Genomic DNA, 71,672 nt, shown 5'->3' with positions numbered 1-71,672 from the left:
CAACGACTAAAACGAAGCTTAGGGCGGCGTCTAGGGCACGGAAGGAGAGCGACGATCGACGACCGGAGACGGATCTTCTTCCTCGTCTTCAGAGCGGCTTCTTGAGTTGCTGGGGAGGCCATCTTCATCTTCACCAGAAGCGGACTCACTGCTGCTCGAGACCGTGACGACCCTGTTGCGGTTCCTTGCTGCGTTGAACGGGGAGACACCTTCCTCGGGCACTGGGGTCGGAGAGGTTGGCACCATCTGCATCAAGGGTCTTGGTTCATCCGGGGCACCGGGGTAAGACTGAACTCTTGGCGGCCCACGGGTTCGCTTTCTTGCCGTCGTGCGACACCTTGCACCTCCGGGCTCTGGGAGTCCTTTGAGCCTGGCGTTCTCCTTCTTCAACCGATCGACCTCATCTTGCAGACGAACGATCTGGGTGAGCTTGGCGTCGTTCAAAGCCTTGGACGCTTCGTGGAGGTCGTGATGCATCTGGTCGAGACCCTGCAGCACCGTGCACATCCTACCGAAGGTAGGGTCTTGCTCACTTCGGGCAGACCGAAACCTACTGACCATGGAATTGGGTCCACGACCAGGGTGATACCGGTAAGCCGAATGTCGGAACGTCAGGTCATGCCTGGCCCTGAGCGTTGTTATCAGACTGTAGGCAGCTTCCTGGCAGGCATGCTCATGCGAACCTCCAGCTCCTTCTGCTTCCAAGTTAGGGAGGAAACCGGGGATTCCATGCAGCTCCAATCTTACTCGGTGGGGAAACTCGTCTTCCAGAGGATGGATCGTGGTGTACTCCGGCTCATAGGGGTATCCTGCGGTGAACGAGACTCTTGCCAACTCTGCCACGAATCCAGCCATCCCGTTTCCGCGATGGTACAAAGGGTGGTCAGCCATCTAAAGAACACAAGGATTTGGAATCAATAGATGCAAAATTTTATTTCAAGATAAATAAATCATAAAAGAAAGAAAGTAAATAAAGTTTTACCCGTAAATCGATTTACTCACGCTTTTGAACCAAAGGGGTTTTGATTTTTTTTTAAAACACTCACGCTTTTGAAAAGCACTAACCCATTTTCAAAACACTCCCACTTTCGCAAACTATGCACAAACATGAAAAGCAGAGGGCTCTTAGGGTTTCCATTGGGCTGATCCTACGGTCAAAGGTGGCTCTGATACCAACTTGTCACGCCCAGAAATTCCTCACACGAATTTCTGAACTTAATTGTGTATTATATCCCTGTCCAGGACCAGCCAGGGTACACAAAAAGACAATGTTGATTACATAACCATCGTTCTTAGAAACAACTGAAAATTACACTTATTCTAGCGGAAATGCAGCGGAAAGAAAAACAAAGGGGTAGACTAGCTCCAGCGGGTACGGCTCCAGTCCACAGGCAACACTTCGACGGCGGAACAGCTCACTCCTGAGAGGCACCTCCATCGGACTCTGCTTCTAGCTCTGGGTTGGGAAAGTTAAGCAAGGCTGAGTACAAACCATCGTACTCAACAAGTAACACGGACAAGGGGGAAAAATAAATGATGCATAGGGATTAACAAGGACAGGCTAGTGTTAGTTGCAGTAAAGCGGCAGTTTAAATAAATAACAGAGATTGAAAGAATAAAGGTAATTTAAATACAGTAAAGCACATGCCGAAATGGGTAAGGTGGGATTTGGAGCATGACTTCGAACTATTTGACGTACCCAGGCAAGGGTAGGCGTGATGGAGTATGGACGGGCAATCGTGGTGTAACGAAAGCTTCTCCTGCTTCCGGATCTACCGAGGCACAAGAGGGGACTGCCCGACTTGGTGTAAAGGAGGGGGTGAAACCTGAAGTGTGGTACGATTAAATAGGGAGGGTTGTGTAACGGGTCCTATCACGGTCTCCTTTCCGGTATGCCGTGGTGGTATGTCGGCGCACGTTCAAGTGTAGTGGAGTCGTGTCTTGTGGGTACAGTAGTACACCTCTGATCAGAGTATAAACTATTCGAATAGCCGTGCCCACGGTTACGGGCGAACTCCCAGCTTCACTGTGATTAGTGAACCCTAATAACTTGAGTAAAATCTGTTGTCACTTGGGACTACTGCAGCGTGGTGTAACGTTGAGTAGTGGTTGGGCCTGTTGCAACGTGGTGTAACGTTGGACAGTGTTGTGGTATTTTACAACTGCTTATTTTATTTATGCTTTACTGTATTTAAATTACCTTTATTTCTTTCAGTCTCTGTTATTTATTTAAATTGCTGCTTTGTTGCAACTAACCCGAGCCTGTCCTTGTTAATCCCATTGCATCAGTTGTTTCCCCCTTGTCCGTGTTACTTGTTGAGTACGGTGGTTTGTACTCAGCCTTGCTTACCTTTCCCAACCCAGAGCTAGAAGCAGAGTCCGATGGAGGTGCCTCTCAGGAGTGAGCTGTTCCGCCGTCGAAGTGTTGCCTGTGGACTAGAGCCGTACCCGCTGGAGCTAGTCTGCCCCTTTGTTTTTCTTTCCGCTGCATTTCCGCTAGAATAAGTGTAATTTTCAGTTGTTTCTAAGAACGATGGTTATGTAATCAACATTGTCTTTTTGTGTACCCTGGCTGGTCCTGGACAGGGATTCAATACACAATTAAGTTCAGAAATTCGTGTGAGGAATTTCTGGGCGTGACAAGTTGGTATCAGAGCCTCCTTTGACCGTAGGATCAGCCCAATGGAAACCCTAAGAGCCCTCTGCTTTTCATATTTGTGCATAGTTTGCGAAAGTGGGAGTGTTTTGAAAATGGGTTGGTGTTTTTCAAAAGCGTGAGTGATTTAAAAAGACAAAACCCCTTTTGTTGAAAAGCGTGAGTAAATCGATTTACGGGTAAAACTTTATTTACTTTCTTTCTTTTATGATTTATTTATCTTGAAACAAAATTTTGCATCTATTGATTCCAAATCCTTGTGCTCTTTAGATGGCTGACCACCCCTTGTACCATCGTGGAAACGGAATGGCTGGATTCGTGGCAGAGTTGGCAAGAGTCTCATTCACCGCAGGATACCCCTATGAGCCGGAGTACACCACGATCCATCCTCTTGAAGGCGAGTTTCCCCACCGAGTAAGATTGGAGCTACATGGAATCCCCGGTTTCCTCCCTAACTTGGAAGCAGAAGGAGCTGGAGGTTCACATGAGCATGCCTGCCAGGAAGCTGCCTACAGTCTGATGACAACGCTCAGGGCCAGGCATGACCTGACGTTTCGGCATTCGGCTTACCGGTATCACCCTGGTCGTGGACCCAATTCCATGGTCAGTAGGTTTCGGTCTGCCCGAAGTGAGCAAGACCCTACCTTCGGAAGGATGTGCACGGTGCTGCAGGGCCTCGACCAGATGCATCACGACCTCCACGAAGCGTCCAAGGCTCTGAACGACGCCAAGCTCACCCAGATCGTTCGTCTGCAAGATGAGGTCGACCGCTTGAAGAAGGAGAACGCCAGGCTCAAAGGACTCCCAGAGCCCGGAGGTGCAAGGTGTCGCACTACGGCAAGAAAGCGAACCCGTGGGCCGCCAAGAGTTCAGTCTTACCCCGGTGCCCCGGATGAACCAGGACCCCTGATGCAGATGGTGCCAACCTCTCCGACCCCAGTGCCCGAGGAAGGTGTCTCCCCGTTCAACGCAGCAAGGAACCGCAACAGGGTCGTCACGGTCTCGAGCAGCAGCGAGTCCGCTTCTGGTGAAGATGAAGATGGCCTCCCCAGCAACTCAAGAAGCCGCTCTGAAGACGAGGAAGAAGATCCGTCTCCGGTCGTCGGTCGTCGCTCTCCTTCCGTGCCCTAGACGCCGCCCTTAGCTTCGTTTTAGTCGTTGTGTGCTAGTTTTGGTGTGTTAGGTTTGCTTCGCTTGGGGCTAGTGGTGAACCATAGCAGTAGTGGGGTTATGGTTGTGCCGCCAGGAGTTGTGTGGTTTTTAAGTGTGTTTCTTAAGCAAGACAATTACAGTTCACTAATTAAATAAAGCCCCTGTTTGCTTAGTCGTTTCTTTTTCTTCTTTCTCTTTCTGTTCCTCCCGCCCCGCAGATGGTGAACACCCGCCACGGCAACCGCGACACCGACCAGTCCAGCACCGGAGGACCGCCCCCGCCGCCCCCGCCGCCCCCACCAGAGAACCCGTCGCTTGCCCAGGTTCTTGCTAACCAGACGCAGATGCTCTCTTGGATGATGCAGCAGATGCAACAGCAACAGCAGCAACACCAACAACTGCTACAGTAACTTCTAAATCAAAGTCAGAATAACCAGCAACAGCAGGGACCACCCCCAGTTCAGTCCAAGTTGCCGGAGTTTCTCCGCGTCCGTCCCCCAACTTTCTCAAGCACCACCAACCCCATGGAGGCAAGTGATTGGCTCCACGCCATTGAGAAGAAGCTCAACTTATTGCAGTGCACTGACCAAGAGAAGGTTTCCTTCGCCGCACATCAACTGATGGGTCCCGCCTCCGCTTGGTGGGATAATTTCCTGGCTACCCGCACTGCTACCACAGAAGTGACTTGGGCGGAGTTCTGTCTTAACTTCCGCAAGGCCCATATCCCTGACGGGATAGTCACCCAGAAGAAGCGTGAGTTCCGCGCTCTGCAGCAAGGTACCAAGACAGTGACAGAGTACCTTCATGAGTTCAATCGCCTAGCGCGATACGCTCCCGAGGATGTCCGCACCGACGCCGAAAGGCAAGAAAAGTTCCTCGGAGGCTTGGATGATGAACTGAAGAAGCAGTTGCTTTCGGGCGACTATGCTGATTTTGAGAAACTAGTGGACAAGGCCATCCGTCAAGAGGACCAGCACCTCCAGATGGACAAGAAGAGGAAGGCTTCGCAGTTCAGGTCTAACCAGCCGCCTCCTCAGAAGCCCCGATTCCACACCGGTCCCTATCCTCAGAATCAACAGCACGGGCAATCAACCTTCATTGTCCGCCAACATCGTCCTTACAATCCCAACAACTTCTCCAGTTGTTCGTCCCAGCGTGCTCCTACTCAGCGTACTCTTCCTGCGCCAGCTCCCCGGCAACAGAATGCTCCTTCACCGACAGCTCAACCTCCTCCAGCCAGGAAGGATGCAGGTGCAAAGCCTGGGGTGTGCTACAACTGTGGCGACCCAGGTCACTTTGCTGACAAGTGCCCGAAGCCGAAGCGCAGTGGGCAAAGGTTCGTGCAAGCTCGCGTGAATCACGTCACCGCCGAAGAAGCACAGGCTGCGCCAGAAGTAATACTGGGTACGTTTCCTGTCAACTCCGTACCTGCTACAGTATTTTTTGATTCTGGTGCTACACACTCGTTTATTTCAAGGAAGTTTGTGGGAATGCTTGGGTTAAAAAGGGAAAAGTTAAGAGACCCGGTGCGGGTTAACACTCCAGGGCATAGTATGTTCTCGGACCTTTATAGCCCTGTTGTGCCCATAGAAATCCAAGGGACACCCTTTCTAGCCAATCTCATCCTTCTCGAATCTAAAGACCTAGATGTCATTTTGGGAATGGACTGGCTTACCAAGCATCAAGGAGTGATTGATTGTGCCAAGCGTACAGTCACCTTGACCAGCGAAGAAGGTAAAGTGGTGACTTATCAGTCGCTGGAGTCAGTGTCAACCAGGACTTGTTTGAATCAGATGGAAGCCGAAGAGCAGCCCTCGGAAAAAGACAAAGACCCAAAGAAGTTGGAAGACATACCAGTGGTTTGTGAGTATCCGGAGGTGTTTCCAGATGATCTCACAACGATGCCGCCAGAAAGAGAGATCGAGTTCCGTATCGACTTGGTACCCGGAACCGCACCGATCTATAAGAGACCCTACAGGATGGCCGCCAATGAGATGGCAGAAGTGAAGAAGCAAGTGGATGAACAGCTTCAGAAAGGTTACATCCGCCCGAGTACCTCGCCTTGGGGTGCCCCGGTTATTTTTGTTGAGAAGAAGGACAAAACTAAGAGAATGTGTGTGGACTATCGTGCTTTGAACGATGTCACTATCAAGAATAAGTATCCTCTGCCAAGGATTGATGACCTATTTGATCAGTTGAAGGGAGCCAAAGTTTTCTCCAAGATCGATTTGAGATCAGGGTATCACCAGTTGAGAATTCGGGAAGAAGATATCCCTAAGACGGCATTCACTACTCGCTATGGCTTGTATGAGTGTACGGTAATGTCGTTTGGACTTACTAATGCCCCGGCATTCTTCATGAACCTCATGAATAAGGTGTTCATGGAATACCTGGATAAGTTTGTGGTTGTCTTCATCGACGACATTCTTATCTACTCCAAGTCAGAAGAAGAGCACGAGCAACATTTGCGAATTGTGCTAGAAAAGCTAAGAGAACACCAGTTGTATGCCAAGTTCAGCAAGTGTGATTTTTGGCTGCATGAAGTGAAGTTCCTTGGCCATATGATCAATGCCCAAGGAGTAGCAGTAGACCCCAGCAATGTGGAGTCAGTGATCAAGTGGACCCCGCCTAAGACGGTTTCCCAAATCAGGAGTTTCTTAGGACTTGCGGGCTATTACCGCCGGTTCATCGAGAATTTCTCAAAGATAGCCAAGCCAATGACACAGTTGTTGAAAAAGGAAGAGAAGTTCAAGTGGTCAAGTGAGTGCGATAGGAGTTTTGAAGAGCTCAAGCAAAGGTTGGTTTCGGCACCCGTGTTGGTTTTGCCGGATCAAACGAAGGACTTCCAGGTTTACTGTGACGCATCCAGATCAGGACTGGGATGTGTGCTAATGCAAGAAGGAAAGGTGGTTGCTTACGCCTCTCGTCAGTTGAGACCACATGAGGGTAACTACCCGACTCACGACTTGGAATTAGCAGCTGTGGTGCATGCCCTAAAGATTTGGCGACACTACTTGATCGGTAACAAGTGTGAAGTGTATACGGATCATAAGAGTTTAAAGTATATCTTTACACAACCGGATTTGAATCTCCGTCAGCGAAGATGGTTGGAATTGATCAAGGATTATGATCTAAGTATCCACTACCATCCAGGCAAAGCGAATGTAGTTGCAGATGCCTTGAGCCGGAAGAATTACTGCAACGCTGCGATGTCAACAGAAGTTTGTGAGCAGTTGCAACAGGAGTTTGAACGACTAAATTTGGGTTTAGTCGACGAAGGTTTTGTGGCAGCCCTAGAAGCGCAGCCCACTTTGGTGGATCAAGTACGCCAATCCCAGGCAAATGATTCGGAGATAGCCGAACTAAAGAAAAATATGCGAGTTGGTAAGGCTCGAGATTTTTCAGAAGATGAACATGGAACAATCTGGATGGGAAACAGGTTGTGCGTACCAGATAACAAGGAGTTGAAGGAGTTGATACTCCAAGAAGCTCATCAAACCCAGTACTCTATTCACCCCGGGAGTACTAAGATGTATCAGGACCTCAAAGAAAAGTTTTGGTGGGTTAGTATGAAGAGAGAGATTGCAGAATACGTCGCCTTGTGCGATGTTTGTCAACGAGTCAAAGCAGAACACCAAAGGCCAGCAGGACTATTGCAACCTCTCCAGATTCCAGAATGGAAATGGGAAGAAATCGGGATGGATTTCATCACTGGTTTACCAAGGACTGCTGCTGGTCATGACTCGATTTGGGTAATTGTTGATCGATTGACAAAGGTCGCTCATTTCATACCAGTTCACACTACCTACTCAGGGAAAAGATTAGCCGAGATTTACTTGGCTAGGATCATGTGTCTACATGGAGTACCGAAGAAGATCGTTTCTGACCGTGGGAGTCAGTTTACTTCAAAGTTTTGGCAGAAGCTACAGGAAGAATTGGGAACCCGACTGAACTTCAGTACGGCTTATCATCCCCAGACAGATGGTCAGACAGAGAGGGTAAATCAGATTCTTGAAGATATGCTCAGAGCTTGCGCTCTCGACTTTGGTGGAACTTGGGATAAGAATCTACCGTATGCAGAGTTCTCATACAACAACAGTTATCAAGCCAGTCTGCAGATGGCACCTTTTGAAGCATTGTATGGGCGAAAGTGTCGTACACCCCTCTTCTGGGATCAAACAGGAGAACGTCAAGTTTTTGGGACTGAAGTTCTAAGCCAAGCGGAAGAAAAGGTCAGAATAATCCGTGAAAGGTTGAAAACGGCCCAAACCAGACAGAAGAGTTATGCAGATAATCGTCGAAGGGACTTAGCCTTCGAAGCAGGAGACTATGTGTACCTCCGCGTCACACCTTTGCGAGGAGTACACCGGTTTCAGACCAAAGGAAAATTGGCACCACGTTTCGTGGGACCATACCGGATAGTGGAACGCAAGGGAGAAGTTGCGTATCAGTTGGAACTCCCCGCTAACATGGCCGGAATCCATGACGTGTTCCATGTGTCGCAGCTCAAGAAGTGTCTCCGTGTGCCTGAGGAACAGACCAACTCCGAGCACATCGATCTGCAGGAAGATCTAACTTATGTGGAGAAGCCAGCACGGATTCTAGAAACCAGTGAAAGGAAAACTCGGAACCGTGTGATCAGATTCTGCAGAGTTCAGTGGAGTCACCACTCAGAAGAAGAAGCAACATGGGAAAGAGAAGATGAGCTCAAGGCCGTTCACCCGCACCTCTTCGCCTGTGCCTCCGAATCTCGGGGTCGAGATTCCGTTTAAGGGGGGTAGGTTTGTCACACCCGGAGTTTCGTCCTAAGCCTAAATCGTAAAAAGGAATCCGTAAATAACAATTGGCTTAATTAACTCAGGAAAAATCCCTCTAAAAGGATTAATTCACTTAAATCGAGGCTCGCAAATCGACTAACAGGATTTAAATTCAAATTGCAGAAGTATAAAATTTGGCCAAACAAATTAATTTAAAACTCGGCAAAAGTGGGGTTTTCCTTTTTCCCTCCTTTTTCCTTTCTTTTTCCCTTCCTTCTCAAATTGGGCCGAAGTCCAATTTTCCTCCCTCTCTCTTTTTCCTTTTTCTTTCTCTTTTTCTTTTCCTTCCCGGGCCGGCCCAGCCGAGCCGGCCCATCCTCCTCCTCGGCCGGCCCAGCCGACCGGCCTCCCTCCGCCCGCCACCGCGCGCTCCGCCTGGGCCGCCGCTCGGCCCAGCTAGCCGCTCGCCCGCGCCGCGAGTCCGCGTCGCCTCCCTCCTCTCTCCCGCGCCACTGACAGGTGGGGCCCACCCGTCAGTGACTGTTTCGCGCCCGCGCCCGCGCCGCGCCGCGTCCGAGCCGAACTCCGCCGCCGCGCCGCAACCACCGCCGCCGCATCCGCCGCCGCCGAGACCGCATCGTCGCCGACTCGGTCTCCAACCTCCGCCCGCCCTAGCCGGTCGCCGCCACCCTATAAATCCCGAGTCGCCGCGCGCCGTCGCTCGCTTTCCATCGTCGCTCGAGTCGCCGCCGCGCTGCCGCCGTTCGTCGCCACCGCGCAATCTCGTCGCCCGTCGCCGGTCGTCTCCGCTCTGTTGCGTCACCACCTCCGTCCCTCTGTCGTCGACTTGTTGCCGCTCTCGCCGTCACCAGGGAGCCTCCTCGGCGCCGCGCGTTCCCTCGTCGCCCGGCCGCCGCCGCGTCTCGCCCGTCGCTGCCGCCGATCGATCTCCACCGCCACCACCGATCTCCCGCACCCGCCCGCGTCGCCACCTTCGCCTCGGTCTCGCCGACCCGTCCGCGCCCTCGCCGCCGCCGGTGAGCCACCGCACCCTCCTCCCCTCTTTCTCCCCCTTTCCGGCCGACCGCCGCCGAGTCGCGTGCCGTCGCCGGACGAGGCCGAAGCCCGCCGCTCCCGTCGGCCACCGTGGTCGTCGTCGCCTCCGCGTCGCCGACGTCTGGCCGCCGTCTCTTGCGCCCGCGCGTGCCGCGCTGCCGCCGCTCGCCAGCCGCCGTCTCTTGCGCCCGTGCGTCGCCGCCCCGGCCGTCGTTGCCGTCGCGCCGTCACCGCTCGCCGGTCGTCGCCGTCGCGCCGTCGCCGTCGCCGTGCGCCGCCGCCGCCGCGTCGCCCGCCGCTCCCGCCGGTCGCCGCCGTCCGCCGAGCCGCGCGTTCGGTCCCCAGCTCTCTGTTCCCTCTCGCTGACGAGTGGGTCCCACTCGTTAGTCACTTCCCGCGCCCGCTCTCTCTCTCTCCTCCCGGGTCCCGCATGTCAGTCTCTCCCTTCCCCCTCTCTCTCACCGACAGGTGGTCCCCACCTGTCAGCCGTCAGCTTCCTCTCTCCTCGCTGACGTCAGCAGCCCCATTAATTGCGCAATAATTGATTTAGGACTTTTCTGTTCAGTTAAAAAACCGAGAAAACTTCTAAAATTCATAAGTAATTCATCTAGTCTCCGTTTAGGTCCATTCAAATTTCATTAAATTCATAAAATTATCAAGAATCCATTAAAAATAGTTTCTTTTGCTGTTTTAGTAGAGTTTGTGCCTGTTTTATTTATTTTTGTGCTTTGTCGCTTAGATTCGGACCCCGCCGAAGAGCCGGTTTACTTCGAGATTGTCGCCGAAGTTCCCCAAGGGCCAGAGCAAGGCAAGTGACACTCATCCTTGAACATATTGAACCCATTATTGCAAATTCCCCGCTTTATTATTTCAAATATGCATTGTTTTAATTAAAGTACTTACTTTATGCTATTTTCGGGTAAACCTTATTATTATGCCGTTGTTTATCCAACTTTATTCGTTGCTGGACCAGGGGTAACTTGATTAGAGTCAGGCCTAGGTTAATGCTTAGCCATGCTTAGAACAAATAGCTCATGGGATCACATATAATTATGCTTAGTTCTGTTTAGCTGAGATAATGATTCACTACCCGGTTCGGGTTAATGTCAACTAAAATATTGATAATCGCACCCATGGCGATTAAGGACCGGTTCACGGGAAACCCTGGAAGTCATTAAGTGCTAACCACATGCCGAAATGGGTAAGGTGGGATTTGGAGCATGACTTCGAACTATTTGACGTACCCAGGCAAGGGTAGGCGTGATGGAGTATGGACGGGCAATCGTGGTGTAACAAAAGCTTCTCCTGCTTCCGGATCTACCAAGGCACAAGAGGGGACTGCCCGACTTGGTGTAAAGGAGGGGGTGAAACCTGAAGTGTGGTACGATTAAATAGGGAGGGTTGTGTAACGGGTCCTATCACGGTCTCCTTTCCGGTATACCATGGTGGTATGTCGGCGCACGTTCAAGTGTAGTGGAGTCGTGTCTTGTGGGTACAGTAGTACACCTCTGATCAGAGTATAAACTATTCGAATAGCCGTGCCCACGGTTAAGGGCGAACTCCCAGCTTCACTGTGATTAGTGAACCCTAATAACTTGAATAAATTGGTTATCACTCGGGACTACTGCAACGTGGTGTAACGTTGAGTAGTGGTTGGGCCTGTTGCAACGTGGTGTAACGTTGGACAGTGTTGTGGTACTTTACAACTGCTCATTTTTATTTATGCTTTACTGTATTTAAATTACCTTTATTCTTTCAATCTCTGTTATTTATTTAAACTGCCGCTTTACTGCAACTAACCCTAGCCTGTCCTTGTTAATCCCTATGCATCATTTATTTTTCCCCCTTGTCCGTGTTACTTGTTGAGTACGGTGGTTTGTACTCAGCCTTGCTTAACTTTCCCAACCCAGAGCTAGAAGCAGAGTCCGATGGAGGTGCCTCTCAGGAGTGAGCTGTTCCGCCGTCGAAGTGTTGCCTGTGGACTGGAGCCGTACCCGCTGGAGCTAGTCTATCCCTTTGTTTTTCTTTCCGCTGCATTTCCGCTAGAATAAGTGTAATTTTCAGTTGTTTCTAAGAACGATGGTTATGTAATCAACATTGTCTTTTTGTGTACCCTGGCTGGTCCTGGACAGGGATTTAATACACAATTAAGTTCAGAAATTCGTGTGAGGAATTTCTGGGCGTGACAGGGAGATCCATCGTTGTCGATGTTGTCGTTGTCGCGATGGCCGTTGCGACTGTTCACCATCTACAGGAGCGGGAGGGAACATGAAGAGAAAGAATAAAAAGACAGCTAAATGAAAAGGGGCTTTATTTAATTGTCTGACTTAAGAAACACACTTAAAATCCACACGACTCCTGGAGGTACAACCATAACCCCACTACTTCTATGGCGCACCAGTAGCCCCAAGTGAAGCAAACCTAACACACCAAAAGCTAACACACAACGACTAAGGAAAACACAAACTAATGGTGGCAGGGGCAGGTTCTTCCTCATCTTGTGAGCAGCTCCTGGAGTTCTTGGGGATGCTGGGCTTGTCCTCGCTAGAGACGGACCCGCTGTTGTTAGCAACTAACTTGGTTCCATTGGGGTCAACGATAGCGCCGCTGGGAGAGACGCTATACTCTGGCACTGGGGTCAGTGAAGTCGGCACCATCTGCATCAGGGTCACGATTGAGACGGGGCGCCAGGGAAGGATTGAACTCTAGGGGGCGCTCATGTCCGCTTCCTTACCGTGGTGCAAACATTTGTACCTCCGAGCTCCGGGAGTCCTTGCAGTCTGGCGATTTCTTTCTTCAATTGGTCAACCTCATTCTGAAGGCAGGCGATCTTCATGAGTTTGTGCTTGTTCAAGGACTTGGTTGCTTCATGGAGATCACGATGCATCCTGTCGAGGCCTTGCACCAGTTTACACATCCTACCAAAGGTAGGGTCTTGCTCACTCCGGGCAGACCGGAACACACTGACCATGGAGTTGGGTCCATGACCAGGGTGATACCGATAGGCCGAGTGATGGAACGTCAGGTCGTGTCTGGCCCTGAGCGTTGCCATCATGCTATAGACGGCCTCCTGACAAGCATGATCATGTGAGCCTCTAGCTCCTTCCACTTCCAAGTTAGGAAGGCAGCCGGGAATCCTGTGCAGCTCCAACCTGACGCGGTGGGGAAAGTCGCCACTGAGAGGGTGGACCGTGGTATATTTCGGTTCGTAAGGGTAGCCTCCTGTGAAGGACACCCTTGTTAGCTCTACCACGAATCCATCCATTCCATGTCCATGGTGAATTGCAGGGTGATCGGCCATCTAAAGAACAGCAAGGATTAAGAATCAATGGATGCAGAATTTTGTTTCACAACAAATAAATCATAAGAGAAACAAAGTAAATAATGTTTTACACGTAAATTAATTTACTCACACTTTCCAATCAAATAGCTTTGACTTTTAACAACACACACCTCTTAAAGGCACCCACTTGTTTTTCAAAACAATTCTAACTTTTAAAACTGATGCACAAACATGAAAAGCAGAGGGCTCTTAGGGTTTTTATTGGGCTGATCCTACGGTCAAAGGTGGCTCTGATAACAACTTGTCACGCCCAGAAATTCCTTACACAAATTTTTGAACTTAATTGTGTATTAAAATCTCTATCTAGGACCAGCTAGGGTACATAAAAAGACAACGTTGATTACATAACCATTCGTTCTTAGAAACAACTGAAAATAATATTTAATCTAATGAAAATGCAGCGGAAAAGATAATGTAGACTAGACCCAGCAGGATGGCTCCAGTCCACAGGAAACACTTCGACGACGGAACAGCTCACTCTTGGGAGTCGCCTCCATCGTATTCAACATCTAGCTCTAAAGGGGGAAAAATTACGCAAGGCTGAGTACAAACCACCGTACTCAACAAGTAGCATGGAAAAGAGGGTAATAAATGATGCAAGGGATCATCAAGGGTTGGCTAGGGTTAGTTGTAACAAAGCAGCATTTCATAAATAACAGAGATTAAACTGAATAAAGGTAATTAAATAAATAAATAACAGTTGTAAAATTACCACATCACTATCCAACGTTACGCCATGTTGCGACAGGACCAACCACTACTCAACGCTACATCACTATCCAAGTGAAAGCCAGTTTACTCAAGTCATTAAAGATTCAACTAATCACAGTGAATCTGGGAATCCGCCCATGACCGTGGGCACGGCTATTCGAATAGATTATACTCTGACCAGAGGTGTACTACTGTACCCACAATACATGACTCCACTGCACTTGAACATGCGCCGACATGCCACCATGACATACCGGAAAGCAGATCGTGATAGGACTCATCACATAACCCTCCCTATTCAATCGCACCGCACTTCAAGTGTCATCCCCTCCGTTACACTAAGTCAGGTAGTCCCCTCTTGTGCCTTGGTAAATCCAGAAGCAGTAGAGGCCATCGTTACACCACGATGTCCCGTCCATACTCTATCACGCTCACCCTTGTCTTGGTATGTCAAATAGTTCAAAGTCATGCTTCAAATCCCACCTTACCTATTTCGGCATGTGGTTAGCACTAAATTACTTCCAGGGTTTCCCGTAAACCGATCCTTAATCACCATGGGTGCGACTCTCAAAACCATGCACCCACAGCCCACTAGTAGAGTGGTAACCTAGGCCTAACTCTACTCAAGTTACCCCTGGTATAGCACAAATAAAGATGGATAAACAACGGCATAATAATAGGTTACCCGTAAAATAAATACAATAAATATTTTAAGTAAAACAATGCATGTTTGAATAAATAACGCAAAGAATTTGCAATAGTAGGTTCAGTATGATCAAAGATGAGTGTCACTTGCCTTGCTCTGGTCCTTGGGGTACTTCGGCGATGATCTCGAAGTAAACCGGTGCTTCGGCTAGGTCCGAATCTAAGCAACAAAGCACAAAAATAAATAAACAGGCACAAACTCTACTAAAACAGCAAGAGAAAGTTTTTTTTATGGATTCTTGACAATGTTATGAATTTAATGAAATTTGAATGGACTTAAACAGAAACTGGATGAATTAGTTATGAATTTTAGAAGTTTTCTAGGTTTTTTTAACTAAACAGAATGTCCTAAATCAATTATTGTGCAATAAAGTGAGGCACTGATGTCAGCGAGGAGACAGGAGGGGTGGCTGATAGGTGGGGGCTACCAGTCGGCGGGTGAGGGAGAGAGGTAAGGGACTGACAGAGGGGTCCCACGGGAAAGAGAGAGGGGAGAGAGGGGAGGCTTTCGGGCCCACCCGGCGGTGAGAGGGGAGATAAAGGGAGGAGCCTGACCAGTGGGGACCACTGGTCGGTGACCCGGGGCAGAGAGGGGGGAGGGGGGCGACGCCCGAACACGGGAGAGCAGAGCGGGCACTCGGCCGATGGCTCCCTGCGGCGGTAGTGGCGGCGACGACCGGCACGACGTTGACGGCGCGTAATGGAGACGACGATGAGGGCCGCGGCGCACGACGGGGAAGGGCGACAAGGCAAGAATGGCGGCGGCGGCCGAACAGCGGAGGAGAGGTGGCGGCGCACGGGGAAAAGCGTGGGCCGGCTAGGGCGGACTCGGACTTGCTCCGACGAGGGCGGGACGACGAGGCGGATGTGTCGGCAGCAGGGCGGTGCAACGGCGGCGAGCGACGGCACGCGCGCGTGGCGGCGGCGCACCGGCCGGTGACGGCGGCCAAAGGGAAAAACGAGGTGGGGGACGGCGACGAGGGCGGCGGAGAGTCAGGATGGGGCGGAGGTGACGACGTGGGTGGGCGGCGTCGTCCAGCCCCCAGCGGCGAGATCGGATGCGGCGGTGACGTGGTTGGGCGCAGCGGCGGCTTCGGATGGAGGAAATAAACGATGGCAGCGCGTGGGGGATGGGGATTTATTGGGACCTTGGTGCCGGCTAGGGTGGGGCGGTGGTTGCGGATTTGGTTGTGGCCCTGGGTGAGGAAGGCGGCAACAAACGCGACGGCGGCGGCGACGGCGTTCTGCTCAGGCATGGTGGCGGCTGGGATCGGTTTGGCCGGGGAGGGGGGATAGACTTCGTCGGGGAGACGCAGGCGCGCATGTGGCCGACTACCTAGGCCAAGCAGACGACAGGCCTAGGCGGGGAGAGGAGGGCGCGGGGAGGAGAGGGGGAAGCTAGGCCGAGCGGCTTGCGGGCCGGCTCGAGAGGAGGAGGAAGGGAGGGAAAGGGAAGGAGGTTTGGGCTGCGGCTCAAATTCGAAAAAAAGGAAAAGGAGAAAAAAAAGTGATGAAAAGGAGGAAAAAAGAAAGGAAAAGGAGAAAAAGAAAAGGCCTCACTTTTTGGTAAATTTTAAATTAATATTTGGGGCAACATTTTATGTTTTGCAATTTGAGTTTTAATCCCGTTAATGATTTGTAAACCTTGCTTTAATTAAATTGGTTCCTTTAGAGGGATTTTTCCTGAGTTAATTAAGCCAATTGTTAATTAATTTTTTACGAATTAAGGCTTAGGATAAATCTTGGGTGTGACACGTGCGCTTGTGCGCATTTAATGCGGCACAGACGCATGCCCATCATAAGAGTAGTGAGGCATGCTAGGCGCCCTCCCATCATAATAAATGCATTGGTTGGGTGCTGGCGCCACATCTGACATGGGGTGGGCCCCGCGATAGGTGATTCGAGCGCTCAAGGGGTCAGGGGTCGGCCCGACCCCTCCCGTGTCCATCCATGGAACCACCTTCTGGGCCCGACCTCCTAGAAATAAATGGTTATTTATTTATGAAATAAATTAAATCATATGTGTTTAAATATTCAGCATAGCTTGCTAATAGGCAATTAGTGGGCTTGTCACTTTGAAATGTTGCTTTGAACGTAGTTTGCAATCAGTGTAACTCCTCCGTACCAAGGAACTCTACGTCCAGCGGTCAGGCCCCATTCGGACATATATATTGTCACACATGGAGTTTCTATCCTAAGCCTAAATTGTAAAAGAAATTGGTAATCAATAATCGACTTAATTTTCTAAGGAAAAACCCCTCAAAAAGAGTTAATTTAATGAAATCAAAGTTTGCAAATCATTAACGAAATTTAAGTTCAATTTATAGAGTATAAAATTTCCCTCCAAAAATTAATTTAAAATCTGGCAAAAATTGAGGCTTGCCTTTTTCCTCTTTTTTTCTCCTTCCTTTTCTTTATTTTTTTTGAATTGGACCGCAGCCCAATTCCCTCTCTCCTCCTGGACCGGCCACAGCCGTGCGGCCTAGCTCCTCCTCTTTCCCCCGCGCGTGCCCTCCTCCTCCCGGTCGGGCCGCCTTGGCCCAGATCCTCCCTCGCCCACGCCATCCCAAAGTACATTTCCCCCCCCCCTCGCGCGCTGGCCGAGTCCACCTCAGACCCAACTCCCTCGTGCCGCCGCCATCCCGAGCCGTGTGTCGCCATACCCCTTCGCTGCCCGCGCTGTCTTCACGCGTCGTGCATCGCCACCTCCGCCTCTGTCGTCGCTGTGCGCCACCGGTGTTGCCGCGTCGGTCGTTGCTGCCGCTGGTCGCTGACACCGCCGTCGCTAGGCTCCGTCAGCCTAACCACCCCTCTGACCGGCGGGCCCCGCCCATCGGCATCCCTCCCCGCCCCCTCTCTCCTTCCCGTGGGCCCGCCTGTCATCCCCTATTCCCCTCCCTCTCTCACCGACAGAAGGACCCCACCTGTCAGCCAGCCGCCCCCACTGTCCTCGCTGATGTCAGTGCCTCCATTAATTGCGCAATAAATCATTAAGGTTTTTTTGTTTAGTTTAAAAACATAGTTAAACTTCCAAACTTTATAACTAATACATGTGACCTCCGTTTAAGTCCATTAAAATTTCATTAAAGTCAAAAAATTGCCAAGAATCTACTAAAAATACTTTCTTGTGCTATTTTAGTAGAGTTTACGTCTGTTTTATTTATTTGTATGCTTTATCACTTAGATTCGAAGCCCGTCGACGCGCCAATTTACTTCGAAATCATCGCTGAAGTACCCCAGGGAGCGGTACAAGGCAAGTGGCATTCATCTTTGGTCATATTGAACCTATTATTGCAAAATCCCTGCTTTATTTATTCAAACATGCATTGTTTTCATTAAAGTATTTACTGTATTTATTTTACGGGTAACCTATTATTAAGCCGTTGATTATCCATCTTTATTCGTGTTATTACTGAAAGTGCATCTAGTCCCTAAACGAAGTTTTGGATGATTAAGGACAATGCTAGACAAGCATGTGTGCGCTAACGAGTTGTGATTGTAGAGAAGATAAGGGATCAATTCAATTGAATGATTACGTAATCAAATTTGAAGCATGTATGTCCCAAAGCGACTTTTCTACGAAGTTAAAGGCGTTCGACGACATAATTTCTTTTCCTTTTTGAGTCGTAGGAACTCTGTACTATTAAGAGGGGTCACTGGAATCTCTGTGTGCATCCAAGAGTCGTCAGTGTCGAGTATAGTTGTTTTGGAGGCTTGTCCTGTTCCTGTGAAGCAAGGACAAGACGGTTCGGGCCCCTGGCCAGACAGTCCGGTAGCCGGACAATCCAAACCTTGGTCCGGCCCCTCTCCCAACTTGAGTTGTTAAATGTCGACCGGACAGTCCAGCCCCCTAGCCAGACACTTCGGTTAGGTTTCTTTTCCAACGGTTAAGTGACGTCTGCCAGCCTATATAAGGCTCCCTTTAGATCTAACCGTTGGTGAGACTTTCTGTTCGAATTCACTGGTTGCTAGGGTAAGTTTAGCACCTCTCTAGCCTCCCCACTAACCCAAAACACTTCCTAGAGAGATTAATCATTGGACCATCTCTTAGGGAGAGTATTTAGTCTAGTGAGTAATTGAGTGTTCCTTCTTGAGCGTTGATGGATGCATGCGGAGTCAAGGTGATCTATTACTCTTGGAGATTGATCTCCTAGACAGATAGGCGTCGCCCGTGAGCCTCCGATTCTTGTGGATCGCCCGGAGCAAGTTTGTGAAGGCTATTGCCGAACCTCCGCAAGGAAATAGCTAAGATTGTAGTGGATTCTTATACTTCTTCATAGAGGGCTGCAGGGTAGAGCGGATTGCAACCTAGGGCTGGGCAAGCCACCTTGATCTTGACCTTGGTGGTCGATCGAAGGTGTGAATCCAGAGGCTCGTGTTGGCCTTGTGGGAGGAAGCCAAGAGAGAGAAATGATCAAGAGAGATCCCGCTTGTTGGAGCGCCTCAATGGAGAGTAGGATCGAAAGATTCGAAGTTCGGGATAAATCTCTCGTCTCTTCGTTCTTGTGATTTATGTGTCCTTGCTGTTCATGTGATCTTTCTGCATTCATATTCTACACACGATCACTTCACGTTCCTAGGAACTTCACTGAAAAAGGAGACTGTCAAGTCTTATGTTTCACTGACCGGATGGTCCAGTGTTCTAACCTAGCCTTCCCGGCCAGAGCTCTCGGCCCAACTCGAGAGTGCCGATCGGATGGTCCGGCCCCTACCGACCACTGCTATTTCGAAGAATTTTTCAGGACACCTATTTACCCCCTCTGGGCTGTCTCCCTAGGACTTCAATTGGTATCAGAGTCTATTCTTCTGAAAAGGCTTAAAAGCTTAGAAGTGATCCAAGATGGGAGACAAGATTAGCGACGTTTCTAACAACAATCATGAAGATGTAGAAGGTGGAGAAGGCGCTACCAAAAGGGGAGCTACTATTGAGTTTGACTACTCAAAACTCAATACTTCTTCTTCGAACATATCTTTCTCTTCTGGCCGTGCTACTCACTTTGATGACACTCACTATGGGGCATGGAAGCACAAAATGAGACTCCATCTAATCTCTTTGCATCGAAGTGTTTGGAAAGTTGTGTGCACAGGTGTAAAAGACATGCCGGATGATGAAGAAGATCTCACTCCAGCACAAGAGCTCCTCATCCACCGCAATGCTCAAGCGGGAAGTGTGATCCTCAACTCCTTGAGCTTGGAGGAATTCAACAAGGTCGATCAACTTGATGAAGCCAAGGAGATTTGGGGCACTCTCCGAGTGGCGCATGAAGGATCAAAAGGGGTTCGAGAATCAAAATCAAACTTCTAGAAGGGAAGCTTAGAAGGTTTGTCATGGAAGATAACGAAACTCCTCAAGAGATGTATGACCAGATGATGGTCATTGTGAACAAGGTCTGTGGCTTGGAAGTGAGGATATGATGGATCATGTGGTGGTGAAGCGCTTACTCCGGATCATCTCACCAAGGAAGCCTAACTTGGTGACATTGATCTATGATTCAAGCGATTTCAAGAGGATGACTCCTAGTGATGTGCTCTCAAGAATCATATCATATGAGCTCTTGGAGGAAGAAGTCAGGAAAGTCAAGAAATACGGTAGTAACGCTGCTCAAGCCAAGAACAAGGAGGTGACGTTCAAGGTGAAGAGGGGTAGGTCCAAGATTCAAGAGGAGAGCTCAAGTGACTCGGAGAGCAAAGATGAACTCGCTCTCTTGGTCCACAAGTTTAAGAGGTTTCTTCGCAAGAGGAGCCATGGAAGAAAAGATGAAGATCGATCCCAGTGTCAATCCAAGAAAGCTTGCTATGAGTGCAAGGAATTTGGGCACTTCATAGTGGATTGCCCCAAGCTTGCCTAAAACAAGGAGAACAAGCCCAATTACTTCAAGAAAAGGCCCGGAAGGGCGCACATTGGGGAAGAATGGTTCTCAAGTAATGATGATGACAAGAAAGAAGATGAGACTAAAGCAAGTGGTTCCAAGGGAGGAGGCGTAGCCACCATGGATATCTCTTCGTCAAGCACGGAGCAGCTCTTCCCAAACTTGAGTGACGACGACAACGACCACACGCTGTTGTGCCTCATGGCGCAAGGGCGCTAGGTATTTCTTGACCCTCAGCATAGTGTTGATTCTAGTGATGATGATGATGTAGACCATAATGATGATGATGCTATGCTTAGAAATTTTAGCAATCCCGCTTTCATTCATATTTCCAAACTCATGAAATTGCTAGAAGAGAAGGAAAGTTCGCTTGAGAGGCAAGAGGATCTACTTATTCAAGACATGATGAAAAGTTACTCTCTTGAAAAGGTCCTTGCTGAAAAAGATGAGCAAAAGGATGATTTGTCTAAGGAACTCGTGCTAGAAAATCAAACCATAACCAATCTTAAGGATGTCAATGGAATTCTTGAGGAAACTATTGTGTCCATGAATTTGGCACAATGGTCTTGAGAATGAAGTTGACAATCTTAAGCGCAACCTCTCCAACTCTAAGGACAACATAATAGTCAATATCATCCTTGATTGTGAGAAATGTAAAACTATTGACTTAAGTGTTATTGAGCCTAACAATGCAGCTCTCAAGGAGTTTAAGAAGGAGAATGAGAGGTTGGTGACCTTGGTAAAGTTTGGATGCATTCAAACTTACCAGTCGAAGGATGCCCTCTTCAAGACGATCACTTCTTATCACAAGAAGGATAAGAGGGGTCTTGGGTTTTCCCCCGATTCAAATGCAAGCTCAAAAAGGGCCATCATCAATGGTAAACCATGCCTTGGATTTGTGAAGGAAGGGGAGTCAATTGCTGAAGAGGAAGATAAAATCAGCACTATGGACAGACAGTCTGGACATGGTCGGACAGTCCTGCCTGAGCCCTCTGTTCAATAGAGAAGTCAGACCGGACGGTCTGGTCCGGTCCGGCCCCTCTATCCTATAGAGAGGGCAGACCAGGCAGTCTGGTCTGGGTCGGCTAGTCCGACTAGACTTCTCGGTCTAGCAGGGTTTTGTTAACTTGCCCTACTAAATATAAAAAACTTTCTGTTCCATTACACATAGATAAAATAGACATAAACTTTACACATAGATAAAATATTTCTTATCATAAACTTTATGCATAGGTATTCATAAACTTTACACAAATAAAATATTGTGTTCATATACTTTGTACAACATCCTCATGTGCTGCTTTGAAAAGAGAACTCAATCATGTGCAACAACCATCCCTTGGATGTCCTCCTAGCACTACACTCCTCATGTGCTGCTTTGGATCTACCACCGAGGCAGAATCAAGTTGAGTCGATCTATATTGACAAATCGAACGAAGAATTCGCGAGGATTTGTTCAAGAACCTATCACTACTTCAACCAAGAGTAGATTAAAGCAACAACAAGCCTTAGATGGACCGTCGACCAGCTATTCAGGAGATTGAACCAAATCGAGACAGACATGTTCTAGCCGATCGATGGGTTAATAAAGACAAACTTCCTTCCGAAGCTGACAAATCTCACGCTGAGAGCTTGCTCTATCGAAAAGGTTGGCAATGTGCCAAAAATCTATTGGATGAACCGATTGTTGTCTTTACAAAGCTACGGGATACCCTATTTATATCCGAGAAATTAAATAACATAACCGGATACGGATCCGTATTAGCAACTAACCTATTACACATGGACTCTAATTAGATATAAAATCCTAAACAAACTCTAGGTTACAGATAAACCTAAGTTACACGGACTCTGATTTGTTCCGAACCTATATCTAACCATCTGGGTTATATCCGAGAAATTAAATAACATAACCGGATACGGATCCGTATTAGCAACTAACCTATTACACATGGACTCTAATTAGATATAAAATCCTAAACAAACTCTAGGTTACAGATAAACCTAAGTTACACGGACTCTGATTTGTTCCGAACCTATATCTAACCATCTGGGCCCAACCAGACTCCAATCTTTATCCGATTTAGACTCTATCAGCTGAATCAGACTCCAATCTAGGCCTTATCACGCATTTGTAGGATCGAAACAGAGTAAAATACACCTACTAGAGGGGGGGTGAATGATAGGTATATCAAAAACCCAAATCTTTTAGTGAAAATAAAAGATTACCTTTACAAACAACCTTACCAAAGCCTTTGGTCGCACTGCGTTTATACCAACGGTCAGACCAACGTAAAGTGACCGGTCAGACTGCTCGCATATCTTCGGTCAGACCATAGGTATGTCACCGGTCAGACCAGCCGCTTGCCTTCGGTTGGACCGTCGGGATCCTGAAAAAACACTGATCGACAACACTTGAAGATGTGGATAGAATCTCTTGACTTTTTTTGATCAACTAGTGCTTACAGAGTGCACAAAAAGCACTCCCAACAAAAACTTTCGATCTAATATCAAAATTTAATCTAAACCCTAATTTTCTCTCACAAAAGGCACTCAAAAACTCATCGGGGCATACCCCTCCGTACATATTTATAACCTTGATGTGGTTGTGCAAAGCCCACATATCTAGCACGAATTAGGACTCCCAATCTCGTGGGAAGCATTTCCTTATCCGTAACCAACATATCTTTATCTCTAAAGCAACAAATCTTGTCAAATTCGGACTCTAACCGAATTCAACTTCATATCTCATATACACACAATATCTTCATTGTATGTCATATGAAATTTTCACCAACCACGTGCATTGATCTTTAGCCTAAGTACCCACATGATATCTGACCATCCAAACGTCACCTTATCTCCAAGTTGACTCATGATCCATCATCGGCGATACTCTCCCGAGGCATGAAGACACCTACACATGAATCAAACAAAGAAACCATGATCCGAGACCAAGCTATCTCCAACTTGACTCATTGTTACCAAAACAACATAGAAACCATCTAGAAGTCAAATCCACAAAGAACAAATCCGAAACCGAAAAGATCATCCAAATCTGAAATTGTCGGGTCTGACCTGCTGGTCTGACTGCCCACATACCTGTGGTCTGACCGCAGGTGTCTCAACGGTCTGACCGCCCATATACCTGCGGTTTGACCACCCAGTCAATTCATCAAAAAACACTTTGTCATTGCAAACCACTAATTTGTTCATCATAAAAACTTGTAGATCACTCCTTAATCTTACAGCATTGATCTTTAACGACTATTTGACAAAAACTGACGTTAACAAAACTTCTGATTGAAGATCCTATATCATAAAACTACAGATTTAATGCTAAAACTAATAAATTACTCTAAGTTTTAAATATCCACCGTTATCATTTTTAAGTTACAAAAGTTATAGTTTTATCATAAAATTAATGTTAAATCTATAGTCTTATGATACAATGTCTTTAATATATAGTTTTGAGAAAAAAATGGTGTTACATTCGCAGTTTTGTGAAATCTATGTTTTATGGTACTTTTATTAAGCAATATGTAGTATGCTGAAATTTAATCTTAATTTGAATGACAAAAATATTCAATTTCCTGCCACATCGTCATATTAAACTTTGTAGGACAACATGGATATTGTAAACTTTCTAAGATTTAAATTTTACATTTTTTCTTAACATGGATAATATCATATCAAATTATTCTCATCGTAATATTGGTCATGCTCCACAGATTGGTTATGCTTCACCTCATTAACATTTGTAATCACCCACATATCTATACTAATATAAAAAATATAAAAAGAGAGTTGGAATTTTTATATGGCCGCACCTGTACACAGGATTTAGCAGATCCATTTTTCACCGTTAGATACACGTATCCAATGGTGCAGAATGTTTTGAAACGCCTCTCTCTTGCAGTCCTACGCACACTTGCAATCCTACGCACAGGACACATCCCCTTCCTGCACTCACGATGTTGCCGCAAAAAGCAAGCTGCCCACCCGCCCATCGCCACCTCCTCCCGGCGCAAACGCCGCCGCCGCCCATCGCACGAAGCCCGGCGCCTCAAGCCGTCGCCGCTTTCGCCTCCGCCCGGCGCTCGAGCCGGAGCCGTCGCCGCCCGGCGCTGGAGCTGTCGCCGTCGCCGTCTCTGCCCAGCGCTCAGGCCGTCGTCGTCGCCGCCTCCACGGCCCGGTGCTCAGGCCGTCGTCGTCGCCGCCTCCATGGCCCGGCGCTCAAGCCGCCTCCGCCGCCCAGCGCTCAACCCGCCTCCGCCCGGCAAGACGCCGTCTCCGCCTCCGCCCGGCGCTCGAGCCGTCGCCACCTCCGTCTCCGCCCGGCAGCTCGCGTCGTCGCCGCCGCCGCCTTCGCGCCGGTTAGTTTTTATTCAGTCCTAATTTTGTTACTTTAGCTGACTGCATTTGTTCACTGTATGGGTTAGGAAGCAAGCTGCATTTGTTCACTGTATGGGTTATGAGGCAATTATTTAGAGCATGTATTCCCCTTTTTCCAATGAATTATTTATACAGCATGTATTCCCCTTTTTAAGCAGTGTTTCCTTCTGTTTTAACAATTATTTAAATATTTTTATGGACAAAACATGCATTGCACATGCTCAATTGCTTCTTTTTGACTGTTTCTTTTTAACACGTCTATGATTGCTGCCACCTTTGCAAGGATCGGAACCACTCGGTGATATTTCTAATTTAAGTGCATTGGAATTAAGAAGAAAACGTGATAGGGATCGGTATGCAGCGCTCACTGCTGAGCAAAAGGCATTGCGGAATCAAAAGATTCGGGAACGTAGGGGACGGAAGAGGTCTGCTTCTACATCTGCTACAGGTGACTCCATATTGTGCATTTCTATTACTATATATATTGTATGAGTAAGAGAGAATATAAAACATGCCTGGAATATATTTGTATACAGTTATACCCCAGTCTTCGGTTAATCGGGACGACAGTTTAAATGTGACCCCGTCAATTGCGGCGTCAACTAGCTCCTTGCTCGGCAATATTACTGATTTAACTGCAGTTCAGTTAAGACGTAAGCGAGCTAGAGAAACTATGCCTCCTTGACTGCTGAGAAGAAGGATAATTTGCTTCAGAAAAACCGTGAATACAGATGGCGGCGTAAGGAGACACCTAAATCTGTGGACTTGCCAACAAACCAAGGTGAACTGTCCAGCGCATGTAATATTATTTGCAATCGAAGTTCGTATTATGTCTCATGCAGTGTGAGTTTTTCTACGACCATGCACATACCATTCATAGGAAGCGGACGTGCGGACTGCAGCACTCTAAATTCTAGAGAAAGTGCTGTCTCCAACTATGAAAATTCAGGTGTTTGCGTTTACATATGACTTCTATACCAACATAACTGCTTGTTTAATGTTTAGGTACTTAAGCCAGCCATTGGCCACCCCATTATTTTTACCAGGTAAACAGCGGAGACAACCTATAATGACACCACGACGCCTCCCATTTACAGATCTCACCAATGAGTGTTGCAGTGAGGGAGAAGCCGAGTTTGGGCATAATAGTGTTCAGTCAATGACCAAATTTGGTGGTGAGAAATAATGCTATTCTTCTTACCATGGCTTGTTTCAAATTCATGCTGGAAAACATCTTGTACAGAGTATAAATGGTTTCATTTTATAGGAAAAGTAACTGATGAGCCCCATGTTGCCTGTAGATGACACTGGTAAGTTAAAGTATCATGTACACACTCCATGTCTACACCAAATTACAGTCATTATGTTAATATTTTGTTGGACTTTACAGTTTACTCTGCCATCACATCGTGTACTCAACATTTCTCACACCAATCTAGAGTTGGCGGTGTCTCTCCATTTCAGACGATCGATAGGGGCTATCATAGTTATGAAGGCAGTCATGCTAATACACAGGATTCACTCACATTGCAAGGTATGTGGCGTGAATGCTTGCTACTACTCTTTTCCCCATGCATAAATAATTGTTTCTTATTTGCCATTTACCAGGTCATGGGGAGCTAATCGAAAGAGCAGCTATGATAGAGGATCAGGATGATGATGACGAAGAAAGTTATATGATGAGAGGTCGAGGTAATCCCAGAACCTAACGGCTGATTGTTTTTTTATTGTTTCTTTGGGATTACAGCTCTAAATTATCTCCTCCCATTGTGATTCAGATATTCCATTTGAATCGTATCAAACGACCGCTGTACATGTCGATTCCACTACTGCTGTAGATGACACTATATATAAAAATCTTCCCGCACGACCTTTAGTTCTACGGAGTGCTCCGAACTGCAGATATTGTAATGCAAAAAGATTCCAGTATGAATCTCCAGCTTGGTGCTGTAGAAAAGGCAAGATTGTCATAGCAAGCACTGGTGTTCCTGATGAGTTGCGCAGACTTTTCACGGATCAAAATGATGCAGATGCGATCTATTTTAGGGAGCATATCAGGTATTTTAACAGTCATTTCTCTTTTACATCTCTTGGAGTCACACTTGACCAAAGGTATTGCAACGGTCGTTCTGGAGTTTACACTTTTCGGGCACAAGGTCAGGTCTACCATCGTATTGACCAGTTGCAGCCTGGTGATCATGGACGCCGTCACTTGCAGTTGTACTTCTATGACACAGATTTTGATTTGGCACATAGGGTTCGTCGTTCTCCGGATCTTGATGTAAATCTCATAAGAAAGATATTGCACATTTTGAGGGATAATCCTTATGTGCATACTTTTAGGACTATGGGATCCGTTCAAAACCTGGATGAGTATAGAATATCCCTTAACACAAATATCATCCTAGATCAACGGGTCTATAATGCTCCCACTGCATCCCAGGTGGCAGCGATATGGTTGAAGGGAATGACCCTCAAAATAGATTTGACAGAAGTGTTGTTACTTATGGAAGAGAGGAGAAGCCACGATATATCAAGGTGTACCAAGGTAATTATGATCCCCTGTCTTATCCATTGTTTTTCCCGCTGGGAGAGGTTGGGTGGAATCGATTTCTTCCATACAAAGATGAACCGTTCAATGAGCACCCGTTTGCTAATTCTACTGAACAACCAAATTCAGGTAAATATTACCATTGGTGTAGTAACCTTATTATTTAGTTAGTTCATATGTATGTATATCAATCCATCCTAACATACTATGTTCCTCTATGTGAAATAGATGACGAAGAAAGCAATTGGTCTGGTTCGTATGTGTCAGCACCGGAATATTACTGTTTCAAATTACAGATCCGTGTCGGTATATTCAACATTGTGTTGTATGGGGGAAGACTCTTCCAACAATTTGTGGTTGATGTTTGGCTAAAAATTGAGGGGATGAGATTGGATTTCTTCCTAAAAGAGGATACTCAGAAACTCATACGTGCCGACTTGTACCAAGGTGTTGTTGACACCATTGCAGCCGGTGAGACACGTGCCTCAATGTCGGGTAAGAGGATTGTGCTCCCGGCAACCTTTACTGGTGGAGACCGTGATATGAGGCGTAGGTTTCTTGATGCAATGGCATTGGTGCAGCATTTTGGTAAACCAGATTTGTTCTTAACAATGACATGCAATCCTCACTGGGAAGAGATTACCCAAGAGCTTTCACCAGGACAAACTCCACAAGACCGCCCTGATTTGGTAGCACGAGTTTTCAAAGCCAAACTAAGGGATATCAAGGAGCTTATAATCACAAAGAAATATTTTGGCAAGGTGACCGCATATGTTCATGTCACTGAGTTTCAGAAACGAGGGCTCCCACATGAACATTTCCTCTTGATCATGGCACCAGGGTTCAAGATGACAGGACCAGACCAATATGATGCCATTATAAGCGCTGAGCTTCCTAATATAAGTGTGTATCCTGATTTACACAAACTTGTGGTCAAACACATGTTGCATGATCCTTGCGGTCCGAAAAAGAAAGACAACCCTTGTATGGTAGATGGGCGTTGTAGATTCCGGTATCCTAGACAGTTTTGCAGTGAAACACAACAAGGGAGTGACTCATACCCTATCTACAGGAGGAGGCAAGATGGACGACATGTCAAGGTCAGAGGTGCTAACCTAGATAATAGATGGGTTGTGCCGTATAACCCTGGATTACTTATGCGCTACAACTGCCATATAAATGTTGAGGCCTGCTCAAGCATCAAGGCTGTGAAATATTTATTCAAATATGTTTACAAAGGCCATGATCGTGCTTCATTCTCTATTGATGCTGTGGATGTTGTTGTCAACGAGATTCACATGTACAGAGATGCACGATTCATAGGGCCAGCTGAGGCTATGTGGAGGATATATGGATTTGACCTATTTTCCATGTCCCCGTCAGTACTACAGCTTCAACTTCATTTGCCAAACATGCATACGGTTGAATACAGAGGGTCAGATAACTTAGAAGATGTGGTGGCACGTGAGTCCTCATCACGTACGATGCTTACAGAGTATTTTAGAATGAATGAGGTGAATATATCAGCACGGAAATACCTATATAGAGAATTCCCAGAATACTTTGTGTGGCAAAAGGGTAGCAAGGAGTGGACACCTAGGAGACAAAGAACACAGATTGGAAGACTTGTTCAAGCTCATCCTGGTGAAGGGGAGAGATACTTTCTTAGAGTGATACTCAACCATGTCCGCGGTGCCCGGTCATTTGAGGACTTACGTACTTACCAGTCCATCACTTACCCGTCATTCAGGCTTGCTGCAGAAGCAAGGGGACTTATCAAGGATGACAAAACACTTGATGATTGCATGACTGAGGCGACGACTTATCAAATGCCTTATGCACTTAGAAGGTTATTTGCAACTATTATGGTCTTCTGTGAAGCGACCCATATACGTGAGATGTGGGAGAAGCATTTTGATTCAATGTCTGAGGATTATCGAAGAGTTAACTCAGATAGCTATTCTGTTCAGCAACGCGTGCTTAGAGATATCCGAGATTTGGTTCATTCCATGGGGAAGGATATAAAAGGCTACGGCTTGCCAGATTTGGATGACTCTGCTCAACATGATAGTAGGGAGGTGATGGAGGAAGCATCCATTGAGGTAGAACCAGGTCACTTGGAGTTATATGAATCTTTAAACCCAGAACAACTATTCGGCTTTGAGATGGTCATGGAGCATGTAGTCAGCGGGAAAAGTAATGTGTTCTTTATTGATGGTCCAGGAGGTACAGGAAAGACATATTTGTATAAAGCTTTGTTGGCTAGAGTGAGAGCAATTGGTCTATTTCGATTGCTACCGCATCAGGCATTGCAGCATCAATCATGCCTGGTGGACACACTGCACACTCTAGGTTCAAGATACCTATTAATTTGGATGCCAACAGCATGTGCAGTTTTAGTAAGCAGAGTGGCACAGCTGAGTTGCTTCGAAGGGCTTCCTTGATAGTATGGGATGAAGTGGCCATGACAAAGCGTCAGGCTGTGGAAGCACTTGATAGATCACTCCAAGATGCTACAGGTTCTTCTTGTCTATTCGGTGGCAAGGTTATGGTGTTTGGAGACTTCATACAGGTTCTGCCTGTTGTAAGGCGAGGAACTAGAGCACAGATCACTGATGCGACATTACAAAGGAGTTATATTTGGGATAGTATTACAAAGATATGCCTCACTAAAAATATAAGAGCACAATCTGATCCATGGTTCTCTGAGTTCCTATTAAGAGTGGGGAATGGGACTGAAGAAACTATTGGGGATGACTACATACGCCTCCCTGATGATATAGTTATAGCTTACAGTGAGTCAGACTCATCCATACAAGATCCCCGGGAAAAAATTTCCTGCAGAAATGATATTGGCAAAAAGAAAGAATCATCTATAGATAGGTTGATAGATGAAGTGTTCCCATCACTTGATCAGAATTGCCCATCTTCATCATTTATAAGCAATCGTGCTATTCTAGCAACAAAGAATGAGTATGTAGATGAGTTAAACGAAAAATTGATTCCTGGGTTTCCTGGCCAAGAAAAAATCTATTATAGCTTCGACTCTGTTGAGGATGACACCCGGAATAACTATCCAAATGAGTTCCTGAATTCACTCACACCAAATGGATTGCCACCACATATTTTAAAGGTGAAAGTGAATTGTCCAGTCATTTTGTTGCATAATCTCGACCCCCACAACGGCTTGTAATTGAACTAGGCTTATGATTACAGCCTTTCAGAATAACACTATTGATGCTGAGATGTTGGTGGTGCACATGCTGGAAAGAGGGTTTTCATACCACGGATTCCATTGTGCCCATCGGAGGATCTTTCACTTCCTTTCAAGTTCAAGCGCAAGCAGTTCCCTGTCCGTCTTAGTTTCGCAATGACAGTAAACAAAGCACAAGGACAAACTATTCCTAATGTGGGGATTTATCTACCTGAACCAGTTTTCTCTCATGGTCAACTCTACTTTGCACTGTCTAGGGGTGTCTCCAGGGAGACAACCAGGATTTTAGCCAAGCCAAGGACTGACCTTGATCCAACTGGAAAAAGCACAAAGAACATTGTGTATCGAGACGTTTTATTATGAACAGGTATGTTGTTCTCCTAGACCTTGTACAATTTATTTGCATGTTGTACATACTGTTTGGGTTAAAGATAAGGTTATATCCTGCAAGCTTGATCATACAGTGAATGAACTCAGTGATGTTTTTGGTCTGATCTATACACATATGGGTTCCTCCAGTTATGTTTTTATAATTTTCAGTTCCAAGCTTGGTCATGTACATTAATAACAGAAATTGTCCAAAATCACCACCAAATAATCAGTACTGGCCTGGACTGGACTGGACTTGATAATTAGTACTTTTTAGTGATTTGAAGTGTGTATGGAATTAGTGTTAGTAATAATTTGATTGTGCGGTCCGTATATTCAACCTGATCAAAATAACCATTGTTATTTCTAGGTAGCTATCTTCTATTCAAAATTGTCATTACTTCGTGCTTATAATTTAAAGTTTAAGCCTTCAAGTAACAATTTTACTACTACAGTTTTGGTAGCATGTCTCATGTCGGTCGTGGTTGATTTTTTTAGCATCACCGACGCCGCCGGCCACGCCATCACTGCAGCTGTCGTGCCACCATCGCCTCTGCCTTCTGCCTCACCATCATCGTAGTCGTAGCCTTACTGTCACCATTTTGGAGAAAAGGTACTAAATATATTTTGCTTGCACCATGATCATGGATTCAATAAGGATTCTGTGAGTTTAACTTTGGATTCAAGAAGTGTCTCATTATCTCATAACACCTCTATTTTTCAGAGGCATCACTGCTTATTACTATTCTGCACCATGATGATATAGGTTTAACCATATGTCTATCCATATCTTGACTTTATATCATCAGTGAGCAGATAAATTGAGTTGGAGATATGAACATTTTTCAGCTATAAGAAAATCAAGAAGCTAAAAGAACAATGATGAATGAATTTTAAATGCTGTGAAACAACTAACAAAGTGAAACTGAAGTGCAGAACCTGAAAATTCGTTTGGCTGAACTAGGTAAAGCATCATGTTTTCAGTTCCAGTAAATAGAAACCAGCAATGTCTATCCTCCAGCCTTGAATATAAGCAAATAGAACCACCATTCATTCTTGTTCAAGGGCTTATATTTGACATTTCTAATTTTGGACATATAATAGTTTTTTTAACCATCAAACTATTTTATGGTGGTTTCTCTGATTGATTTTAAGGTGGTTTTTGTGTCCTCTGTCGAGGGGATTTGCACAGGAAAGAGCACCCTTTTGGTTCTTTCCAGGGAGTAGACAACTAACTACTTGCCGTGTTGTTTGAGCCTCCTGTCCTCTGGTTGATTTGCAACGATCAGCCACAATCAGCCACCGAATTTTGCAAACATGGAAATACATTCATTTACTAATAATTCCCATGATATTTTTAGGTACTCTAAAGATTATAACCATACATCAGATTTGATTCAAGGCAGTGTGCAGGGGATATTATTCATGCATGGCAATAATTGATATTTTACCATACATAAATATAGCCCTTGTTAGTATAAAAAGTGTTTGCAGCATCGCTAGAGTGTACTGTCTGGCTGTATAACTGCTTCTAGTTTCCTTGGGTGTTCATTTTTAGACCTTTGGTACAGTTCTTCATTATTTCTTTTCATTTCTATGCATTTTACTATTCATTCATTTATTTACATACTTTTGTGCTATCATATATTTCAGTTACTCATGTCCTCAATGGATGATGTGGATGATTCACCATATCAGGCCACCACGAAGAAGGAGCATCATTATGTGGGGCACAAGAATGCTATGAAAATGGTCTTTGAGTACATACGTGATAACCATCGTGTTGTTGACAGTTACGTGAAAACGTTCATCAACGAGAAAAGGCCATATAGAAATGATTCACGCTGGTGCTCTCCTGCTGAGAGAATAATGAAGATCCACAAGGACAAAATCTTCAATGAACTCAAGGAGGATAAGTCATGATTTAGTTTTATCATTGCTGTGCTTTTGCCATGGAATAAAATTTGAAGTTTTGCGTTCAGGATTTTCTTGTGCGTTACACAAGAAAACATAATTACTCCCTTGTATGCTTGGCTTCATATAACTAATATGATAAGATTTTTCACGAGGAGCAGTTTAGTGAATTGTTGATTATAATTTTGTTTACGTCCGGTGCACAATCTACTCTTGTAGATTTTCCACTGCAATAATAAGCGCCAAGAACAGTATCTATAGTAATTTAACAATCAAACTCATACTAATTTTTTCATGTATACTAGAGGCTGAATGTATCTCAGTACATAAAGCCTATATCAGGCCCATAAAACCTCTCAAACCCTATCAGTACAGTATGATCCTCTCCCTAACCCCTCCCTAACCCTATCATTACAGTATGATCCTCTCCATAATTCTACTTGTAAATGGTTTTGGTTTTGTTTTATCCAGTACAAATCGAAGTTAGACTGTCTTTCCTTCATGCAGATTTGTTGGGTTGATTTTGCCTGTTTACCGATTGGTTAAGAGTTCAGCTGGCTTTGTATCAAATTCTGTAGAATGCTTGATATATATAATATAAATTTCGTAAATTGGGGAGTTGGCAGCATATTCGCTTCTGCAAATTCGAATATGGCACTCTCAGGAAAATACGTGATACTGATAAAGTGCAGAAAACTGGGAGAAGAATCATTAGCTTAGAAGATAAAGCCTATCAGGCCCATAAAGCCTATCAGGCCCATGAAGCCTCTCAAACCCTATCAGCACAGTACGATCCTTTCCCTAACCCCTCCCTCGCGCGTGCACGCACGCCGCCGCCGCCTACGCCGACGCTGCAAGCCTTCCTCACCTCCATTGGGTTCTTGCGAGAAGATTGCCGAGAAGAAAATGGTAAGACGCGACGACGCCGGGAAGAACTCAACTGCTTTCTTGTCGATGCACTGATTTATGCCTTTCAAAGCTTTCATGGAAGAAAGCATGTACGTTCTTCATGGCTTTTCTATGCAAAATTTGGAAGGCATGTTCATAGGTGCTGTAAAATGGAAAGGAGTCATCTCCGGCCATCGAATCGCGGTAGCAACGCGGCCACAAAGCGATTTGTACTCCCAGTCCGTCCCCTCCCCCCTGTATAAAGCTAGCCTCAAACATGTTTCTGTCACAGTTCATCGTCACAATACTTCTGCTTCTTTTCATTCTCCAAAGATTGTTAGCAAAGGCTGTCATTGCTACTTTTAGCTATGAATTTCTCTCAGGCTTTCAATCTGCCAAACGGAGCCATTGTTGGTATGTGACCATATAATCTCAAGTGTATTTTGGGTTATTTTTTTGTTGCTGGAACTAACTTCTGAGTTTTTACAGATGTTGCAGCTGTTGTGGTTAATGTTGGTCCAGTAGATCACCACGCAGCCTTTCCCTATACTAGAGAGCTGGCTCTAATGGACTCCAAGTAACACAGTGCTCATTTCTACTATCATATATTATTGTGAGTAGTTCTGAAACTAAGATTTTCGATTTATTATGATACTTAATTTTGTTTCTCTAGCTTTCAAGTTGGCTTCATGCGTGTGTTCAACCAAGTCACGGACTTTTACGAGTCCCAGCTAATGTCAAGTGAGATGCGTCGAGGGATAATTGTTGCCACATCACTGGAGGTGGATAAAGTTTGGAGTAAGTTAACATGGTGTTTAGTTTATGTCCTGATACATTAAACATGTAACTGATATATCTGTGTTTCAGATTGTTTATCCACAACCAACGCTACGAGTATGTTGTTTTTAAATAATCCTGACTATCGGCGCTATGCATCAATGGAAGGTATAGACTGGCAATGCTATGTTGTTTTATTAAGAGCAAATAACGAAATGCGTAACCATTCTTCTAATGGATGCAGAAATGAGAAGATCCTTGGTCAAGGAACCAGCCCTACATGATACGATTAAGTTTAGTGTCATTTGCAGGAGGACTGATGTATTGAAAATGGAAGAACAAAACAACAATAATATGCAACCAGAAAAACTAATCATACCGGAAATAATTGAAGAGGAGGATGTGGCGATTGTACTCCCAAAAATACCGGATATAATTGAAGAGAAGGATGTGGCGATTGTACTCCCAAAAAAGAAGCGAACAAGAAACAACGGATTCACAGTCCCTGCTGGGGTAGAAGTCATTGATATACCCTCCTCCCCTTAGGCATAATAGTTGTAGGAGAATTGGTGCACTACTGATTAATCTTACATCCATGCTGCTAAAATTTAGGATAAATAATAATAATGTGCGCCACTCTTAGAGTATGGAATTTGCTTTATCTATATCTATACTAATATAAGGAGGAGTTCGAATTTCCATTTTGTTCAATGTGTATTACTTATTCCTGTTGTGTGAGAGAAATGAAGCAGTAGTTATTCCTGTTGCCCCATACAATCTAGCCGGTGTGTATGTATTTGTTATTTTTCGTGTTCCATGGTACTTATGGTATGTTCTGTTGCCCCATACATCTGAAGCTTTAAAGATTTGTTAAAACAAATGTAATTTATCAATTCAAAGAACTTGAATGATATTCAAAGCATCAGGGCACTTAACCTGGGCTTACATTTTTGGGAATAGAAATGAGAATCACTCTGCTAAAAAAAAAGTACATTATTTTAAAAAGGATTTTCACTCCATTTTTCATTCAGTTCCAACTCAACATAATTAAAAGCCAAAAAATAAGAATCTTATAAAATTTTCCATTTATGCTTATGGTTCATGCTCTGTTTCATTCAAATTAGTAGTAAAATAAAAAAAAATCAGGAATGTCTTTCTTATTAACACCTTGCATATGTTTCAGTCCTTGTCTTTTCAGTCGTGTCCTGTAATGTTCTCTTTCTGGTTTAAGGAGCGAGCCTGCAAATGAGTAAATTTAACATGTTAATTTGTTATAGATGCAGTACCTCTGTGATTGTGTACATACCTCCATGAAGGATTTTGATAGGGCATTAGGACTTGGTTCTTGAGTGAAATTACTTGTAAGGTTCTTGACTGAAATTAGCATCCAGGCACTTAACCTGGGCTTACATTTTTGGGAATAGAAATGAGAATCACTCTGCTAAAAAAAAAGTACATTATTTTAAAAAGGATTTTCACTCCATTTTTCATTCAGTTCCAACTCAACATAATTAACAGCCAAAAAATAAGAATCTTATAAAATTTTCCATTTATGCTTATGGTTCATGCTCTGTTTCATGCAAATTAGTAGTAAAATAAAAAAAAATCAGGAATGCCTTTCTTATTAACACATTGCATATGTTTCAGTCCTTGTCTTTTCAATCGTGTCCTGTAATGTTCTCTTTCTGGTTTAAGGAGCGAGCCTGCAAAAGAAGGATTTAGATAGGGCATTAGGACTTGGTTCTTCACTGAAATTACTTGTAAGGTTTACCTCAAAGTGCATGTATGCTGTAATAACTGATCTGAGCAGGCCATCGAAATATATCCATTGAACTAAGCAAAGCAGAGCTAATAATGTAGTCTTGTTTTTCTGAACTTTTAAGTACTCTATGAATCATATGTATGATTTAATTCCTGTATGCTTATTTTGTCGATCACACATAGATGGGTATTGATGATGGTCAATGAAACTTAGTTTGGCGATCCAATGGTTCCCATGGACTGAGGTTCTTGATTCCATTTGACAGGAGTCTCCTATTGCTTGCTAAAAGCATGTGGTCTGCCTTCCTCTCGGCCAATCTCCCCCAAACAAAGATATTTTTTTATAATTATCAACACCATGTATATAAAGCTTTTACTGTAGAATGCTCAACCACTTATCTATATAATCTATACTGCCATATATATTGGTTTAGTGCCAATCCTCTCTATGTTGTGAGACAGTGCTATGTTCTGACAGCTCCATTGGTGACTATATATTGTTTTAGTGCTATTTTACCAGTGTTCTTTTTAAATTTGTCACATTAGAATTGCTAGCAAAGAGGTTTGGTTCTTCCGAGGCTTCGAGTGAGATCACGGATATGAATAAGTAGGCGAGGTATTGAATCAACCATGAAAAGGTATTGGGGAGCTCAATTTATGTCCAAGGAGGTAATGACTCTGCAACCTTTCCACTTACCACAAGTTCATAGATTTATGTCCTAAGATTCTGACATTAAACTAAAAGATATGATGTTTGACAAACTATAAGTGCATAGATTTTTGTTTTGATAATAAATATGTTTTATTCAGCTATATATTTGTCCATATCTTTTTTGATTAATTGCAGATCCTTTCTTGTGTTTGGTGCTTACAATTCCTGTTATAAAACTGCAGGAAACTATATAGATATTTTTGAACAGAAGTGCAGCAATGAGGTTTCTTATGGTCTATCACTCAACCTGGTGATGACTGTATATGATAGCAGTAATATTTATAACTGTTTTGATCACTCCCTGTCAATCTATATATTTTCATCTATTTTGTTCAAGATTTTTTTCTCTTTCTGATTTCTACTTTTCAAATGTATGCATGTAAGGCCCTCATCCATGCATTTGCATTTCCAAATATATGGCTGCCTCTGATTGCCCATTTGCATGCATGCATTTCCATGATATTATGTGATCATTACCATGCATGATTCGTGGGTTTGCTTGCCTTGTACTATATTAACCAGAATCAGTTCCCCAAGACTCATCTACAAGCGGTGCCTGGTGGATGGTACAACCTACCGATGGTGCTAGAGGTGGTGTTGGCATCGGGTGCCCGGTGACCGAGTGCGTCGCTGACCTCCACGAGCGGTGCCCCGCCGAGCTGAAGGACGGGCAGGGGCAGGCTTGCCGGAGCTTGTGCGAGGCGTTCGACACGCCGGAGTACTGCTGCAGCAAGCTGTACAACAACCCAGACTACTCCGTCACTTTCGCACCTCGCCCTGCCAACCCCAACAGGTCTCTCACCGTTTTTCTTCTCTGCTTTTACACTCCTCACTAGTTTGCTTGTGTATTTTCTGTGCATTTTCGCGATAAAATTAATTCTATATACAACCAATGAAATGAGCGTTTGAGCCCATGCGGTTTCTTTTTTTTTCCATTATCAGAAAGTGCACAGGATATGTTCTTCACTATCTTTGCTGCCATTCGTGTGGCTCGTAGCATGCTACTTTGTCATTTTTTTAATTTAATGTCATTAACTTTGTAGTCTATGTTTGGTGCTTATAAAACTGCCTGCTGTAAACAACTATCTGCTATTATGCTTGCTGTGTTGTTTAAGCCTCCTGTCCTCTGGTTGATTTGCAACAATCAGTGCCTCTACCGTGCATCAACTTCTCAGCTAGAATCATTCTCTATTGTGCAAACATGGAAATACATTCATCTAGAGTTATTTACGGTTCATCTAGAGTTATTTACATGGAAAACATGGAATTGCTGCCCCCTGTACCGCCAAGTGCATGCATTGCACACAGTACGGTTATTTACGGGCCCAGATCCACTAGAGTTGGCTTCAGCCTAAGATGAAATACGTGTCATCTCTCTTTTACTGTATGCTGTATGCTGTGGAAAACATGGAATTGCTGTATGCTGTGGATAGATTTGATAAAATCTGCGTCATCTGTTTTTACAAATGCCTGAGATGAAGCCAACTAATCACTAATTAACCAGAAATTATGTCCATCTATATAAGTAAAAGCTATACAAAGACTAGAGCTCTAATATTTTGCGCTATATTTTTCATGTATACTCACTGACGTAAATATGGTTCTTAGGCTAGGTTTCGGGGAGAGAGTTCAAAGGCTCCCACGTTTAGTGCAGTTTGCCTCTACTGTCCATCATGAAATGCGGCGAACAAAATTCGTCCATCTCTCTAAACAGTAGTGAAGGTGGAGCACATGACGTGAAGAAAACACGACAGGTAATTGGACATGTGTATTTTTACGCCTTTTTATGGGATAAATATTTTCTATCCAATTTATCATTGTCAAATAACTGTTGACAGAATCAATGGTACATGTATTGCCATCACGCTATAATTCATTGTAGAGTCTGATTTGTCTTCCTTCTAAAGAGAATACAGCTCTAATTTGTGTTGCAAGCATGTATGTAGCTATTATTATTTTTTCTCTAGCTAAACTCATCCCACGGTGGACAATATATTGATAATCTATTTATCAATCATAATGACTGGTTTAATAACATCGTGGATTCCACCGGCACACTTCCTAAAATTATGCAAATTTAAATGAAACTTTAATTTCTGAAAATATCCTAGAGCTTAGGATTATATTCTACTACCATTATTTATATGGTATATAAAGTATTAAAAAATATGTGCCCTCTTATATTATCTTTCTACAAGTGCAGTGCATTTTGTCTTTTCTACTTCACTGACTTTATAATTCTGAATTAATGTTGACTTAATTATGTTCCAATATTCTCCAGGTTGTAAGCCTCATCTGCCACTAACTTTTTTCTCATGTATATAATACTTTATCAGTCACTGTGGTTAAACGTTATACTTACTGATTTTTTGTTCATACGGTCTTGTACTTAGGTCAATCAAAATACTGTGGATGATTTTTTGTTCATACGGTCTTGTACTTAGGTCAATCAAAATACTGTGGATGGTGATATGACTGCGGACTGACCATTAAAGAGAGAGACCTACTGAATGTAAACATTTGTCAGATGAGAGGCAACCATATGAAAATGAAAATACCAACGTCGATCTGCCAAACATAGGTAATGATTATATTTGTACATTTTTTATCTCAAACAATTAATCCTCTATAATTGCCATCAATTGTTCATTTTACTCTAACCATCCATGACGGGTTCAAACTTAGACTCGATATGTACTTTATTCTAGCCAATTTACATGGTGAAATCATCTAAATTTATTAATTTACGGACTACATGGGTATTGACATTTATATGTAATTATTTATTTTTGCACATAAAAATAAGTATTCTGCTCACCTTTTATTTTTTAAATAAATAAAAACATCTCCATAATATAACGTATATATGTAGTCATTGTATGCCGATATTAATATTAAATGTAAATATACTAAGATATTTTTTGGTTCACATATACGTATATTTGATCATTGCTCACTTAGATTCACCAAGCGTGCTTGCTTGGATGCTGGAGCAAGAAGTGGCACATATATGCCCTACACCTGGTCAGAAAAGTGATGGCCAGGGCTCATGCGAAACTAAAGCCCATACAGAAATAGAAGAAACCAAAGTTAAAATGTCTTATCAAACTAATGAACCTTTGAATTTGATACGTTTGAAAATTGGCCAGACTTATGATTACTTGCCACAAGGTAAGAAAGTTTAGTTACTATGTTCATTATCATTCTTTTCTTTCTATGCGTTGCACATTATATGAGTCAAACCATCCATTGCAAATTATGAGTTGACCGACTAAGATTTTATTGCACAAATGATGGTAGAAACATCACCTCAAAGCGCCAAATTAGTCAACATAGAAGATGTGTATATCGATCAACATCGAATGTCATGCCTTTTGGATAAAAATAAGTTTGTCAATGATGATGTAAGTATAACTATATTTTTAGTGAAATATTGTTGATATTTAATATTTCTGAATATAATAAAATATTCATCTCTAAACTATAGGTCATTACTGCATACATCTACAGCATGAGGAGCCAATTTAGGAGAACTGATAAGGTGTATTTTGAAAACACCTATATTTCTGACATGCTTAAACGTAATGGCACCATTGGAGTTAAAGAAGATGTCAGTGGAACTAAAAATCACCTTACAGTGAAAGTGGCAAACTATCTTAAGCATAAACTGGTATTTTATTGCTCTCTATATCTGGTAGGATATATGTTTGTATTTATATATACGTATATCTACTGACTCGACTTTATAAATAGATATTTATACCAATAAATATAAGTGACACACACTGGTATGTAGCGGTTGTCAACGCTAAAAAATCAGAGGTACAAGTATTGGATTCCTTGTTGGCATTTCAACAGTGCTGACCTCTCTACTACAGTTAGTGACTATTACATATTGCTCCAATTTTCTTAATAATAATTTGTTTCTGTCTATTGCTACTGACAATAATCATACAACTCAAAGGTATAGAATGTCATTTGAGCATTATTACTCGACAGCCAGAGCTATATACCCACGCATGGGAAAACCTCCATGTTACAACTTGGCGGATCACCGAACAATCTAAAAATCCAATGCAAGAGGATAGGTATAATGCAAAACATACTCTATTTAAGTTTTATATCAGGGATATGCTTTATGTTAAATGCATAATTGTTGCAGTGATATCTTTTATTATAATGCAGTTCTTCATGTGGTCTATTCATGCTTAAGTACATGAAATATTGGACAGGAGATACACTTTCTCGCTCTCTTACACAGGTGAATTTTTTTTTTTAAGTGAACAAAAGAGTATAACATGTTAAATTCGTGTTGTTTAGTTAGTAAATGTAACTTTATTACTGCACAAGGAGATGTTGAACTTTTCAGGGATAAGCTACCAGGCATACTATTATGTTGGAAAACAAATGAGGCTAGAGTGACGTCCAGTGGTGGTCAAGATGACGATACCATAGAGAATTCAGATGATGTCATAATGTTGGATAGTAGAATGGAAATTCCCTCTCATATCAACAATAGGGAATCCAAATTATCTGACTCTGTATCTACTGAAGAGAAATATTATTCACTTCTGTCTGTTATCACTATGATGGGTTTAAATGATTTGATAGGTGGTATTTCCAACTACATCAAAGGACAGAGCTGTGTTAAATTGTTGGAGTAAGTTAGTATTTTTTAAGTATGGGTATACATGAGTCTGCATTGATTATTTTAATATTTTCTTATTGATTCCCAGGAAAGTATGGGTACAAAATTCGAATCTGTATTTTATTAGCTTGAGTCTTACCAAGCTTCAATTAGTATTAAACGAGGATAAACCAATGGATCGTGATTGCTTCAACATGTTCGTACGGAAGTTTATGTAGGATGACATTCAGATGATGAAGAAAACCAATGGAGTAATATCAAAGCATTGTCTGGTCTTGCAATTTTGGGTAACATTTTTATAATATATAAATATAAATTATATTCACCCCTTTTGGTATATGTTTTTAAAACCATTGTTGTTTATATCTTACAGAATAGTGTTGGATTTGGTCGACACCCAAAATTTCATCAAAATCTTGATATTGTTCAACTGGCAAAGACAGTTTGTAGTTGGTCCAAAACTGACTACAACATTGCAAGATGCAAATCGGTATGATTGATATATACTTTTCTCGTATTTGTGTATGTTTGTATCTATTTTAATGGATAACCTTTTGCAGATTCTCATACCAATAGAATAGTGTGGAACCTTTATTCTTGTTATATTGGATCAAAATACAAGAAAACTCTATATACTAAATCCTAATCCTCTTAATCCCATTTACAAAAATAACCCGAATGTAAGATATGTCAAAAAAATTATTATGCCTTGCCGAGCACTTCAGAAAAGCCATGCGCATAGAATGTCCTAGATCTATATGGGTTGAAGATATAAACCTTTGGAGTCAAATAAATGTTCCAAATGTGCCAATTCACAGCAGGTATGTTTTATTCCAAAATTTCACATGTGAACCGCGCAATTTATTTTTTTTATAAATCAACAGTAAGTAACTATTGAATCTTATCAGTGAACTATCTGGTTATCTTGTTCTTCTTTTTATGCGTGCATGCAGAAATGATGAACTACAATTGTTTGCTTTCAAGGTTAGCATCAAAACATTTTTCTTTTATTATTTATAATATAATAGTACATAACATTCTAATTTATACATAAATGTATGTGTAGGATGGCTATGAGCTGAGGAGACATTCATTGATACATCTATTGACATGTCAAGAGAATAAGTGTGAAAGCAACATAGCTATTGCCGCACGTGATATCATTAAGTGTATTATTAATGCTAAATGATAGATTTAGCTAAATTGTTACATTGTATTAGCCATGGTGTTACCGAATGGTTATGTTTTGACTTTCTTTATGCTAGCAACATGACAGTTCATGCTATAACATTATATTATTTTTCTATATGGATATATTTTGTTCACAATATAAAAATATTATATTTAATTGTATCAGGTTAAATATATATATGCAGATCACAATATAAAGGGAAAGTTATGTGGCATATTAACTTCGTTTTTATGTATTTTGTATGACATGTCATGAAAAAAATAACAAGTTTATTTATGTTTATCATGACATGGTGGGAAACGTGCATTGCACGTGCACGATTACTAGTAAATCTAATAAAGAGGGAAGTTAGGGGCGCACAAATGCGTGATAGTTGGCTAGTATTTATGAAGGTCATAGTGAAAAAATCCCAATTGTATTTGTTTTACACTCTGAATTACTTTTTCTATGATTTTCTATTTTTGAAATTAATAAATATGGAGTTCACGTCAGCTTGCAGACTCAATTATATTTTCTTTATCATATTACGGTATCGGAACTTGTAATTAAGAAATACTAAGTTGTACTTGAATTAGAGTATTTTCTGGACCTATTAAATCAAAATTTGAAATTAGCAAAAATTACGAGCTCCTTTTTAGTATTGTCTAAATTCATATAGATGATAATGATTCTAGAAATATACACAAACAATATACAATATACAATTATCAATACATGAATCTAGCAATTGCCAAAAAATCTTACAATATGAAGTATCATTAATTAATTATTAGCTATAAAAAGTTGAAAAATAACTTAATATGATTTCTTAAAGAAAATTTTCTATAGAAATTTTTTTGAAAAAACGCACCGTTAAATAGTTCAGAAAGCATGCGTATGGAAAATAAGAGAATCCGACTTACTAACAACCAACGCCGAAAGTTTTTTTTTCTATGATTTAACAATTCAAAATTTTGAAATTAATAATTGTTGAGTTATTGTCACTGTGGAATCTCAATTATAATATGTTTGCGATTTATTAATTTTAAATATTTAACTGCTAAGATAGCTGATAGTAATTGTATGAAATATCTAGTGCATGCAAGTGGATGAATGCTAGTATATTAAAGAGTAGTTTATCAAATAATACATATTTAAAAATAGCTGTACCAAGATATGCATAATCCACTGCAATGATAAAAGGAGCATAAACTGCGCGTCGAAACATTCCGTTATTGTGCAGAAATATATACACGTTCAAATGCACATTTCAGTAATTGTGTCGTTAGGGTTAGTTTGCTATGGATGGTTTGGTCAAATTTGAAACCTTGCATCGTATTTAACAAAATATTACAACCTTGATTTAGGGTTTATCACTAATTCTAAATATTTAAACAACAAAGACAACTTCAGACACCAGATACAAGCTGCTCTCGCTATGCGTAGCACAAAAAAAACTGACCATTTCGTAATTGTACCTGTGTTTGTGTGTTTATTTGTCTCTTTGTTTCGGAAAAAAGGGCGCAACACAACGCAACGAACACGCAGACAAGATCGTTGAAGGCCCTGTGTCAACCCAAACTAGCAGGAGTATCAATCACTTTGATATTTGAGCACACACCTACCAGAATCCTCCAGACTGCTTTGTAGGTGCTGGGGACAAGAGCCAACAGATACCCTGCAGGCATTCCGCTCTCTTCTTGTCTCCATCTGCTTGTCCCATGATAAAGCAGCTAATTTGGCTGCATGCCAGATTATATACCAATCAAATCCCTTTCACATATCCCCACAAATTTATATAAATAACATTACTCCTATCTGGCAATCACTTTGTTAACACCAAAAATTGATAAGATTTTTAGTAGATTTGGTTAAGTAAAGAAAACTGATCGATATATTGAACTGCTGATTTCAAGAAATAATCACGAAGACCACGGCAAGACCATTTTATATATTTTAAAATATCTCTTGGATTAGTTATTTCATTTTTTTATTAGAAAAGTCTTATATCTCATGCTCACTATAGATCTGTATCAACTCGAGGGTATAAATATATACACCCAATACCTTTGTAACCTATCTCCATAGATCAATACAACACTATGGCTCATCACAATCCTAGCAGTAGATTACGATGGAGTGAGCTCTCGACTAAGTTGCATCAGTCAGGTCCGACCTTAGCACTTGAGTGATCTCTCGTCAACCTGGCAGTCGTATCGGCATGACTAGAACTTTGTCGGTTAAGTCCAATATTTTGACATACTTTATATGATGGCTAGTTATCGTATCAATTTCAGTTTAAATTACTGATGTTTCATTAATAATTTGGGTTAATCACCTGGTAATTATATTAACTAGTTTGGGACTTTGTTTAGGTCTAGTATTACTATTTCTATTGATTATATCAGATCAGTTTTAAGTTACTCTTGTATTTTGAATTAATCTGGTCAACGACTTTGTGTAAATTACGCTAACTTGATATTTACTTTTTGATATCTTCAATATCACACTGTCTTAGTTAGGTCCAATCTATCATATTGCATTTATCAAATAGTTTATATTTGAGTTGATTTATCCTGCTCATTGTTTTATCAGAGACAATTTCCTACTTGTGTTTTATTATTCACGGGTGAGTAAATATATATGAATTCAAATAAGAATCCGTGCTTTAGCATGTAATCAGATGTTTCTCACCAGGATTTATATATTGAAATTCATTAGTATGCATATAAAATAATAGAATGGATAGAAAATGGAAATCTCTGTTTTAGTTTATAAGATATTTTGGTTTTTTCTATATTCATCTATAAATTAATGCATATGTTTTATATATATATATATATATATATATATATATATATATATATATTCAGATAAATTAGTCTGCAACTAATTCATATAAAACCAAAACATCTTACAATAACAAATGTACTCTCTTCATTTTTTATTTGATGCCGTTAACTTTTGGCTCTATATTTGACCATTTGTGTTATTCAGAAAATTATATTATGTTTTTATGATTTGATTTATAATTTTGTATTTGCAAAAAATTAAATGATAAAGATGGTCAAACATTGATCCTAAATTAATATTGAAATATTTTTAAAATAAAGAAGATCAGGCTTATCGCAAAAAGAAAAGATAAAAGTAATACATGTGCAATGGAAAAAAAATCATAAATTTGGCCTGGGTTTCAGGATGGGCTTTGAAAAGCCTGACTATAGATCAGCAAGCCGCTAAGCAGCTCTGCTTGGCCCAAAGCCTAAGAAATCGAGCAAGTTTTTTCCTTCCATAAAGTATTATCTACTCCTTCCGCCGCAAAATTTAACAACTTCTGGCATTTATTTTTTTTCTTCAAAATTTAACAACTTTCACACATGTATTTGTATGCACCAATCAGAAGTCTTCACTAATAAGGTTTGTCACATATCTCATCATCCAAGGACAGCCTTTCTTCATTTAATTTCACCACCATGCTTGTTTGTCTATGAGCAGTTACAGTATTCAATGTTCATATGTTCACCGTAAAAAAAAATGTAAATTGGAAATGGTAAACACCACTTTTCTGTGTTGCATCCAAAACAATTTACCCCCTTGAGTCGTAAATATTTAATATTCATAACAAGATTTGGTCAAAATTTTAAAATATTTAGAATTAGTTTTATGATAGTCACTTTTCTGTGTGGGTTGGGTAATTAATAACAGACGGATGGTTTATATTTACGTTTGAAAAACATTGAATAAATCCGGGCTTGATATAGTAGGAGAGAATGATATGTAATATAAATTCCAAAAAACTAAGAAGGAGATGAGAAATATGCTAATGGTTTCACATTGTTTCAGACACGCAGACCGCAAATCCCCCGTGTCTGAAAAGCAACAGGGACAAATCACCAAATGTAACCAACCTACGGTTGTTGGCAAGGCAAACATCAGAGTGTGCACCAAAGTAGAGCGTACTAACAGCTTCCACACATGCATGATGAGGTCAAAAATGCAGCAGCAGATCTTGAATTGTGATGGCCACCTAATACAACTGCAGCTTCAAAGGCACATAATCCCAAATTATTCCTGCAGTATGATTAGAGGCAGCTGTGGCAAAACACATATTCTGACGGTTTATATTTCTCTTCATTTCTTCATATTGGAAGAAACATTTTGTCCCAAAACTTTATTTTGGAAGAAACATGTTGCATTGTATGATTTCTTTGGTCCGCTGTCATATTCAGAAACTCCTTTTCTTCCCTAGAGAGTTCCATCAGTCCATATCCGTGTTCCTTCCATGCAAATCTGTCATACATTTGCTGCAGTCTTCTAAGACAAGTAGAGAGACATTTTAAGAACCTGAAAATGACTGCCTGCTTGCAAAAGTGAACAGTTGCTTTAAGCAGCAGGTATTGTAGCAAGGTAAAGATTAAGCAAACCATCACCATAAGGGCCACTATATATTACTTCATTTGTTTCACGATGTGAGATTTTCTCTAGTATTGTCTAAATTTATATGGATGTTAATGAGTCTAAACACATATATAAATTATATACATTGATTAATAAATAAATATACCTGTCATATAATATAAAACGGAGTAAGACCTATCTATCTCTGCATGCTACTTTATAGTACGATATGCCGTTTGGTCACCAGGAAAAAAAATCAATAACAGGGATACTCATACAATATTATCGAAAGATAATATGAGAAGATCAACAATTAATAATTACCTGAAAGAAAAGGTACAAATGAACAATACAATATAGAGGATCAATGATAAATTAGGAATACCATCCACATGTTGCATGTACACCCACTCACAACAACCTGATTGAGAAGTTTTTTCCATGTAGGAATATTGAGGTTTGTTTATGTAAGTAGTAATTGACAAGAACACCAAAAGTTGGGTGGATTTGTTTTGTTTATTTATGGTATTCAACAACCTGATGTTTGTACTTTCAACATAGAGCCAACATTGAATTAGAAAAAACATGGAGAATACGTACATTAGATTCTTCTAAGATACAACTCCTCTTTTGGACTACATAGCTACATGGCGAGTGCCACCTACCAATAACTTCTGTTTGGACAGCTCCTAAGTTTTGATTCCACAAAGGCATCCTGATGATTTGAAGCTTGAACGGAAAACGAAACAATCTGTCCTACCATGGCCGCGTTCTGCAAGGCTGTAATTAACTTATCTCCATCGTTCTCCGTGTGCACGTTTCTCGAACTGTTAAACGGTATATTTTTTAAAAAAAATGTATAGGAAAATTGTTTTAAAAAGTCATATTAATCTATTTTATATTTTTTTAATAATTAATAATTAATTAATCATGTACTAATCTATTACTACGTTTTCTGCGTCTTCTGCGTCGGGTAAGTTAGCTTATCCCCACCTCCACCGAACGTAGCCCATGTCTAATTCGTTCTTTTCTTGCAAGGAAATCTAAACTGCCTGTGTTTTTTTTCATCTTTTGCGGAGAAACCTGAACTGACTTTAGCACAACTGTTTATGCAAACAATGAATTTTATGCAGAAAAAGAGAATATCAAGAAACCTTTTTTAGTGAATGCAAGAACCCTAGGTCAAATTAGTGTGCCTACTATCAAGCTTCAGGGTGAAACCAAAAAGGAATATTGATCCTATAGTTTGTTCTGTAATTGATCTCTAGCTGCTCATTTTCTTAAGCTAAAAGTTTAGCAAGAATTTATAGTGCAGAATACAATATAAACTTCATATTTGCGTGCACATTTTTCCTCTTCTGTGGATAGTGCGAACAGTTTGGAAACAGAGATCTGAAGACATCATATATGAGTCAAACATACCAGTCTCTCTGCTCTAAATGATGTTAGGATTTGCATACTTTCTTAGGACATTATAGCAGAACTTTTTTCTAGATCTTTTTGTGGACAAATCTACTTTTATCTCATCAGGTCACAAGAAAGGATAACAGTGGGACATGCATGTAGTGTGCAGAGTGCGAGTTCCTGAAGAAAAGGAATTGACATCTTGGGATGAAGTAGTGGTGTAAAGTTCAGTACTTTGTACAAGTCATGCAGGCTCATGTGCAAATGTTGATCTAGAAAAAGTGCAACATGATGACCCTGTTGCTACCAAATCCCTCAACAAACTTTAACTACCAGTTAAACAAATGCCACACTCTCTCCCCCATTCTCTCTGACCTACCAATCCCTTATAAACCAAAGGTCATCCTACCTTTCTCCCTGACCTGAACTACAATGATAGCAAAACATTACCCCAGTGTCCAAAATACCCCTTCTCTATTATGTCTGGTATCCTGTCAATATAATTTCATATTAACCCTCTAACTTGGTACTAATTAGCTAATCTTTAGGAATAGATGCATAGTTTGAAAACATAGTATTTTCATAGGCAATGGAAATTAACTAATTGTATGCTGGGTGGTGGATGATGACGACATATTTCACTCTCCATCTTCCTGCAAATTAATTATTACATCTATAGAAAAATATAGTGCATGTTATATTTTAAAATGTGTTTAAGTTGAAACTTTTGCCATCGGTAGCTCATAAAATGTTATCTTAATTTTCATGGAACCAATATTTTCATGACTGCTCTTTGAAATTCGAAATTCGTACAACATGTATTTTGAGTAATTATTGGCCGGAATCAATAAGTTTGTCAAATATATGCCCATGATCCCCCCGGGGGAGGTCGGTAATGTTTGTGTTTGCCACAGTACTAAATCATGAAGGATTTCTCGATATTAAAAGATACCCCTCCATTCATTATAACTATTTTAAAAGTAAAATAGTGCTAAGCCAAATATTTTAAACTTTAACTATTAATAAAAAATAAGATCGATTACGTAAAAATGATATTACCATATCTATTATTAAAAATACCATAATTATGTATATAATTAGTCAAAGTAGTATCTATAAAACTGTGTCATGATCGAAAGTTTCTATATTTTGAAACGGGGGATAAAACATATTAATACCGGAAACATGATACCTGTGATATATCTGTCCCATAAAAACCGATCGGTTTGCAGAAATCAGAAAAAAAAGGGGCGGGGCGGGGGGGGGGGGGTGGTGGGCTAGTTATTCACCCTGGGGTGAGTCACACTGGATAAATTCAGCACTGTGAGCTCAGATGGAGGGCTTGTTGGGTCGTGTGTCACATCGAATATTTAACCAAACGCCAGAGGACTATTTGGACGACTAATTACATAGAGTGTCATGAAACCATGAGACGATTTTTTAAGCCTAATTAATTCATCACTAGCACATGTGATTTACTGTAGCAGTTATGACTAATTGTGGAGTAATTAGACTCAAAAGGTCCGTCTCGCAAATTCCTTCCAAACTGTGCAATTAGTTAGTTTTTAACTATATTTAATATTTTATACATATATTCAAAGATTCGATGTGACAGATAAACACGAAAATTTATACGAACTAAATAGGGCCGGAGTAGCATTGCAACAAACAAACTGGAAGAGACATCCTTCACAAGCAGCATGTCTTCTGGAAACACTCCTGGGCCCAACACGAGCATGTCAGCTATGCAGCTCATACCTAAAACCCAATTTATCCAGTGGCAGGGGCAAAACTGTCGTTCCACACGAGGCCGTCAGTTAAACTTTCCACATCGAACCCCCGTCTCCTCCCTCCAATTAAGCAACATCACATTCACCACCACACCAGCATCCATGAAACAGAGCAAAGCAGAGCAGAGAGCAAAGCGAATGGATCATTAAGAGACGATGAGATGAGTGAGGAGGAGGCGCTGCAGTTGCCGCCGGGAAGAATCCACCATTAGCCGCCAGATGCAGCATGCACATGGTTAGCAGCATCAGCTGCTGCTGCTGCTGCTACCGGGAAAGGGAGGCAAGAAAGTGGAGGAGGAGGAAGAGAGGAAGGAAATCGTCGTCGTCGTCGTCTTGGGGTGGTGATTAGGGGTGGTCCGGCCATGTCGGCAGCCGTGTGGAGGGGCCATGGCATTGGCAGTGGCAGCAGCAGCAACGTCACGCGGCAGATCCTCAAGTGCACGAGGTGGCAGCTGGAGGAGACGACGGACTTCATCACCTGCCCCTACCACTACTACTGCGACAGCGCCTACCCGGGCGACTACGCCGCCGCCGTCGGCGCGCTCGTCGCGGCCTTCGCCGTGTACTGCCTCCTCTCCGCCGCGGCGTTCGCCGTGCTGGACATTGGCAGGGGCGGCGGCGGCGGCGGCGGCGGGCGGACGAGGAGGAAGTACATGGTGCCGTCGGGTCCGTTCTTGCTGCCGTTGGTGCTCCTGGCCCTCGCCAAGGGGCAGCGGATCAACGCCGTGTTCCCGCTCGCGCAGCTCGGCCCGGCATTGCTGCTGACGCTGCAGGCGTCCGCGCTGGCGTTCCGGAACGAGGCCGACGGCGACCTCCGGTACGCGGTGCTGGAGGCGTCCACCGTGTCCGGGATCCTGCACGCCAGCCTCTACCTCGACGCCGTCGTGCTGCCCTTCTACACCGGCACGGACGCGCTCCGCTGGTCGCGGTTCTCCGGCGAGTGCGCCACCTGCCTCTGTCGGATGGAGCCGCTCGTCGTCGGCGGCCGGACGGTGCTCTACCGGGGCCTGTCCAAGACGGCGCTCGCCATCATCTTCGCTCTCTGCTCGCGGATGGTGTGCCGGATCTACGGCGAGGAGCGGCTCAGCGCGTGGACGCGGTCGGCGCTGGAGGCCGCCAGCTGGGTGTTCGTCGCCGGCGACGGCGTCTACCTCACCGGGTGGGCGCTCGCCGAGGGCGCCGCGGCGAGCGTCGCCGCGTACGCGCTCGTCGCCGGCCTGGTGTTCCTGTGTATTTTTGGTAAAGTGTACAAGCTGTTGGCTTGGATGGAAACGAGGCAGGTGCAGTGGAAACCAAACGTCAGTGGATGCCACAATGTGGTTTGATAATTAATTTCTTTTTCTTTTTGGGTTTCTGGAGTTGTTTCTTTCTTTGATTCACAGGAAATTGTAAAGCATAATAACCCATTAATTCAGTTTTTTGTGTGTATAAAGGAAGGAAAGATTTAACTATTTTTTGTGCTATCATGTTTCATTATATTTTGCAACATATTTCACGAAACTGATATATGGTGTGTTCTTTTACAAACGGTTTCGATATGTGCAATGTTTATTATGTGTTTTAAGTGGAAATATGTGTAGATTCTATTGATGAAAGCTCTTTATAATTTTTATCTTAGTAAAGTGAAACCTACAACTAAAGTCCTGTACTAGGTTAGAATTTGGTCCCCTAAACAAAACGGTTGGAATTCGAGACTGCTTTAATTAGCCTTTCCATTTTTTTTTACAAAAGAATCACATATATTTTGCCATGGCAATGTTAATTGCCTTAGAGCAGGTACAATAGGAGGCTATAAGCAAGTTGTAAATATATTTTAAAGAGATAAGAGAAGAGAGAGTTTTTTTACAAACAGTTTCCATATGTGCAATGTTTATTATGTGTTTAAGTATAAATATATGTGCAGATTCTCTTGAGGAAAACTCTTGGGGTATGTGTGCTTTAGAGCAAGTATATTAGCAGGTTATAAGCCGGCTAAATACTGATGTGGAGAAGAGAGGGGAGAAGAGAGGAGAAGCGGGTTGTACACTTATAGCCAGCTTAGGCACAAGAACCAAGAATATCTGTGAGAGCGACATGCAGATCACGATATGCGGATCATGTATTAATGATGAAGAGCTAACTACTATATGGGTCTGCTATAAGAAAACTATAAAGAGACTTATAGCCAATTCATGGGCTATATTATTAACCTTGGTCTTATGGGTTTCCAATTTGCAACTAGGTTAGAATTTGGTCCCCCTAAATAAAACGGTTGGAATTTGAGACTGCTTTAATTAGCTTTTTCATTTCTTTTACAAAAGAATCACATATTTTTTGCCATGCCGATGTTAATTGCCTTAGGTTATAGTGTCAGCATTTGGCAGACGAGATTGGGACAAATCAACGAAAACTGCACCTTTTGTTTTGATTGGAAACGATAATACACTCGGTAGTTTTCACGTCAAGCAATGACCGAACTAACAGCTGCTTCTCTAAGCTAAAACACACCAGTAAAAGCCCTTTTGGCTTTTGACATCTGCTTTGTGGTGCCTAGCTCCTGCATGCATTCCTGCGTTCTCTCTAAATCATTCCAAAGAATGAAAATGGATTGTTGGAGATTGATCACCAAAGGAAGTAGGCCAAACTAAGTTTTCAAACAAAATGTGAAAGATTTCCGTTTTGAAATCATGTCAAAACATACATTGTCTCATTAGCAATGAGGACATTCGAAAAAGCTACGGTACCTACCTTCAAAGCCCTTCTGCCTGTACTTTTCGTTGGAATGAACCTTCTTGTCTTGTTCTGTTGCCAGTTCGATAAAAATTATACTTTCGCTCCATCAATTAGCCTTTTGAATCGTGTGCCGATGACTTTTAGCCAATTCAAAAGGAGAGGCCATTTATATCACAATTGTCCAGAGTGTAACATGTACATGGAATGATTGAAATAAACCAAGTCAATCCCATCCGTCTTTTCAAGCAACAACCAAGGAGCACCCTGATTAGTTACATGATGGAATTAATCAACCCAAGCTATTAGTCGTCGTACAAATCAGCAATTCTATCGTCTGTTCGAAGCAATAACTCAAGCTATTACAAGGCCTGAATTGCAGGGCTCTGTTAACCGGTACTTCCTCAGTTCTAAAATAAGTTTATTTTTAAGTTTTTATATAATATTTAGCTCTTTATTTTATTCAATTTTTTTATTAATATTTTTATTTTTATTAGATGATAAAACATGAATAAAATTTTTAATTTTTCCTAGCTTTTCTAAATAAGACGGATGATCGAATAATAGACACAAGAAAAGAAAATAAAGTTTTTTTGATGGAGGTAGGAAGTGTTCATGGTTGGTGTGCTTAGAGCAAGGCTAATAAGAGCATCTCCAACGACTCATCTAAATTTAGTCATCTATATCTTCATTTGGATGATTATCTAAACTAGTTTCATCCTTCGTATCTTTATGTACTGCACTAGATCATCTATATATGACATTCTTTATATCTCTTTGGAGGAGGATAGAAAGAGATCATCCAAATATAAAGGTTTTCTCCTAATATGGATGACATCTAAAAATAGATGATAGGATAACCGTTCTGCTGGAGCTCAATTTGTAGTCTTCATCCTCTATGTTTAGGATAGATGATGGGATAGATGAGCTGTTGGGGATGCTCTAATATAGCCAACTGGTTGGCTATAAGAATTCTTATAGCCTTCTGTTAGCCTATCCATATAGTAGTTAGCTGTTTACAATTAATATAAGGTCCACTTATCTCTCCTACAGAGTGTTTTGGTTCTCGTGGCAGAGCTAGCTATAAGCTTATAGCCCGTTTCTCCTCTCTCTTCTCTCCTCTCTCCTCCATCTCAGCATTTTACGGGTTTATAGCCTGCTATTATAGTTGCTCTTAATTGCTTTTCAAGCCTAGGACTAATCTAAATCTCTGTAGCCGGGAAGTAGGGCCGGCAGAATTCGTCGGCCGGCCGGGTTGTTGGTTGAGCCCACAGCGGTACTGAGCTGTGCGGTAGGCAGTGGAACAGTGCCCAAGTACAGGTACCATGTGGAGCAGTTTCTCTTGGGGACGATTAGGTTTCTGTACTTTGAAATGCCAGCAGTAAGGAGAGCATACATGTACTCACCAAATGCCTCCAGTACATGTTTCAATCTTTTTGGGGGACCTTGTGGGTTTGTGGTGAACTTGTGACCACCCAAAATGATTTTGGCCTTGTTTCGTGCACAATTGTTGTTGCATTATGATCAAATTAATATGCAGTTTTGTCAAGATTTATGAGATGAAAAGGAACATTCTCTGGGACCTCTATGTTGATTGTTGAAGGTTAATTACTGGAGAGTTGTTCTTTTTTCCCTACAATGACTAGTAACTGGTGACCGGCCAGGGAAGCGTGTCGTCGTCGTAGTTATAATGGCACGGCCATGATGTTAACAAATCTTGAGAGTTGCTTTTTCGTTGAACGGATAGGATTTTAAGATTTGACGATGGCTCTAATTACCAGGCCTGCAAAGTAAGGCCATTTATTTCAGCCCACTAACCGATCGGCTGGCATGGCAACGAAATACTTCCTCGTCCGTGGGCCGGCAGGCCGCTTGCGCGTGGCTCCTAGGGAATTCTTTGAATTTTAAATTTTATTTATTAAATAATTTACAAATTTAATTTTATATTTCAAAAATTGACAGAACTAACCTCGTACCGCTCTCTAGGAGGACAGAATGCTGACATGGCAAACGGACACCTGGCCGAGAGGGATGGCCGCCAATGGTAGGCCTGCCCATTTTGCATTTAGCCCCTTTCCGCCCTCTGTAAGGGCGGCAAGGAGGTAAATGCAAAATGGCCGCACGCGCCCGGTAATTTTTTAATTGAACGCGGTTTAGTACATACTAGAAAGCAACCGTGGCTTTGTTGCGTGCAAATAGGCTAGCATAATTGAGTTTACTATATATTTTTAAGTTATTCAGTATAAATAGAGTTCTAAAAAATTAGATAAAAACCTATCTAAGTTATGCGATCTTTCCAGGGGTTTAAAACGTGCATAAAACATTCAAATAACAAGGCTAAAAGAGCTAAATACCTTTAAATTTATGTTCTTTTCATGCTAATATTATGATACGAAATAAAATTTTCTCTACTTCCTTTAGCACCCACCTTATTGCTTCTCTATATAATGATGAAACACATAATAAGACTCATTGCTAATTGTTTTTTCAGGCATAGTGGTTACCCTAGGACCTCTTAAAGGAATATGGGCAAAGCACCCACTTTGTTTTTCTTAAAAAATAAAGACAAAACCATAAAGTTAAAAATAAGTAGGGATAGAAACACAAATCAAGTTGAATATAATGGGAAGAATGCAAATGCCTCTATTGAATAGCAAAATTCATATTTGATTTATATTCTATAGCCCAGCTAATTAGACAATAAATGACTTAGGACTTATTGATATCTCAATCCTTAAATATAAAAGATTCTAAAGATAAATCTGTACAAATGTTTGTCTACATTCACTCTAAAATCTCTTATATCAAAGTACCAAGGTAATACTTTTTAACCGTAGGATTTTTAAAAACACAGTGCCATATTATAAAAATAGCCAAATCTTACCCACCATGTTACCTACATTTACGATATAATTATATTTACACATGTAAATTTTCAGTAGTTTCTATGTAACTTTTTGGTGGTACACAATATATATGATAATTAGGATAAAAACAATTGATTATATATTTAAAAGAGTAGAATGTATATAAACATATTGACATATAAAACAACTACGATGCACAAAGCGTTTATTTTTCAAGTTAATTATCAAATAACGAATAACCATATTTTATATTTTATCTTTAGTTCTAAAGTCACTAACCACATATAAATATTTTACCTGTAGATTATTTTTTTCTCATAAATCTTTCCAACTTATGGTCCACTGTAGACAAAACGAATGGACCGTTATCAACACGTGCATTAGCAATAGTAGGATCTTGAAATGTCAATGGGACAAACATGGTGGGTACAAAAATATGAACTTTTTAGATGTGAGTAGTGCTCTGTCTGTCTGAAGTCTATTTTTGTCATCTCAACCAATTATAGGGACCAATATTTGGTTTTTTAGGAAAAAAATCAAACTATATATTTAAAAAAATAATTTATAAATAAAACTTTTTATATGTATTTTTAGTAATCTAAAAACGACAAATACTTTATTAATATTTGTGTCCAGTTCCAAAATCCATTAGTACTTTTCTAATATAAGTTCATTTTCATCCAATTTAGCTTGTCCTAAATAAGTTCATTTGTAAATAATAATTATATTTGAGATTGTAAAAGTGAGAAATAAATGTATTAGAAATTAAAATAAATCAAGTAAATATGATTGTTGTCATTATGCAAGCCTCTGCCCTGCACGGTTGCACCTGCACACTGCAATTCACTGCAGTACTGTGTCACGCCCAGAAATTTACATCAAATTTATGATCAATAGCATGCATTAATCTCGGTTCAGGAATCAGCCTGAGTACACACTATGACAAATCAATACACAGTTCCACGACTTAAAAACAAATAAAACAATTACCTATCGAAATACAGCGAAAAAGAGAAAACAAACTAAAACTCAACTAATCTTCAGCTTCAGCTGGCCATGATGGCTCCACACCACAGGCATTCTCGACGGCGAACTAAACCTCACTTCAACCTTGGGAACAACCTTCTGACTGAAACTCTGACACTTTCTCTGGTGGGGGAAAAATTAAGCAAGGCTGAGTACAAACCTCCGTACTTAACAAGTAACACCCAAGAGAGGAGAATAATGAATGTAATAGGATTCAAGGATAGGCTAAGGTTAAATTGCACAAAGCTACAATAATTTAGCAAAACAGTAAATAAAATAGACTGAAATAAAAAGTAAAGTAAACACTTAAAATTGTAGGATCGAACAAGATCAAACAAACCTACCAGAGGAGGGTGAATGGTAGGGAAAAACAAAACCCAAAAATCTTTTGTGGAATAAAGGATTACCTCTGTCGAAGAAATTGACGCAGGCTTGCTACCTTGATCGCGTCGCTCCTGTGTCGCCGCTATCTTGATCGCGCCGCTCATGTACTGCCAAACAGATCATCGAATCGCGCCACTCCTATGACGTCGATCGGATCGTCGAAATCCAAAATAAAATCACCAGTAGATGAAAGCCGAAAATGTAGATTGAATGATCTTGACTTTATTGCATCATCTGGTATTTACAAAGTGCACCAACAGCACTCCTATCAAAATCGTCGATCTAGAATCAACAACTAAATCTCACAAAAAGCACACCGGGGGCATACCCCTCGGTCTCTATTTATATCGAAAAGTCTATCACCAAATAGGAGTAGAACTCCTTATACTAATATGACTCATCTCTTAGTTTTCCTAATTAAATCCAACATGCCAAAATCAGGCGTGCTACAGTAGTCCGACTGCTACAGTACCCGCCACGCTACAGTAATCCGGGTCCGCCACAGTAATCCGATCCGGTTGCTATAGTGCCGCGCGCTATAGTAATCCGGGTGCTACAGTACCGTGCGCTACAGTATCCGACGCTGCTACAGTGTCCGAACCTGTAGCAAATTCCTTTCCTTTTCTCATCCAGTTTTGATTCGATTTACTTCCCGATTTTTCCGGCGCTTACACACACAACATGTGAAGCCCGTTACGATTCCATCCCACACGATGTTGCTCCACCATGTGCCAACTCGTATTCAATATCGTCACCTGGCATCCTCGATCGTCCGGACCTCAGCTCCTCCCTGAGCCTATCGTCCGGACCTCAGCTCCTCCCTGAGCCTAGTCACGATCTCACCGCCATTGACCGATATTGACCTCAAGTCACCTGCACAACTAGAGACAAACCAACCGTTTCCGAGCACAGATATCGCAACCTGACTCACATTAGTTACACACACTCGCACCAACACCTTAATTGTTTCCAAAGCAAATTCAATTTATAAACCAAATCGCAACCCAATTGTTCATCAGAAAATATTAATCATGCTTATGATCTTACAATCTCCCCCTTGATGAACACATTGGCAAACACTTCAAAATTTGTTTTGTTGTTTTTGTGAAGTAACTCCAAAAAGCATGCAATGCAAAAATCTCTCACTTTTGAAAAGAAAGAAAATCCTTTGAGTATGACAATGATGCACAAATTTTTTTTTGTTACCTTGTTCTCCCCCTTTTGACAATGAATTCATCAATGAAGGTTTTTTATTTTCATTTTTTCTCGGAGAGCTTTGCAATGTACCAATAGTAACTCAAGAACTTGTATTGCAATAAAAGGTAGAAAAAGTGACTAGCTAACTAACAAGCATGCACTAAAGTAAAACCATGAACTTGAGATATGGCAATTAAGATCAAGTCAACATTAAGAATTCATGATTTCAAAGAGTTATAATGCAACATCGGTACAAGCACATAGATTGAAAAATAAATACTGTACATATGTACCCATTGTATTTATCACTCTTTCTCAAATTAGCTCTAGCACAAAATTACCAAGAGAATTTTTAACCTTTTTACTTGAGCCTTTTTGCTCAATTTTTTTTCTCTCAATTATTCCAGGTACGTCCTTGTCGTCAAGACTGTTTCCAAGGATTCGGCACCCATTATTTGTGCTCACATCGAATACGTCCTTGTCGTCAAGACTGTCCAAGGATTCGGTATTCATTTTTTTCTCTCATAGATATTTTTTATTCTCTTGAGCAATTTAAAAAGCTATTGAGGAATAACAAATCAATAAAGCATATATATAAGCATTTAAAAACAACCCATATGCTAGCATCAATATTGCATATTTACTTAATTCAAGTATAGAATTTAAGTGTCATGCATCATCTCCCTTAAAAGCAATATCAAAAGCTCATGTATAAACCAAAAATGCAGATAAGCTAGATTACTAATCATATTCTCTAACAAGTATTGCAAGCAAGTACTACAATATACTAAAGGCACGAAACAAAGCTCTTCCTTTTTTTATTTTTTTGGTTTTAAAACACACCATGCATTAATTAAAACATGTATGCAAAAACAAAATCAAAAAAGAAAAATGCAACACGGAGCCAAAAAATCCCCCTTAATTGATGCCAAAAGGATGAATAACTCCCAATTCTCCCCGAAGAAAAGCAAATCGAGAAGAATCCAAAGGTTTCGTGAAAATATCAGCCAATTGCAATGTAGTATCAACAAATTTTAATTCCACATCTCCCTTTTCAACATGATCTCTCAAAAAGTGAAAACGAATATCAATGTGCTTAGTGCGTGAGTGTTGAACAGGATTCTTAGCAATATTAATAGCACTTGTATTATCACAAAAGAGAGGAACTTTCTCAAAAGTAAGACCATAATCTCTCAAGGTTGAGATAAGCCACAAAATTTGGGAGCAACAACTAGCAGCAGCAACATATTCAGATTCAGCAGTTGATTGAGCAACATTAGATTGTTTTCGAGAAGACCATGCAATCAATGAAGTACCAAGAAAATGGCATGTACCACTGGTACTCTTCCTATCAATTCTACAGCCTCCAAAATCCACATCCGAATAACCACTCAAGCATATAGAAGATGAAGTAGAATACCAAATTCCAAATTCAAGAGTGTGTTGTAAGTACCTCATGATGCGTTTAACCGCTTGGTGATGTGAAGCTCTCGGAGAAGCTTGAAATCGAGCGCACAAACACATGGCAAATTGTATATCCGGTCTTGAAGCAGTGAGATAAAGCAATGATCCTATCATACTTCTATATTCCTTTTGATCAACCGCTTCACCATCTTCATCAGGATCCAACACAGTAGCAGATCCTATAGGTGTAGTCATCGGCTTGCAATTGTCCATCTTGAAACGTCGTAAAAGATCCTTGGTGTATTTTGTTTGATGCACAAACGTACCTTGAGGTGTTTGTTTAATTTGCAATCCCAAAAAATAAGTCAACTCGCCCATCATACTCATTTCAAATTCCCTGTGCATCGTTTCAGCAAACTCCACAACCAAAGGGTGAGATGAAAAACCAAAGATGATATCATCCACATAAATCTGAACGAACAGTGATCATCACCATGCTTAAGAACAAAGAGAGTTTTATCAATTTTTCCCATTATAAAACCTTTAGCAAGTAAAAAGTTTTTAAGCCTATCATACCATGCTCTAGGTGCTTGTTTCAAGCCATACAAGGCTTTAGACAAACGAAAAATATGGTTGGGAAAATCAGGATTTTCAAAACCAGGTGGTTGTTTCACATAAACTTTCTCCTGTATATAGCCATTTAGAAAAGCACTTTTAACATCCATTTGAAATAATTTAAAACCTTTTGAAGCAGCAAAAGCCAACAAAAGTCTAATTGCTTCAATTCTAGCAACAGGAGCAAAAGTTTCATTATAATCCAACCCTTCCATTTGAGTAAAACCCTGAGCCACAAGTCTAGCCTTGTTTCTAACAATTAACCCATCCTGATTTTGTTTATTTTTGAAAACCCATTTAGTTCCAATAATATTATGACCAGCAGGAGGTTCAACTAAGTACCAAACTTTATTTCTTTCAAAATTCTCAAGTTCTTCATGCATGGCATTAATCCACGATTCATCAGTTAAGGCATGAGTAACATCTTTGGGCTCAAAATTAGCAACAAAAGCAGAATTCACATGAAAATCACGAGTTATTACCTTCGACCTTGTAGTACGTTCATCCAAGTTACCTATTATTTGTTCCAGAGGATGTCGTTGTTGAATATGAAGTGGAGCAGTGGCTTCAGATGAATTTTCATGTTCTGTACCCTGTTCTGACGAACTAGAGGTTTCTGGAGGTCCACCACCATCCGCACCTGAAGCACATGCGGAAGATCCTCCAGGCCTGTTTGACCGCTCTTCTGCCTGCGGTCTGACTGACATTGTGCCACCGGTCTGACCAGCCGACACTTCGTCGTCGTCCTCGTCATCACTTTCCTCCACAAATATATCCTCCCCCTGAATCTGTGATATTGTACCTGAAATTTCAGGTCTAGTACCTGGACTAGCCTCATCAAAAGAGACTTCACAAGTCTCAACAATTTTGTTAGTTTCTAAAACAAGTACACGGTAACCTCGAGAATGGGCAGCATATCCTAACATAAGTCCATCACGAGAGCGTGATTCAAATTTATCTAAATTCCCTGATTTTAACACAAAGCACTTACACCCAAAAACACGTAAATGAGAAATCTTAGGTGTATGTCCAAAACGAAGCTCATAAGAAGTCTTTCTAAGTTTTGATCAAAAGAAAACACGATTAGAAATATAGCATGCAGTATTAACAGCTTCAGCCCAAAATTTCCTAGGTGTACTGTACTCATCAAGCATAGTTCTAGCCATCTCAACCAAAGAACGATTTTTTCTTTCAACCACACCATTTTGTTGAGGAACCCGGGGAGATGAAAATTGATGTTCAAGACCTTTTTCATTGCAAAACCTCTCAAAAGAAGCGTTTTTAAACTCTCCACCATTATCGCTTCGGATGGTTCTTAATGATCCTGGAAGTTGAATGGCCAACCGAAGATACAAACTTTTAAAGTGTTCAAAAGCCTCATCTTTGGTAACCATAAAGAAAACCCAAGAATAACGAGAGAAATCATCAACTATAACCAACACATACCACTTTCCTCCAACAGATTGCACTCTAGCCGGACCGACAGTGTCCATGTGTAAGAGCTGTCCTGGTGCATCCGTCATCACAGAAAATGTAGGAGTATGCGAGCATACAACCATTTTAGCATGACGACATGGCGAGCAAACCAAATCAACATCTTTTTTAAGTTTAGGCAAACCACGAATAAGATCTGAACCACTAATCCTAGCTAGATGATCAAAGCCAATATGTCCAAGTCTGCGATGCCAGAATATCACATCTTTAGAAAACTTTGCAACAAGACATATAACTTCAGAAGAAATACTACTTTCAAAATCAGCTTTAAAAACTCTTCCATATCGAGAAATATTAAGCACAACATCTCCAGAAAAATCAAAAATTTTACTTCCACTTTTCTTAAACAGAACATCAAAATTCTCATCCACAATTTGAGAAACGGAGAGCAAATTGTACTTTAGATTTTGAATCAAAGCGACATCATTCAATGTAAATTTGTCACTTACCTTGACAGATCCAGTTGCAGTGATCGTACTAGTAGAAGCATCACCGAAGATGATTGAATCCTTCCTTGATGCCCTCACGAGAGAGGAGAACCAACTTTTATAACCGGTCATATGTCGCGAACAACCGGAGTCCACAATCCACACTTTCTCCTTCCTCGCCAAAAATGCCAATACATAAGCGGATGCCGAAGTCTCAGTACTGGGGTTAGATAATAAACATTTAGGAATCCAGTACTGAGACACACGACCAGATCTAACAGGAACATAACTAGTAGAAAATTCAATATGTTTCCTTTTAGAAAAATGCTCCCAAGGCTGGTTTAACTGCTTAGGAACCTGCGGTCTGACCAAAGCTTTACCACCGTTCTGACGGGGGTTATAACACCAGTTTGACTGCTGGTACTGCTGCAGTCTAACCGCCTGCCTCGAGGTAAAAGCCAATTTTTGCCATCTTTGTTTTGCAAAAGCAATTTCCCGTTCCTTTTTCTGCTTTCTAGCAAGTCTAAAACAGAAACCAACAATATGGCCATCTTTGCCACAAAAGGAACATGTATACTTATCACGATGAGTTGAAGCACAAGTTGATATAGCAGGTTTAGCATTAACAACCGATGTAGTACTAAAGACAGGTTTGGCATTTACAACAGATTTAGTGTTAAAAGCAGGTTTAGCATTCACAACATGTTTAGCACTCACAACTTTTGATGAAGAAGCACTCAAGGAAGACATGATGCCAGCAGATTTAAATACAGTGGTCTTAGGTTCAGGTTCAGTCAAAATTTCACCATTCTGAGCAATACTTAAAACAGTAGGAGGATGTCTAGAAAAGTGAACATGAGGATCAAAACCTAAACCACGATTGTGTGTGCTAACTTTAGATTGATCAAGAATCATGTTGAGGTTCCTTTTTCCATCAGAAAATCTTTGCAAAGAACTTTTTAAATAAGAAACCTCTTGAGTTAAACTAGCACAATTTTTGCAAGAAATCACTTCATCTCTTTTAACAACTTCCTCCATTTGTTTAACACATTCCAAAGCATGTTTAAGTTTCATCTCATTAGCAGGGCATGTCAAGCAAGGTTTAGCACTAGATTGCTTGATTCTTTTAGAGCTAATCAAGTTAAACATAGAACTAGCAAACACAGCAACTCGACATTTGTTTAAAGCTCTCTTAGCCAAGAACAATTCATCAACCAATCTAGTATTCATTGTAAAGCTAAGAGCAAGACAGGATTCAAGTTTTCTAGATTTCTTGGTTACAACATCAAGTTTTTTGCAATTATTCTGATTAACTTCTCTTACAGCATTCACTTCAGCAAATAAAACATCACACGATTTGCATTCATCATCATTAGAAGCAAGAGATTTTAATTTACTATTTTCAATATTAAGAGAATCAATAGTAACTTCTTGTTGACTAATTTTTTTCTCAAATTTAGAAATCTTGTAACCAAGTCTAGCAATCACTTCTTGAAAATATTCAACACTAGAAGGACCAGTTACCTCGTTGTCATCGACAGAATCTTCAAAACTTTTAGCCATGAGACAAACACCAGCAATGTTCATACTCTTGTCTTCTTCTTCATCATCTTCAAACTCAACGTCACTGTTTTCTTGAATAGCTGCAAAAGCTTCATCCAACGCCTTTTGATAATACTTCTTCATCTTCATATTCTTGATTTGTTTCTTATTCTGCTTGGCATCTTTGGATGCATCTTGAGGTTTAGCTTCTTCCTGTTTATCTCTTCCAAGCTTGGGGCACTGAGAACGGATGTGATTCGGTTGACCACATCCAAAGCATCGAATTGGTCCTCCTCTTCTCCTGATCCTGATATTACTCACAGCTCGAGAAATTCTGTTAGCGACCAAAACCAAGTCCTCCTCACTGATCTCTTCCAGTTGATCATCGGACAAGGCGGTAAAAGCAGCAAAGGCTGCTAAAGAAATAGACTCAGAAGAAGATCCAGATGAGGATATTAAAGCAGTAGATTTCAAATCAGTCCTTTTTGAAAGAATATTCATCTCATATGTTGTCAATTTAGTATAAAGAATATCCAAAGTTAAAGCATTCATATCAACAGACTCTTGAATTGAAGTAACTTTAACATCCCAAACTTTCATATCAAGGCCATTCATAAAGTGACGAGCAATCTCAGATTGAGAATAGTTAACATCATAAGAAGCATCAACAGATCTAAGATCACTCAAGATTTTATTGAAACGAGCCAAATAGTCATCCAAGGATTCTCCAAGTTTCATCTCAAATTTTATGTACTCCTTTTTGAAAACATCCTTTCGCAACTCTTTGATATTTGAAGTTCCAGTATGAAAATCATTTAAAGCTTTTCAAATCTTATTAGTAGTTGCAAGATGCGAAACACGATCAAAATCGAAGCGAGAAATCCCATTCAGAATAATATTGCGCGTTTTGCAATTATTTTCAAATTCTAATTTTAGAGCCGGAGTATCAATGCGTTCAGGAATCTCATAAGGTTGATTAACTTTAAGCCAAATATCATAACCCTGAGATGTAATATAAGATTCCATCTTTTTCTTCCAATAGTCAAAATCAGATCCATTAAATATGTGAGGTTTGTTTGAAAACTTTTCAGCCATGGCAAACAAATCTAAAGATCGGCGAAGATCAAATAGAAAACGAGGCTCTGATACCACTTGTAGGATCGAACAAGATCAAACAAACCTACCAGAGGGGGGTGAATGGTAGGGAAAAAACAAAACCCAAAAATCTTTTGCGGAATAAAGGATTACCTCTGTCGGAGAAATTGACGCAGGCTTGCTACCTTGATCGCGTCGCTCCTGTGTCGCCGCTATCTTGATTGCGCCGCTCATGTGCTGCCAAACAGATCATCGAATCGCGCCACTCCTATGACGTCGATCGGATCGTCGAAATCCAAAATAAAATCACCAGTAGATGAAAGCCGAAAATGTAGATTGAATGATCTTGACTTTATTGTATCAACTGGTATTTACAAAGTGCACCAACAGCACTCCTATCAAAATCGTCGATCTAGAATCAACAACTAAATCTCACAAAAAGCACACCGGGGGCATACCCCTCGGTCTCTATTTATATCGAAAAGTCTATCACCAAATAGGAGTAGAACTCCTTATACTAATATGACTCATCTCTTAGTTTTCCTAATTAAATCCAACATGCCAAAATCAGGCGTGCTACAGTAGTCCGACTGCTACAGTACCCACCACGCTACAGTAATCCGGGTCTGCCACAGTAATCCGATCCGGTTGCTATAGTGCCGCGCGCTACAGTATCCGACGCTGCTACAGTGTCCGAACCTGTAGCAAATTCCTTTCCTTTTCTCATCCAGTTTTGATCCGATTTACTTCCCGATTTTTCCGGTGCTTACACACACAACATGTGAAGCCCGTTACAATTCCATCCCACACGATGTTGCTCCACCATGTGCCAACTCGTATTCAATATCGTCACCTGGCATCCTCGATCGTCCGGACCTCAGCTCCTCCCTGAGTCTAGTCACGATCCCACCGCCATTGACCGATATTGACCTCAAGTCACCTGCACAACTAGAGACAAACCAACCGTTTTCGAGCACAGATATCGCAACCTGACTCACATTAGTTACACACACTCGCACCAACACCTTAATTGTTTCCAAACCAAATTCAATTTATAAACCAAATCGCAACCCAATTGTTCATCAGAAAATATTAATCATGCTTATGATCTTACAAAAATAATCATTCACTGTTCAACGTTACACCACGTTACAACAGGCCCAAACCGCTGTCGAACGTTACACCACGTAGCGACAGGGTCAACCCTCTGCCCAACGTTAAACCATGTTGCGACAGACCCAAACCACTGCCAACGTTACACCACGTTGACAGGGTCTAACCAGTTCCAAATTAATCAAGTTATTAAAAGTTAACTAATCCCAGTGAATCTGTCAGTTCGCCCAATAACTGCGGACACGGCTATTCGAATAGTTTTACTCTGCAGAGGTGTACAACTTCACCCACAAGACATGGCTCCCAAGCATGTTACCATGCCCCAACGTATCACCACGATACCTCAGTACGGAAACCATGATAAGACCTTTCACCTAACCCTCCCTAGACAATCGCACCGCACTTCAGGTTTCACCCCTCCTTTACACCAAGTCGGGCAGTCCCCTCTTGTGCCTTGGTGAATCCGGAAGCAGCAGAGGCTTTCGTTACACCACGATTGCCCGTCCATACTCCATCGCGCTCACCCTTGCCTTGGTACGTTGAATAGTGACAAGCTAGATTACGAGTCTCACCGTTGTCCATTCTAACTTGTAGTTAGTACGTGTAAGACTTTTAGGGTTTCCCGAGAACCGGTGCTTAATTACCATGGGTGCGACTCTCAAAACCATGCACCCACAGCCCACCATAAGCAATGTTTTAGTTATATTAAATCCACATCGGGAGATTAATCATGACCATAACCATTAAAGGTCGATCAAAGTCTAATCAACAATTAAATAAGTGATAACAGGTGAGCTAGTTGGACTAAGCGTGGCTAAGCATGCCCTAAGCCTACTTCTAGTCAAATTAACCCTGGGATGACAATAATAATAAGTGGGGATCAACGGGTATAAAGATAAATGCCCAATAGATAAATAAAGTAAATACATTTGCATAAACCAATGCACGTTTGAATGTAAAGCGGGGAAATTTATAATCTTGGGATCAATATGATCAAAGGAGGGTGCCACTTGCCTTGGTTAGACCCACGAGGAACTTCGGCGACGACTTCGAGAATGAACGGCGCTTCAACAGGGTCAAAACCTACGACAAACAAGGCAAAACAAGCAAAACAGGCTATAAAACTACTGAAACTTGAATGGACCTAAACGGAGACTAGATGAATTAGCTATGAATTTTAGAAGATTATCTCTGTTTTTAAACTAAACAGAAAACCTTATTGATTTATTGCGCACTTATTGGAGGCGCTGACGTCAGCAAGGAGAGAGTAAGGATGTTGACAGGTGGGCCCCACTGGCAGTGACAGAGAGAAAAGTGGAGGGGATGACACGTGGGGTCCATGGGGAAAGAGAGAAAGGGGGAGAGAGCTATCGGGAGGGGCCCACGGACTAGTGAGGGAGAGGGACATACAGGTGGGCCCATGAGGAAGGAAACCGACGGCTGGTCCCCAAAAGTTAGTGAGGCACCTCACTGACAGGTGGGCCCCACCGGGCGGTGGCACAAAACAGGGGAGAGGGGAGATCGGCTTGGCCGAGGAAGAAGGACGAGGCGGCCGGGCAGCAGTGGTCGGTGACCAGCGACGGCGGCGAGGTATGGCGAGTAGTGGTGGCGGATGCCCGGCGACGGCCGGTGACCGGCGGAGGCGGCATGACGGTGCACAGCGAGTGCCGGCGGCAGGGGAGGAAGGGGAGCCAAGGGAGAGGCGACGAGAGGGCATTGCCCGATGGCGGCGACGACGGCGCACAGCGAGCGGCGTGCGCACGGAGGGGAGCGCGGTGCGGGCAAGGGCATCGGCGCGGCGGCGTGGAGGGGAAGGTGGTGGCGGGCGGAGGGGCGGCGACGACTGGAGCGCGCACGCGCGTGGCGGCGGCTTTGGCTTGGCAGTGGCGCCCGGAGGGGAAGAAAGAGGGGAAAATGGATGGCGGCGGCTCACCGGCGACGAGAACGGCGGCGGCGAGTCGGCGTGGGGGAGGCGGAGGTGGTGACGGGGTTGCGCGGCTCAGAGCAGCACCGAGCAGCGGGATCGGGTGGCGGCGCCAGCCGCGGGAGAGAGGCGGTGGCACGGGGACGGTGGCAGCGCCGCGATACGGTCACCGCGATGGCGCGGAGACGACGCGGCCCGAGGATGGCGCGACGCGGGGAGAAGACGGTGAAGGCGCGGGGAAGAGAGAGGCGATCGCGCGGGTAGGCGGGCGCGGCACCACGACAGTGTGGCGGCGGGGACTTCAGGCGATGGCCCGGCGGCGACGGCCGGTGACCCACGGCGCCTAGCGACGGCGCAAGCATCCCGGCGACGGCGGCGGAAGGAAAGAAAAGGGGGAGAAAGAATTAGGGCGCTCATCAGCGATGGCGAAGGCGTGGGCGCATCGGCGTGGCGGCGGAACACGTGACGATGACCGTCGAGGAGGGCAGCGACGCGCGGGCGGCGAGATCGGATCGACGACGGTGCAATGGCGGGTGCGGCGGCGGCTTGGGTCACGGGAAAAAGGCGGCGGCGACGCCGGGGTGCGGGCAATTTATAGGAGAGGCGGCCGGTTAGGGCGGGGAGGTGGTTAGCGTGGCGGCGCGCTGGTGGCGGCTGGTGGTTGCGAGGCGGTGGTTAGCGGTGGCGCGACTATTGGGCAGGCGCGAGTGGATTGGCGGGATCGGCGGTGAACAGCAGCGCACGCGTATGGCGGTGGCGGCCGAAGGGGAAGAAAAAGGAGGGAGAGGGGAAAGGGATGCTCACCGGCGGCGCGAAGGGCGGCAGCGAGTCGGCGTCGGGCGGGAATGGGCGATGACGTGGCTCCGCGACGTCGACCGGTGGTGAGGCGTGAGCTCGACTGGCAGCGGCGAGGCAATGGGCGCAGCGGCGGCTCGGGGACGTGTGGAAAAAGGCGGCGGCGGCTCGAGGAGAGGGGGATTTATGTCACACCCGAAGTTTCGTCCCAAGCCTAAATCGTAAAAAGAAATTCGTAAGCAACAATTGGCTTAATTAACTCAGGGAAAATCCCTCTAAAAGGAATTAATTCAATTAAAATTGAGGCTCGCAAATCGACTAACAGGATTTAAATTTAAATTGCAGAAGTATAAAATTTGGCCAAACAAATTAATTTAAAACTCGGCAAAAGTGGGGCTTTCCTTTTTCCCTCCTTTTTCTTTTCTTTTTCCCTTCCTTCTCAAATTGGGCCGAAGTCCAATTTGCCTCCCTCTCTCTTTTTTTCTTTTTCTTTTTCTTTTCCTTCCCGGGCCGGCCCAGCCGGGCCAGCCCGCAGCCTCCTCCTCGGCCCAGCCGAGCCGGCCTCCCTTCGCCCGCCAGCGCGCGCCCCGCCTGGGCTGCCGCTCGGCCCATCTCCCGCGCTCGCCCGCGCCGTGAGTCCGCGCCGCCTCCCTCCTCTCTCTCGCGCCACTGACAGGTGGGGCCCACCTGTCAGCGACCGAGCTCCGCCAGCCCGCGCCGTGCCCGCGCCGGCCGAGTCCGAGTCCGCCGCCGCGCCGCAACCGCCGCTGCCACAACGGTCGCCGCCGAGACCGCGTCATCGCCGACTCGGTCTCCAACCTCCGCCCGCCCTAGCCGGCGCCGCCACCCTATAAATCCCCACCGCCGCCGCGCCGTCGCCCACTTTCCGCCGTCGCTCGTGTCGCCGCTGCGCTGCTGCCCCTCGCCGCCGCCGCGCAATTTCGCCGTCGGACGCCTTCGCCGCTGTCCAGCTGCATCATCGCCTCCGCGCCACTGTCGCCGACCAGTCGCCATCCTCGTCATCGCCGATGAGCGTCCCCGCGCCGCGCATTCCTCCGTCACGCCGTCGCCGTCGCGCCCGGTCGCCTCGCCGCCGCCAATCGATCTCCGCCGCCACCGCCGATCTCCCGCTCCCGCCCGCGTCGCCACCTCCGCCTCGGCCTCGCTGACCCGCCCGCGCCCTCGCCGCCGCCGGTGAGCACCCGCACCCTCCTCCCCTCTTTCTCCCCCTTTCCGGCCGACCGCCGCCGAGTCGCGCGCCATCGCCGGACGAGACCGTAGCTCGCCCCTCCCGTCGCCGCTCGTAGTCGTCGCCGCCTTCGCGTCGCCGACGTCCAGCCGCCGTCGCTTGCGCCCGTGCGTGCCGCGCTCGCCGCTCGCTAGTCGCCGCTCGCCAGTCACCGTCACCGCTGTTCTTCCATCGTCGCCGTGCGTCGCCGCCTCGGCCGTCGTCGCCGTCGCGTCGTCGCCGCTCGCCGGTCGTCGCCGTCGCGCCGTCGCCGTTGCGCCGCCGTCGCCGTGCGCCGCCGCCGCCGCGTCGCCCGCCGCTCCCGCCGATCGCCGCTGTCCGCCCGAGCCCGCGCGCTCTGTCACCTCCTGTCTGTTCCCCTCTCGCTGACGAGTGGGTCCCACCCATGAGTCGTCCCCGCGCCCGCCTCCTCTCTCTCTCCTCCCCGGGCCCGCGTGTCAGTCTCTTCCTCTCCCCTTCTCTCACCGACAGGTGGTCCCCACCTGTCAGCCGTCAGCCTCCTCTCTCCTCGCTGACGTCAGCAGCCCCATTAATTGCGCAATAATTGATTTAGGACTTTTCTGTTTAGCTAAAAAACCCAGAAAACTTCTAAAATTCATAAGTAATTCATCTAGTCTCCGTTTAGGTCCATTCAAATTTCATTAAATTCATAAAATTACCAAGAATCCACTAAAAATAGTTTCTTTTGCTGTTTCAGTAGAGTTTGTGCCTGTTTTATTTATTTTTGTGCTTTGTCGCTTAGATTCGGACCCCGCCGAAGAGCCGGTTTACTTCGAGATCGTCGCCGAAGTCCCCCAAGGGCCAGAGCAAGGCAAGTGACACTCATCCTTGAACATATTGAACCCATTATTGCAAATTCCCCGCTTTATTATTTCAAATATGCATTGTTTTAATTAAAGTACTTACTTTATGTTATTTTCGGGTAAACCTTATTATTATGCCGTTGTTTATCCAACTTTATTCATTGCTGGACCAGGGGTAACTTGATTAGAGTCAGGCCTAGGTTAATGCTTAGCCATGCTTAGAACAAATAGCTCATGGGATCACATTTAATTATGCTTAGTTCTGAATAGCTGAGATAATGATTCACTACCCGGTTCAGGTTAATGTCAACTAAAATATTGATAATGGTGGGCTGTGGGTGCATGGTTTTGAGAGTCGCACCCATGGCGATTAAGGACCGGTTCACGGGAAACCCTGGAAGTAAATAAGTGCTAACCACATGCCGAAATGGGTAAGGTGGGATTTGGAGCATGACTTCGAACTATTTGACGTACCCAGGCAAGGGTAGGCGTGATGGAGTATGGACGGGCAATCGTGGTGTAACGAAAGCTTCTCCTGCTTCCGGATCTACCAAGGCACAAGAGGGGACTGCCCGACTTGGTGTAAAGGAGGGGGTGAAACCTGAAGTGTGGTGCGATTAAATAGGGAGGGTTGTGTAACGGGTCCTATCACGGTCTCCTTTCCGGTATAGCATGGTGGTATGTCGGCGCACGTTCAAGTGTAGTGGAGTCGTGTCTTGTGGGTATAGTAGTACACCTCTGATCAGAGTATAAACTATTCGAATAGCTGTGCCCACGGTTACGGG

General features: G+C 43.0%; 3 protein-coding genes and 1 long non-coding RNA gene across 10 annotated transcripts; all 4 read left to right on the top strand.

Annotated features, from left to right (window-relative positions):
• Positions 1 to 25,338: 25,338 nt before the first annotated feature.
• Positions 25,339 to 32,932, top strand: LOC102710528. Of its 3 annotated transcripts, XM_040528199.1 has the most exons (11): positions 25,339 to 25,426; positions 25,526 to 25,594; positions 25,692 to 25,820; positions 25,913 to 25,955; positions 26,036 to 26,179; positions 26,254 to 26,337; positions 26,424 to 27,325; positions 27,425 to 30,329; positions 30,413 to 30,777; positions 31,278 to 31,392; positions 32,433 to 32,932. In XM_040528199.1, exons 7-8 carry the CDS (start codon positions 27,100 to 27,102, stop codon positions 29,638 to 29,640), a joined length of 2,442 nt encoding a protein of 813 aa, XP_040384133.1. In that variant the 5' UTR covers positions 25,339 to 25,426; positions 25,526 to 25,594; positions 25,692 to 25,820; positions 25,913 to 25,955; positions 26,036 to 26,179; positions 26,254 to 26,337; positions 26,424 to 27,099; the 3' UTR covers positions 29,641 to 30,329; positions 30,413 to 30,777; positions 31,278 to 31,392; positions 32,433 to 32,932. The 3 variants fall into 3 exon arrangements, with proteins under 3 accessions (XP_040384133.1, XP_040384132.1, XP_015697479.2); XM_040528198.1 differs by having other exon boundaries at positions 26,085 to 26,179; positions 27,425 to 30,777; XM_015841993.2 differs by having other exon boundaries at positions 27,425 to 30,777.
• Positions 32,933 to 33,489: 557 nt separating this feature from the next.
• Positions 33,490 to 35,229, top strand: LOC102710240. 2 transcript variants are annotated; one of them, XM_006661614.3, is made up of 6 exons: positions 33,493 to 33,602; positions 33,730 to 33,995; positions 34,071 to 34,158; positions 34,255 to 34,379; positions 34,449 to 34,526; positions 34,603 to 35,229. In XM_006661614.3, exons 2-6 carry the CDS (start codon positions 33,950 to 33,952, stop codon positions 34,902 to 34,904), a joined length of 639 nt encoding a protein of 212 aa, XP_006661677.1. In that variant the 5' UTR covers positions 33,493 to 33,602; positions 33,730 to 33,949; the 3' UTR covers positions 34,905 to 35,229. The 2 variants fall into 2 exon arrangements, with proteins under 2 accessions (XP_040384220.1, XP_006661677.1); XM_040528286.1 differs by having other exon boundaries at positions 33,490 to 33,995.
• A 3,235-nt stretch (positions 35,230 to 38,464) lies between these two features.
• LOC107305116 lies at positions 38,465 to 42,756 on the top strand. 4 transcript variants are annotated; one of them, XR_005812618.1, is made up of 7 exons: positions 38,465 to 38,585; positions 39,276 to 39,412; positions 40,796 to 40,919; positions 41,017 to 41,491; positions 41,568 to 41,766; positions 41,853 to 42,463; positions 42,546 to 42,756. It is a non-coding gene; the product is annotated as an uncharacterized LOC107305116 (long non-coding RNA). The 4 variants fall into 4 exon arrangements; XR_005812619.1 differs by having other exon boundaries at positions 41,017 to 41,766; positions 41,853 to 41,969; positions 42,040 to 42,463; XR_005812620.1 differs by having other exon boundaries at positions 41,017 to 41,766; positions 41,853 to 42,300; positions 42,388 to 42,463.
• Positions 42,757 to 50,286: 7,530 nt separating this feature from the next.
• On the top strand, positions 50,287 to 51,670 carry LOC102713024. Its single transcript, XM_040528284.1, has one exon. It carries the CDS (start codon positions 50,605 to 50,607, stop codon positions 51,565 to 51,567), a length of 963 nt encoding a protein of 320 aa, XP_040384218.1. The 5' UTR covers positions 50,287 to 50,604; the 3' UTR covers positions 51,568 to 51,670.
• Positions 51,671 to 71,672: the final 20,002 nt, after the last annotated feature.

This window comes from Oryza brachyantha, chromosome 10 (genome assembly GCF_000231095.2).
Source record: "Oryza brachyantha chromosome 10, ObraRS2, whole genome shotgun sequence".
In the NCBI taxonomy this organism is placed as follows: Eukaryota; Viridiplantae; Streptophyta; class Magnoliopsida; order Poales; family Poaceae; genus Oryza; species Oryza brachyantha.
The sequence above is the reverse complement of the archived record's forward strand: the minus strand, read 5'-3'. Positions and strand labels throughout refer to the sequence as shown.

What these genes read in the sequence shown, in the direction of transcription:
- LOC102713024 (XM_040528284.1), top strand. Translation starts at nt 50,605, where the DNA reads ATGTCGGCAGCCGTGTGGAGGGGCCATGGCATTGGCAGTGGCAGCAGC.
- LOC102710240 (XM_040528286.1), top strand. Translation starts at nt 33,950, where the DNA reads ATGAATTTCTCTCAGGCTTTCAATCTGCCAAACGGAGCCATTGTTG. An exon ending in GCCAAACGGAGCCATTGTTG is followed by an intron (nt 33,996 to 34,070) that starts GTATGTGACCAT and finishes GAGTTTTTACAG; the next exon opens with ATGTTGCAGCTGTTGTGGTT. An exon ending in CTGGCTCTAATGGACTCCAA is followed by an intron (nt 34,159 to 34,254) that starts GTAACACAGTGC and finishes TTGTTTCTCTAG; the next exon opens with CTTTCAAGTTGGCTTCATGC.
- LOC102710528 (XM_040528198.1), top strand. Translation starts at nt 27,100, where the DNA reads ATGGTTGAAGGGAATGACCCTCAAAATAGATTTGACAGAAGTGTTGTT. An exon ending in TACTGAACAACCAAATTCAG is followed by an intron (nt 27,326 to 27,424) that starts GTAAATATTACC and finishes TATGTGAAATAG; the next exon opens with ATGACGAAGAAAGCAATTGG.